Source organism: Zingiber officinale, chromosome 1A (assembly GCF_018446385.1).
Source record: "Zingiber officinale cultivar Zhangliang chromosome 1A, Zo_v1.1, whole genome shotgun sequence".
NCBI lineage: Eukaryota > Viridiplantae > Streptophyta > Magnoliopsida > Zingiberales > Zingiberaceae > Zingiber > Zingiber officinale.
The window spans coordinates 171,733,478-171,805,566 of NC_055987.1; the positions used below are offsets into that span (position 1 = coordinate 171,733,478).

Below are 72,089 nucleotides of genomic sequence, written 5' to 3' on the forward strand. Positions count from 1 at the left end.
AAATGAGTTTAAGACTATTCAAACATATATTATGCACTCAAATAGTGAATATATATTTATCAAATAAATACTAAAATTATAAGACGATTACCTTAGGATATCCCTCAAAATCTAACAAAAACAAAAGACTTCTAATAAGTTTAATCAAAGTTGTTTTGCCAACCTTGAATTGTCTATTTGCTTCTCTTTTTATAGGTTTAGAGACCTTGCAGTAAGTTTATTTATCACATATCAATTGACTAGCCTAAAATTCTTTGTGTCACATAGAACCACTACTAGAATAAAGTTTTTTTCCCAATTAAATGATAGTTCTTGATTATCTTCAATTATTTTTCAAATATAATTAAAAAAATTTCAACTTGTTTATCACCATGTCTTCTAATAGTGTGGCTAGTGGTCTTTCATACTCTTCTGTACCATAAAAAATTTAATATTTTTTGAAACGTATGATCACTATTCAAAAATGTATAGTGACCCATATAGTAGTATTTTCCATCATTTTTTAACCATCATGAATTTGTAAATTTATAGCACACTCGGTATGCAAGTTGACATTTAGTGTTCTATCCTGATAAGGTTGTATACCCAATAAAATTATTTATTGTTCATAGCAATGCAACTTACAATTGAAAATTTTGCTTATTTTTTTCATGAGGTTGGGCCGGTTACCTTCAGGATTAGTCGATTTGAAGAGCTGGATAATTAGATTACTAAAAAAAATTGCTTGGTTGATGCATCATATGTTTGCACTAATATCTCCCACAAATCATTCAAATCTATAATAAGAAATCGCAAGTAAATGTCGATATTATTTCCAGGAATATATAGGTCAAGTATCAATAGTGATAATATAAAGTATGGTTGTTTTATACACATCTATGGTAGAAAATTGTATGATATTAAAATGATCGATCATATACTATGTGTCACACTCATATTTTTGAATGGATTAAATTCATCTGATTCTAAACCTAGCCTTACATTCCTAGAATCCTTTGCAAATTATGGATGCTTACGGTTAAATGTTAGCCAAGCTAGGGAGTCAGTAAGGCATCGCATGTAATCATCCTTTGTGTGGGATTCATTTGACCATGTTTGTCATTATTATCTTTTTTTTAGTTGACTTCAAGTGTCCTGCTTATACCGACTAATCCTGGGATGACTGACATGATCCTTCAGAAGTTTTTCATTGACCATCAAGATAAATCGGGAAGCACTTAAAGTGGGGTCGACCTATCAACCTAGCATTCTTATGTCAACTGCTCATTAAGAGAAATTCATCTATTAATTTGCCGAAGCTGAGACTCAATCTTTAGATGCATGAGAAATTAAAAAAGTGTCCTACTGCTGCACCATTGTCTCAGGGGCCATCATTATCTTTTTTTGAATGAGCATGAAGATGATTATGACGAACTTTTCTCTACATTCAATTGTGTTATTTTTTTCCCATTCTTTATCTCCTATTAGAATACTTAGTTTGGTAGGGTTCTCCTCCACACAACCTATGAATAAGATGTGCCTCCACCTTAAGATTGATGGTAAGAGGCAGAGTGCATTTCCTAAGTAATCAAGGCTTAATTTCCACATAGGATACACCTATGATGGTTGAACTATTGATGTGGGGCTAGACTATTTATCCTAAGATTAGTTGGGTTATATGATCGGGATATCGAATATATATAAAAATAAGAGGTGCCTCCACTCTCTACTAGCATCTCTTTCACCAGGACCTCTATCCATATTCTACCAATTCTTCAGTACCAAGGTAGATGACTAACTGCATGAGTAGACTTTACACCGAGATGGGTGCCAACCAGATCCGTCCTGGACATGTAACTAGGTCTACTGATCAGTTACCTGTTAACTTGGTTCAATGAGCCAAACTCGTAACTGATCTATCTTTAGACAAATCATTTATATGTTAGGCCTTTGATAGTTGGTAAATTGAAGGTTAACCACCTGTTCATTAAAAAAAAGTTTATTTTTTAAATTTTATTTAGATTTTTTAATTATAATTTTTAAATTAATATATATATATATATATATATATATATATATATATAATATTTTAGTAATATTAATACTATAGTTCAATATTGCTTAACCTATTCTACATTTTTATTTAAATTAATTTTTATTCTATTTGTGAATTCTTTAATTTGAGACTAATCTATCTTAAATTTTGCAATCTATTTGCCATAAATTATTTGATGTGGTACTATTCTATTTTAATTTATTAATTTTATTTATATGTTAATTATTCAATAGTCTTATTTTATTTATTTAATATTAAATTTATAAAAACTAGGATGAAAACTATATATATAGATTTTAAAATAATAACTATAGATAAATCCAACCATATATATATAATATTCAACCTTTTGTATACATAAGACTTATTCGGTTACTAAATAAATCCATAAGTCTGGATTATTTTGATAAACTGGATGTTCCAAGACCTTGAAGATTTACCTCAGTCCATAGACTGATTGAGTTTGCACATAAGATGCTCTTTGCCCTTTGCAATGAACCCTTCATGAACTGACGACATGGGGTTTACTCGGCTATGCGCCTATGACCTATGTACCTGCATGAACCTCCCTCCATATCCATGGGGCCGGCACTAGGGGGCCGCTAAGATAACGGATCTACCTTTTTTTTAAATAATAACTATAGATATATATATCATCATGAATATTAAATTGAAACGTAAATATAATTCTGAACCATAAATTATAATCATGTGATAAAAGATAATTCATTCACCCTCAATGTCTCCGTCAACCCATAAATTATAACCATAATATTACAGTCAGACGTCGAACGAGCGATTTTAAACCTTCGAATGGAGTATTCCAAATCATGATCGGATCTACGGATGATGAGCTCTCATTTAACGTACCCAAAAAAAACCTCCCAAAAAATTTTACACCAGGATAAGAAAAAGCACCCGGCCACGTTTATTAAAACCCTAACAATGTGCATTCTAGTGCTTCCGCCCGCATCCCTGTTTCGTTTCTCCTAACAATAATAAACTACTATCCTTAAATGAATTCCTTTCCGGCGCTCTCCTCCTCTTCTCAGCTCTGCCACCTCTCCGCCTCCGCCTTCCTTGACTCAACCCTTACCATCAGAACCCCCATTTACACCACTACCATCTACTGAATCGTTGGGCTAGAAAGTGCCTTTCTTGGACTTGTTTTACTTCTTCATTGTTTATTCCTCTTAGAAGACGGAGAATAAGAAAACGTAGAATGACATCTTCGCTGATAACGAATCACGGTTTGTCATCCCCCGATGCTACTGGGACTCTTAGATCAAGGGGCCGGCATTTTGTTCCGGTTTTTTACTCCTGCCGCAGGTCAGTATCGTCTTTCCTGGTTGGGCTCATTGATGTCTATGCATCATTATTTTATTAATTTTCTTTTCATTCCAAGTATTTGGCAGTGAAGAATACACATCGTGCGTGTAGGATAATTATGTGGAAATTTTATTCAATTCGTTTAGGTTGGGACTAATAGTGCTACAATTTTCTATGATGTAAAGTCTAGTTCTATTGAAGGAGAAGAAACAGAGAAAATAAAGAAAAGAAGAAAAAGAGTGGATAGGATGGAGATCGAACTCCAATAATATATCGCTTCCTCTAAGGGTAACATAATTTCCCACTTAGTGGGATAAGATTTGGTTGTTGTTGTTATTATATAGACATGTAAGAATGCCTATCAACAATTAATAAATATATCTAATGACTTATTATATCAGAAAAGTGAAAAATTAATAACAAATTTAACGATCTATTTTAAAGGATAATATCTTGCAGTAGTTATTTGAATGTGTATTTGGGGACCGTATCATTCCATCACCCTTTAAAATAACCTTGTCCTTAAGGTCGTACAAGGATAAACTCTAAAAATCTTTCTTCACTGGTGTCATGATTCCTTGGTTGCATCTTCGATACACAAGTTATTCAACCGATTTGAGCATCAATCGAGTATTAGTGATAACAATAAACTATTATTGAGCTATATGGAGTCGTTAGACTGATAGAACATAGCAACGTTCGAATCTATGGTGGAGCAATTGACTGATGGTGCACAAATCAATCAATTGTTAGGTGGATTTTGGTCTCGACTTGAACCCTACAAAAGAGGGTTTTGTGGAGATTTTTGAGCATTTATTCTTGGGCAATTCTTGGAGGGTTACAGGTGAGTGTTGCTGCATTCCAGACCTTCAAGAAGCAATCCAAAACAATAAGAGAAGCAAACACAATGAGATTCATTTGTAAAATTGTTTCATTTGCATTGTATTCATTTACATTTATATCTTTTGTATTCTTCTTGTATTGCTTCTAAGAATAGGGATTATAAAGGTTTCTTTGCCTCCGGAAGGTATTCGAGAAGGAGAAAGTATAATGGTGCTACCGCTAGAATGCTAGGTCATGGAGTAGGAACCAAAAATTATGAACTACGTAGAAATTGAGGTATTGTGCTTGTGTTGTTTTTATTTTTGATGCACTTTAAATCAAGAATCTATGCTCATCACCCCTCTAGGGAGGTCACCAGACCTTGCAAGTGGTATTAGAGCAAAGTTTTATCTTTGATTAGATTGATTGCCAAAAAAGTCCAACGCTAGAGGAAGAAGAAAGAGTTCCAATTTTGAGTTCTTTATACCTAATAAGTGGTTTCAAAGCAAGATCGCTTTTCATCAAACTGACTGTCAAAGGAGTATAATGCTAAAGGATGCCTAACAAGTGGTATCATTGGACTAATTGAAAATGAAATTCAAAAATAGTTTCGGATATGCCATCCAATTTCCACTACCCTTCGGATTGGGAGGATTTGCTTAGTGGAATATGAGGATTGAGATGTTTTTCCATATAGACATAGAGGAGTGATTTGCTTTAATAAAGGGATTTGAAGTCTAAAAGATAAAAGATGAACTCTCCAAAGGAGCAAATGGATTAAGGAGTATATTAAGAGATCTAAGGTACACGATAAGTTAATCAAAATTATGATTAATTTGGTGTCTAATATATTTTATACAAATTAGGTAAATACAAGAATGCAAGTGGCCTATGGAGCAAATTGTCAAAACTTCATGAAAATCTATCACCAACACAAAAAGAGGATGAGCTTAAGAAAGGAGGCTCATTGGTTCAAGAACAAGAGTACTTGAAGGTTAAGAGATGTTCAACATCCGAAATGGAAGATGAAGAAATATCCATCTCAATGTTTGAGGGAGAGGATATGCCATTGACATTGGAACAAGAGGAACTGTCAACATCCAGAGTCAACGAGGAGGTAGCTAATCTCACCTCTATGAGCATAGAGAGCTCAACTCTTAAAGGCATAACAATTTCATGTAATTAAAATAAAGATCATATTATATGTTTTGAGTGTAGAGAAGGGATACTATAAGAGTAAATTTATAAAGTTGATAGAGAAAATAGCTCAAGTGACACCTAAGATAAAGGAAAATTCAAGGGAAGTTCGACCCTTGGTGTTGAAAGACAAGGAGTATATAGTGTGCTTCTCATGCAACAAATGAGGATATTATCGAGATCAATATCCAAGGGGGAGACATCTAAATAAGAATAATAATTGAAACTCAAACTTAGGGAGAACCTTCAAGGTAAAGCCCAATGTATTAATATTTCTTGAAATTTCTTCGTATCATGATAAACGTATGCTAGAATAAATTTTTTTTTATGATTTTAGTATTCACTATCATGAAAATAAGAAATTTGATAAATCTAAGGATAAATTTAGATTATGGCATGGTAGACCTACCTTACATAAAGATAAGAAGGTATCGTTATCCTCCAGTGAAAAGTGGGCTTAAGAATACTGATTATCTAGAAGGGCTCCATGAGCACTTTCTGATTAGCCCTGATGATTAGGAGAAAACTTCTGTGGGATTGAGACGGTCACCTTCAGAATTAGTCAGTTGAATAGTTGGATACCTGAATTACTAAAAAAAAGTATTGTTTAATCATATTGCTTAAGTATTAAACTCCTAAATCAACTTAACTTTGACTAGATACTAATTGCAACAATAAACATAGTTGTATGACAAACTCTTAAGTGACTTCAGAGATTGTACTTGAGAGAGGATAATCTTTAACTTAGATGAAGACTCAACTATTATAAAGGTCATTGCCAATGATCTAATAGACTATAGGTGATCTTCAGTTACTTGGTGCTTAAGTTGACCAAATAGTTAACTCACGTGGATTAGTTAGTGAACAAAATATTTGTATTCATGGTTGAAATTGATGTTAGATGAGCAATAAAGTTTTACTTGACTAATGGTGGCTAAGGAGACTAGGCAATTGACTTGAGCAAATCAACCAATGAATAAAATATTGTTATTCATGATTGAGTCAGTTAGCGAATCAATTGATACTATGATAGAAAAGTTGGAGAGAGTCATTAATTTGACAAAATTTCACGATAATGGTCTGACGACTTAACAACTATAATATATTAGTCAAATAATAATGAAATCTAGTCGACTGATTAATGCCAACATAAAAGAACAACAACAAAAAAACAACTCAAGCTAATTGAAGCAAGCAAGGGAATGATTTAGGGGTAATGGTCACAACTTATATTCTTGTTCAATTAAGCTCATTATAACATTCTCTTCCTTGTTTTCTAAGCTTAATTGTAAACATTTTGTAAGTAAGGGTGAGCATTCGGTTAATTCGGTACATAAATTAACAGAATTAATCGAAAATCAATTTACTATTTACTAACCAAATCTAATCAAAGTTTGACTAAAATCAAATTAATCAAATCGGTTATTTCGGTTAACACCAAATTAACCGAATTTGTTTAAAAAAATGATAAAAAGAATTTATACAAAATTAATATCAAATTAACCGAATTAACCGAATGCTCACCCATATTTGTAAGAGCTTGTTAAATATGTTTGCCACCTCTAAATGAAGTTTAAAAAGGAGAAAATTTAGTGGATTTTTTGGGAGTGACTCATTAAATGTTATATGTCGTAAAGTAGGAACAAGAATTTCAAACCACGTTTATCGACGTGCTAGCATTAATATTATCTGATTGTTTTATTTTAATTGTGCTAATCAATTAAATTAAACCTTGACAAGTCATTAAACGAAAGCACAAATTAATATCACAGAAAAATCATTATTCACTCTCTCTAAGTATTCAAATATTCATCACAACGATCCTAATAGATTTAAGTGTCTGTCAACTAGATACAAATGACTACTGAAGAATAAAGGTGACACATTGTGCATGTAGCAATGGATAATTATGTGGAAAGGTTATTTATTAAATTCGTTTAGACTAGGACTAGTGCTACAAATGTATATGCTGTATAGTCTAGTTCTACTGAAGAGTGTCATGCTTCATATTAAATTCATTTCCAATTAACATTTAGGGCAACAAATCATGAGATTCAACCATATGGGATTGGATATGTAGGTCTGTGCCTCAGTTACACTCTATAAAGGTGTATCACTATTAATATTTGGATCTATGGATAAACTTTGTAATTATGTAAATAGTTTTTGTGATCACCTTCTAATCTTGTATTCAACTATACTCATTCAATTTCTCTAACTACATAATCTATTGGTCATTTGAACATGTCTATTCCATCTTAATATTTTTCTCATCTAGTCATCTATTGTATTTGCACCTTAATATGAAATATAATTACTGTCTCATCAAGTAATCCCATACATCAAGTATCACCTTTTTTGAAAATCAATTATTTGGTACTAAAAATCAATCCTCTTCTTGAATTTCAAAATTTTATCGAATGACTTAGTTGAGTAAAATATATATTTGAGATTTATCTTTCTAAACTTCTTTAGGGATTGGGATTTATATTTTGCATCTTTTTTTCCTTAGAGATTCTCTAACCTCATTTGATTTAGTAGAGTGAACAAATATGGGTTCCTAAACTTATCATAAGTTTGTGTTTCTAAACTCTAAAGGTTATCTTCCTATTGAGTGCTTATTGAATGTAACTTTTCTTTATTTTTCCTTCAATATTATCTAACCTATCTAACATTATCTAAATATTAATATTTCTTTTACATAGATATAACAATCCGAAAACTATATTTCTTCCCCATTCTCAATTCTATGTCGTCGTAAAAATTATCATATGCTTTAAAATTTTCATGGTTTACAATTTTCAATACTTATTACTTTTGTGGTCTCAGTTTTGTCTAATTATTCCCACTCATGGTATTCTCATTCCAATTCTGTTATTCCCCTTGGATATCAACTTAAAGTACCAACTGTTATAAATTCCTCTCCGAGATCCTATTATAATCTCGCTTTTCTGTAGATAGATCTGCCAAACACTGATTTTATGGAACATGATGATGTTTTTATCCATTATTTGTGTCTTATTGGCTCCTCATCTTTTCCCATATAATAAAATTTCTGGTATTTCTGATGGACTTGTGGCACATAGTGTCTGCTTTAGTTAATGCCTGGTTATTTTGTTGCTATCCTATTACCTTATATATTGAAGAATAGGGAGGTTTCAAATTCTCTGGTGTACAAGGTGAGTGCATAATTATAGAAACTTCTACTGTATTTTTTTTTTTGAGAAAAAACAAAAATAAGAATCATTAGACTTCGATGGATGTATCCTAGCTTCCTTGTGATGCCAATAAGCAATTTTATTGTTTTCTAGCCATATGTTTTCTTTCTGGAAAATGATATTGCAAACCTGTGCCTCTTAGCATGTCTTTGTAGATGAAAATGAACTTTAACATAATGGTAGCTTATATACGACCATCAATCATGATAAACTCTCCAACACATTTCTATTTGATTTGTTGCTAATTTATCAAAGTTCGAGAAGAAAAGGTATATATTGACTATTTCTTGATTTTTTTTTTCTCTCTAGTTCCCATGCTTGGCATTTCACTGCTAATCTCAATTTGTATTTCCTGCAAACTTTTAGCTTCATATATGTCTTTATTTTTTTTTTTTCTCTTTCACTGTTTGCTAGATTGACGTACACATACTTTGATGTACTAATATTACAATCTGTCTTTGCCAATATTTATCTTACATGTGGTACATCTAGGACTAGAAGATGGAGATTACCAGTGGCTGCTCTCATCACTGATTTTCATCTTCCAATGCGTAGCCTAGAAATTAAGAAAAGGTTTGTTATACTGCAAAATTGCATTTATCCACATGAGACATTGGTATCAGTTCTATTAAAATGTACTTTGTCCCTTTTTAATGATATTGAATAGAAGGCATTTTTTCAAAGTTACAGTCAACTTTGTGTAATAAACAAGGACAACTTGTGGAACATTTTCTTGTGGTTTTATCATTATCATCATCAAACTATTTGTCCCCGAAAAACTAGTATTGTCTACAACTTTCAATATTTTTACCCTTAAAAGTTATACTGGTTTCAGATATAAACAATTCAATATTTGTTCTTCTTGCATGCTTTTACTTTAAACTATTTATCTTTTTAAGAAATCAAAGAATAAATTGATGGGAAGGATAACTTGTCTTAAATGGAGGCAAATTTAAGATTGAATTTTGATTGTTGCTATGATCGGTGTTTTTAATTTTTGCATATTTTCTAATCTTGTATTCATGATCAAATTTATTTGCATACTAGTGTCATTGAATTTGTGTATTCAAGGAGAGAAAATCAAGGGTGTAAGTTATACCATTGCATGTTATACCGAGAATTAGATTTTATGTTGTCATAATTTAAACAGATTATTAAACACCAAAAAGGAAAGATTGTTGGTGCAATTATGATTCAAGTGGTCAAATTTGACCATGTCATTTTGATGTGTTTGGCAAAAATTTAAGTTAGACTAATTTTGTAATTGCTAATAAAGTGTCTCAAGTGTGCAGTTGCAAAATACTTGACGAATTACTACAAGTGCAATGGGTTAAACAATTCAAATAGATAAAGGTTCTGACCAGAGCTAGTAGAAAAAGGAACTCTGTGTTGTCGAGTCTTGGAGGTGAGAATCCTAGTAGACAAAAGAAGTCTTGGAGGTAGTACCTTTGCATGTGAGATGTGAATGTCAATGAGTGGCATATAAATTATTTTAGGTAGACTTTCACTTAGAGTGTTTTATTTGACTAAATAGTCTATTGATAACCTTCCTCTCGCTAACAAAAAGGGTCTATTTGGAGTGGAGTCAACTTGGCAATTAATTGAAGATGATTGATCGAAAGAGGATTCAATCGATTGGGCAATCAACTATGTTTTTTTCCCGGTCATTTTGATTCATGATTGGTTGAAAAATAAGCCTACATTTTAATCTAGAAGAGTAAACTAATAGGTGTCTAAGTTGATTGACTTGGAACTGAGTCGATTAGAAAGACATTGAGTTGACTAAAGACTGAAGCTAACAAATAGTCTTCCGGGATTTAAGTTTCAATCGACTAACATTAATATAAAACAATTGTAGGAGCTTATCCAAGATCATTTTAAAGTTTATAAATAGGGAGACAAGGGGACCTCATCCAAAAATAATTCTAGAACAACAAAGCTCTTTTTCTCTTGCTATTCCATTACTCGTATTGTATTAACTTTATCGTCTTTACTTTCGAACTTCTATTTATCACAAAAGCTTTACTTTGCTTTTTTGTTTCCGAAAAGAGAAAATATAGTGGTTTGCATGGGTTGACTCACATTATGTGTTTATAGGTTCTAGAGTATGAACTTAGGGTTCAGAACCACGTGCACTCAAGTTCTTTTAGTTGCATTTTTCAAATTATCACCACTCTAGTTCTCTTAATTGATTGAACGAAAGATAAACATACATTCTAATCTAGAAGAGTGAACTAACAAATGTTTGAGTCAACTAGTCAACTAATTTAGACTTAGTTGATTGGAAAGACATTGAGTCAACTAAAGTTAAAAGCTAGCATATAGTCTTTTGTGATCTAAGTTTTAATTGACCGGAGGCATGATGGAGTCAATTGGCATTAATACAGACCAAGAGCTTATCCATGACCATTTTGAAGTCTATAAATAGAGAGACATGGGGATCTCATCCAAAAGCAATCGTACAATAACAAAGCTCTTTTTCTTTTGCTATTCCACTAATAGTCTCACCTCTTCTCTCTATATTTGTTCCCCTTCAGTCCACTTGATTCTTAACCTTGTGGTACTTGTTTCTCTATTCCTTGAGTATTGCATAATTTCTTCCTCTGTATGGTGATGATACTCTTCTCTCTATTCCTTGAGTATTGCTTAACCTTGTGGATCCATCTTTAGTATAGTTTACCCTTTGGCTCTGGAAGAACATGCGTAGGTACTTGGGCCATGAATGAAGTTCTTTGATGTTTCTTATCTCATAATTCGATATTTTAAAATTTTATTCTCTAGTTCTAATTCTTTTAACTCTAGAGTGACATAAGTGGGTGGGTGGTGGTAAACTAAGTTGGGCCTTAAATATATTCCTTGCAATATTGTAGGCTTGATCTCATGGTTTAAAATATTGTTTCATGTCGGGCGAGGCACTAGCATCACGAGGCTCACAGTACTGTAAGCATCACGAGGCTCACAGTACTGTAGAGGCGCCACAATCCCGCAGCGACCTTCGTGGGTCTTGGAGGCCTCCGCAACTTCTATGAGTCACAGCGAGGACGCCCGTGTGGTCACGAAGGCCACCACGACCTCCGCGGGTCGCGACAAGGATGCCCATGCGTTCTCCGCAGGTCGTGATGAAGACTCTTGTGCGTTCTTCGCAGGGTTGCAGAGGCACCGCGACCTCTGCAGGTCATGACGGGGACACCCATGCGGTCTTTGTTGTGTCGCGGAGGTATCACCATCTCTGCGAATCGGGGTCGCGGGGCGCATCTGCAGGGGCGACTGCACTGCGCACAACCTAAGAAATTTGAATAATTAAATATTAAAGGTAGGTTAATAATTTAAATCACCTCCTAACTATAAATAGGATAATCTAAATAGATTTAATCAAATCCTAATAAAACTATCACATTTTATATATATATATATATATATATATATATAATTCTAAAAATATATAATAATTTTTTTATTTATTTACCATATAGGACACTGTGATCCCGTATTGTTTCCATTTTATATTTTATATTTTATATTTTTAATTAATATATTTTATATTTAAAAATATTAAAATTATATCAGCACGTTATGGTATTGAAATTGTATCATTTTAGTCTGAGATTGAAATATCAGTACGGGTCGAGATTTTAAACCAGAACTTATTTTTTGATTTTACAAATTGTTCATCGTAAGAAAAAAGTTTTACCATACAATCTCTTTTCTCTTGTTTTGAAGTTCCATCCTCTTCATTTGTTAGAAAGGCTTGGTGCGTATATATTCTTCGAATCTTAGAATAGACACCCTTTACCCAAAAAATACTATCAAGATCATATTCACTTCATGTGGTCTACCAAGGTCAACTTAGGTGACTTTTCGTCATTGCTAGAGATTTTTAGCCAAGAATTACAATCCAAGATAAGCTTGACAGAAGTTTGAACTTGGGTTAGAAGGAAGATAGGACACTATTAATTCCCACTAGGCAGGCCTATTAATTCATTTTCCTACAAGCTACTCTGTTGAACTTGATTTTGATCCATATCTTTTTTTTATTGATTTGATTGTGACTAGACAACTGATGTTAGCAGTGGCTCGTTATTGTTTTGTAGTTCTTCAAATGTTTGTAGTCACGTATATGCTGTTTTATAGTTCTTCGAATATTTGTTTGCTATTTTTAGTATTATCTAATCTCTGTCTAATGCCATATCTGTCAGTAGCATGAAACTGTGAAGATTCAAGCAATGTGACATTTTCATGAATGATTGGTTTTCACATGGAATTATGCATTAACATTTTTCTATCTTAAACTAATTTGAAATTCTTCTGTGTACCAAACAAATTCTTATTGAACATTCCTAGACATGTCTAGGTTAGCCATGAAACGTCATACTACTTTTAGCATGTTATGATGGACAACTTTCTTTCTCGTCTTTTAATTTAGTTAGTCTCATACAGGATTCTGTAAGCTGATTTGTGATTTGTGCTTGATGGAATGAATTTATTGGATAAAAAGGTACACGCAGAGGAAAGCATTAGCCTTGGGCGCAGGTGGATCCCCAAGTGGCAATGGTGCAGAAAACACAGAAGGAGATAATGCAGGAGTTGGGAGGACAAGATTGGGTACTATTGTTGGTGCAGCAGGTGTTCAGCTTCTTGAGAAGCTTAATGCTGCTAGAAAGAACCTTCCGACCAAGATATTCCTCCTCCTCTTGGGATTCTATACAGCCAATGCTCTAGCTACAATCCTCGGGCAGACTGGCGACTGGGATGTTTTGGTTGCTGGTGTAGTGGTTGCTGCCATTGAAGGAATAGGGATGCTAATGTACAGAAAGCCCTTCACAATGCCTTCGGGGATATTCAAGTCCTTGATCGTGATGGTGAACTACTGGAAAGCTGGTGTATGCTTGGGTCTCTTTGTAGATGCCTTCAAGCTTGGGAGTTAGACTCGTTTTCCTAAACTAGCACACAATTCCGAGTCACAATTTTAGCAAGACATCACAATTGCAGGACCCATTGGGGCCTGGTTAATACTATACCACTTGTCCATGTCAATCACAGATTAACACCGTGCAATCCTTACATGTATGAAACTGTCCCTAAAACTGTTCAAATTTGGATGTTTTTTCCACTCGTCTTTCCTAGTTGCAAGTCTTTCGTGAAATGGCTCACTTCCTTATATTCCTGTGTCGCCTGTATAGCTTCACTAGGTAAATCGGATGTTTCCTTTAGGTAAAAATATATGTTTTTTTTTTACTAAACATCATTTATTTATTTATTATTATTATTATTAGTTTGCTCGCTCCTTTGAGGCTCTGTAATGGCTTTGTATAGTTTTTAGTTTAGATAAAGTTGACTTGGAGCCTTCCTTGTTCAAACTGAGAATAGTTCGAGCAGAAAGAAAATGACTTTTGCATGACCGCAATTTAATTTTTAATTGGACCACTCGTAGTGAGGTTCTATAGAGGTATAATTTTACTCTTATGTTTAAAATTAAACGGAAGCCTGAGAAATAAATTATTGTAAAAAAAAGTGATTAGATTGGAATTACACGAAGGGAGATAAATTATAGGTTATTTATAGTAATCTGTCGAATTGTTAAAGGATGAGAGGAATTTTTTTATAGGACATATACCCGTTGAATTTTGCCCATGATGATCGGTCATAGTGGGTCCTAAGTCCGGATAAAAGAGGAGGGCTGCGTTAGGTTGTCAACTAGCATTAAACTATGGTAAGTATTCAATGAATGAATCCATTAAACTATTGTGCTAATGCTAGGTTGTTCCCCGGAAGGAACGCGTTGCAGGGCTCGACTGTAACGTCTCGGCAAGGACCGCTACATCTCCAGAACTCGGGTGTAGTGATAAATATGCAAAAGTTCGCGTTACAGGGTCCGACTGTAATGTCTCAGCAAGGACCGCTACATCTCCATGAGAACTTGGGTGTAGTGTTAAATAGGCAAAAGTTCTTACACCATAGTTTAGATAAGACCAAATATGATAGGAAAACTAATAATCTAAGATTTGGAACAAGGAATATAGGAACTCTCACTGGTAAATCAATGGAAGTAGTAGATATGATGATTAGGAGAAAAATTAGTATTTTATGTGTACAAGAGACAAAATGGACAGGCGAGAAGGCAAAGATGATAGAGAACTCGAGTTTTAAGTTATGGTACACTGGAAAAAGTAAAGCAAGAAATGAAGTGGGTATCATTGTAGATAGTTTGTTAAAGGATGAAGTTATAGGAGTAGTTAGAAAAGGGGATAGAATTATAACCCTTAAAATAATAGTGGCGAAAGAAACTATGAACATAATTAGTGTATATGCACCACAAGTAGGATTAGATGAAGCTACCAAATCAAGGTTTTGGGAGGACTTAGATGAAATATTACAAAATATTCCACCAAATGAAATGATTTTAATAGGAGATGATCTAGATGGGCATGTCGGAGTGAAAACTGAGGAATATGAGAGAGTACATGGGAGTTATGGGTTTGGAACGAGGAATGAGGAAGGGAAAACTATATTAGATTTTGCGATAGCATATAACCTTATATTAGCTAATACGTTTTTTAAGAAAAGAGAAAAACACTTAGTCACATTCAAAAGTGGGAATAATAAATCGCAAATTGACTTTCTTATGGTTAGGAAGAAGGATAGAAAGATTTATAAAGATTGCAAAGTCATCCCTTGAGAAAGCTTAACTACCCAACATAGGGTAGTAGTGTTGGATATACGCCTTAAACATAGTATCAATAGAAAGAAAATATATACAATTCCTAGAATTAAGTGGTGGAAGTTAAAGGATGGGAAACAAAATATATTTAAGGAGAATGTAGAAATACAAACATTAGGTGAAATATACGATGACTCTAATACAACATGAGATAAAATGGTATCAAAGTTGAAAATAGTAGCTAAGAGTGTATTCGGTTAGTCAAAGGGACATGCACCACTAAGTAAAGAATCTTGGTGGTGGAATGAGAAAGTACAAGAGAAAGTGAAGGAAAAACGAATAGCTTATAAGGAATTATATATTTGTAAGAACGAGGAAAACTTAAAAAAATATACAATAGCCAAGAAAGAAGCTAAGAAAGTAGTGAGTGAAGCAAAAAATGAAACTTTTGAACTGTTATATCAAAAATTGGATATAAAAGAAGGGGAAAGAGACATTTATAGAATAGCTAAAGTGAGAGAAAGGAAAACAAGAGATCTTAGCCAAATAAAATGTATTAAAGATGAATGTAATAGGGTATTAGTAAATGATGGAGAAATAAAAGAGCGGTGGAAGAGGTATTTTCATCAACTTTTTAATGAAGGTTTAGGTGACCAACTTAACTTAGGTAATTTAATTAGGTCAAATGAGCATAGAAATTTTAATTTTTATCGTAGAATTCAAATTTCAGAAGTAAACAAACTTTAAATGAGATGCACAATGGAAAAACCGTTGAACCAGATGATATTCAGATAAAGGTATGGAAGTGCTTAGGGAAACAAGGTATTGAATGTCTTACAAAATTATTTAACATGATATTGAAAACGAAAAGAATGTCTGATCAATGGAGGATAAGTACTCTAGTTCCCTTATATAAGAACAAGGGAGACATACAAAATTGTGCAAACTATAGGGGTATTAAACTAATGAGTCATACTATGAAACTTTGGGAAAAAGTAATAGAAAAAAGATTAAGGAAGGAGACCACAGTGATAGAAAATCAATTTGGGTTAATGCCCGGAAGGTCGACAATAGAAGCTATACATCTCCTTAGACAATTAATTGAAAAATATCGAGAGCAAAAACAAGATCTACACATGGTATTCATTGACTTAGAAAAATCTTATGATAGAGTCCCAAGAGAACTTATATGGAGAATTTTAGAAAAGAGAGGTGTTAGCGTAACATATATTGAACTAATTAAGGATATGTATGAGGATGTAACGACCAGAGTAAAGATTTCAGGCGGAGTAACTGAAGCATTTCCAATAAAGATAGGGTTACATCAAGGATCAGCCCTAAGTCCCTATCTTTTTACACTAATTATGGACGAACTCACTGCGCACATTCAAGACACAGTACCGTGGTGCATGTTGTTTGTAGATGATATTATTTTGGTAGATGAGACACGTGAAGGAGTAAATGCTAAGCTAGAATCTTGGAGGGAAACACTAGAAGGGAAAGGTTTTAAGCTTAGTAGATTAAAGACAGAATGTATGAAATTTAAGTTTAACAATATTAGAAGTAATGAAACAATTGTTAAGATAGGAGAGGACGAGTTGCCCGGAACCGAGAGGTTTAAATATTTAGGATCATTTTTACAAAATGATGGAGGGATTGAGAGAGATGTCTTACATAGAATACAAGCAGGATGAGTGAAATGGAGGGGAGCGTCGGGTGTTTTATGTGATCGTAAAGTACCTCTTAAACTTAAATGTAAGTTCTATAAAACCGCAGTTAGACCTGTTATGTTATATGGAGCTAAATGTTGGGCTATGACTTGAGCACATGAGCAGAAGATGAGAGTTGCATAGATGAGGATGTTAAGGTGGATATGTGGACATGCGAAGATAGACAAAATAAGAAATAAGGGCATTAGAAAGAAAGTCAGAGTTGCATCTATTGAGGACAAACTCCGAGAGACACGTTTAAGATGGTACGGACATGTACTTAGACGACCAATAAATGCTCCAATTAGGGTATGTGAAACTATGATAAACATGCATATCAAACGAGGAAGAGGAATACCAAAAAAGACTTGGTTAGCAACAATAAAATAAGATAAAATTTATTTAAATATAGATGATGATATAATAGGAGATAGAGCTCAATGGCGTAAAATGATTCACACAGCTAACCCCACCTAGTGAGAAAAGGTTTGGTTGTTGTTTTTGTACATATACCCATTGAGAATTGATTCTGTCATATTATAATAAATTTGTCATTCTTGATTGCACAAATAAGAGATAGTTAAAATATTAATATTTGTTTATCTATAAACAAATTATTTTTTCATATTTTTTCATAAAAAATATTTATAAAAAATGTTTCATTTTTTTTTTTTGATGCGTTTTCAAAATATGTTGAAATATAGTTTTATTTAATGTTGTAATGTACACGATTTGAAAATATTTAAGGTTTAACTAATCGATAGTTTAACTTTACTGGGTTTGCAATTGACGGACACATTTAATCTTCCTAGACTAACCAAGTCATCTAGATCAACATACTCATACTCATACGGATCGATTATTCTGCTTGAATAAATCAATTGCCTAATTCAGTTCCATGTCCGATCACCTGAATCAATCTGTCAGCATGATTGATTCAAGCTCGATTCGTCCTCGGTCCCATTAGCTGGCCAATCCAATCACCCTTATCTCCATTCTCTCCAATCTAGCAATTTCCACCCTCCTTAGTTAGATGAGACTAATCAACCTTCTCACCCCTAGTTAATTTGATGGCCAGTTATAAGTTGATCTTATGATTTACCTCTCCTCACATAATTTAGAGACGGGATGTGAGAGACACTTATGATGCGTAATCATCTTTTATTGCAATAAGACTAGTCAACCTTAATAATAATGGACTAAATCATGTCTACCTACCCTATTGACATACACCTTGACAAAATTTGCTTGGCAGACCCAATTAATTACCCAACTTGACCAATCCCTATGTCGATCTATTAGTCTTGACTAGCTTGTCTAGCCAACTTGGCCCATTGAGTCCCCTAATACACTTAGCTCACATATCCAATCTGACTCAACACTCAACCTCCTCAACCTAACATGCACACTCAATCTGACCTACCCTTGCAATTTGATCTACCTTCTCTCATCCTCTTAGCATTCAGACTTTCGGTTTGATCGTTCTTGATGTGAATTGATTCCCCCTCTCTTGAGGCTTGATTGACCTTTTAGTTTGATATTCCATTAGCTCATTAACTACTCAACCTGATTCCCCTACTTGACTACCCCTAGCTTAATCAACATGATCGAGCTTGACCTGAACTCAATTATTGGGTTTAACCATTGACTAGATAATCATCATATTGATTGGTCCATTTGAATCACTTGGTTAGTCTAGATCATGCGACTCAACTGAATGACTTACCCTAATCAAACCATGTGGCTTCATTGAGTCACTTGGACCACATGAATTGCTCTACCTTCTTGGCCTTTCCATTTAGATTAATTTTTTTCAAATAGATCAACTTGCATGAGTGAGGGTGAAAAATGGAGGATAGAGAGAAGTTTATAGTGGGGGAGAATGCTTTTGGGTGAGCAAGGGAAAATGATTTTTTGCTCTATTCCAAGGGTATTCTTTTTTTTTCAAAAATACCTATTACTTAAATAAATTTTCCATTGATGAAAAAATATTTTTGATTGACCATGATTTATAGTATATTTTTCTAGAAAATGTTTTTTATGAAACAAATGGAGCCTTTGTAGAAGATGCAATTATTAAGCAAAGTGCAAACACCATGGAAGATGAAAAGAGAGTTTAACATGCATGATACATGGGATTGGAATTGAATTCTTCATTGTAAGACTTTCAAGCAAAGATGATGATAATCATTCATGTATAAGTGGTTCATGTATTTTCCTAGATAGTTTCTTATCAATGCGGTAGGAATTTGACTTTGTAATCAAGGAGGAGACCAACATATAGGATCATTCAAGGTTTAGGGTTTAGGAAAATAAAAGGAGAGTTTGACATGATCATTGGTATTGGAAATGAATTCTTCATTGTAAAACTTTCAAGCATGGATGAACTTTCAAGCATTGCAAAAGCAAACAAAAGAGCCTAAGAAATAAATCAAGTCACTCTTATATGTAGGATTTAGTGGACCGACTAGAGGGAGATGAATAGTCTACAAATTAATGTTAAACCTTCTCTTACTATTTACTTAGCAAGTATATACTATTAATTACTCAAAAGAAATAACATAAAAAGTAAAGTGGACTAAGAGAATTTACTTGATTATAACCTACATGGTTGTTAATTCAAGATTGTAAAAGACATACTATAGAAGCTCTTTTTTTGACAAAGGTCAGAGGCAGAGAAACCTCTTACAGAGTTGAAAGTACAGAAGCTTAAAATTAAAACTAGAAATAAATATAGAATGTGTATTTTAAACTTAGAGGATAAGACCTCTATTTATAGCTTTCTGGTCGAGATAGTCATTTGCTGATGTAGCACTTTTCGGGCGCCTAGACTTTGGTCGAGTTGATCCACTTGACAATAGTCTGCTCAACGGTTCTTGGCATTTCGGGTGCCTGGAAGCGATTTAGGTGCCTAAATTTTGCTGACATGGACTCCATGCTGATCCGCTTTAGTAATGGCTTGCTAATGTGGTCGCCCTTTCCGAGCACTTGGATTGGATCCTGTTGCATGGAATCCGAGCACCTAGAATGGATTCGGGTGCTTGATTAGGTGATGCTCTGGTCGTCCAAAGTTGAGCTCATCCAAACTCAACTTCGGCCTTCTCCTCGTGCAAGTTTCTTCCCCAACTTCTCATCCCCTGGATGCTCTGCACGTAGCCTTCTCGCTAGACTAATGTACTCTTCCATAACTTCTCATCATTCTGATACATTGAGTCCACTGACTCCCTTCCAGTGCCATCCTTTTAGCTCGTTGCATCTTCCACTCAACTTTTTTTGTTCCTAAATCCCCGTACATTCAAACATAAAGTATCAAATACATAGGGTTTAACTTAACTCAGTTGATCATATCAAAACTAATCCGGGATACTTACATTATATGTAGTGAAACAATAAGTATAAAAATACTAACAAGTCTATATAACATGGTTAAGAGACCCTACTCCTACACAATTTACATCCCATTTGGTGTGCACACTCCTTTACAAGAGATAGTAGGGACAAGCCTCTTACTGAATGAGATAGTCTCAAATAATAATACTCTTTCTAATAATATGAATGAAAGCTAGGAAAGAGTTGATTACTGAAAGCTTGAATTGGATCCTAGCATAGAAGATTATAGGTTAGATTACTCTTTCTAACCGATGCTCTTTGCCATTGAGTCCACCACTAGATGCTCCATGCCTTGGAGTCCATCTCATCCTAGGATGGTAAGTCATTGAATATGGCATAAGGTGATTCACTCGTCTCCAGTGCTCCCGTCAACCCGTCCGTAGGCTAACATGGAGGAGGTAAATCATGGGTGACTATTAACCATTAGTGTAGGTGGACAAGACATGGGGAAAGTATGATCATGCACATTGAGTTTTAATCCCAAAACCTCATGTAACAACACCTCATGCCTTAACCACAGCATCGCCCAAGGGGACATGGTAATTCGTTGAATGAACCATGCTCCTCAGGATCATTCTATTTAATTTAATCAAATATGTCCATGAGTCCACCTTAATTTGGGTTGTTGAGCCATTTAGGACCGATAGGTTAGTTGGTTGAAAGGCTAGAGGGAGTGAATAGTATTTACTCCTGCAAATAAGACTTATCCTCTAGCTAATAGCTTAGCAAGTTCAATCAAACAAAAAATGAAGTGGAAATAAGAAAGACAAGAAATCAAACACTAATGCCTTGATGTCGTAGGCTTGAAAGAATGTTAGAAGGGAGGGAGAGAATAGCCTTAAATGGAACATAGATGCAACAAGAAAATTATTTTGTAATAAGAAAATTAAAAGCAATAGACACTAAAGAAATGTATAAAAGAAAGAGAGAGAGATTCTAACTCAATAGTTTATGTGGTTTGATAGCCCTTAAGCTCCTACTTTTGGCCTATGATATTTTTGCAGGCCACTCCATGAATTTCACTAGTTTTCTCCTTATTAGAAACCATATAAAGGTGAAGGAACCTCTTACAATACCTTGATTACAAAAGTGTAAAAGAAAAATTACAATGAGTGGAAGAAGGAGCTTGAGAGTAGAGAATGTAGTGAAGTGGTTTTGGTGTTGAATGAATGCTTTGTTAGGACCATAGAAGCCGACTAGAGGGGTGGGGGTTAAATAGTGATTTAAGCTATACACTTGTTACAAACTAGCAAGGTCATACAAACAAAGTTAGCATAATGAAATAGAAAACAAGCAACACTAGCAATCACAAACACATAGGCATTTACGTGGTTCTATAGTCCCTCAGACTCCAACTCTATGACCTATGGTTCGTCAATGGATCATTTTAAAAAATCCACTATCTTTCTCCTTCTTAAAACTCTTTCAAAGGTGGAAACCCTCAAAGAATCACAAGAGTTACAAAGATTATAAGAAGAAGAAAACTTAGGGAAAATTGATGGGATATGTCCGATGTGGTGTATACTAAAAACACGTTTCGTAAATATGCACAACTGAAGGCTTAATAAATAAACTAATTTATTGCACCACACACACTGCACATATGTAAGATACAATCGTACAGACAAGATCATAGAATAAAAGAAATTGAACAAAAATTATTCTATTTTTTTTATGAAAGGTAAATTATATTATCAAGAAAAGGTGTACAAATATACAAATAACAATTATTCTAGTTATACATTACGGATGACCTGCAACGAGAAGGGCATCAACCTTTTGTGATGTTATCGATCTTGTCTCTATTCGTATCCACGCTGACCTCTTTAAGACAACTCTAAGAGAACAAACTTCACCTTCGGAAGGTACTAGTCACAAGCAAAGGAAAAGGATCAAGAAGAGGAAGAAGAAGCAAAAGGAAGGTCTTCCTTTGGGTGGCTTACGACAACAAGAGGAGAACCTCTTGTTGTGGTCGGTGGCAAGAGAGAGGGAGAGGGAGAGGTATTGGGTTTAGATTTCCAAAACCTAATCAAGCCAATAATGAATTATATATTAATTCTCTTTTAACCATATCAATATATAGTCCTCTTTAATGAGTTGAATTAGAAAGCCCAAATCTAATCCATTATGCCTTAACTAAAAATTAACCCATTATTCTCTTGGTTTGGTTCACAACTTAATTAAGTTAGTTCATGGCTAAACCAAATTGGTTCATGACTAAACCGAACAAGATCCATCTCTTTCATAAGAGATATGACTCATCCGCACTTCCATTCCGATAAATATTTCCATATTTATTTTATGTATGGTCCAACCAAACATTATCTCTTGATATGAGAATCTTATTTTCTAATTTGTTTTACGTCTTTCAGAGACTCGTATTGCGTGTGACCCAATAGATTCTCGGTTTATCTTGGTCATCCATAATTAACTACTTAATTATAGAACGATCATAAGTGGCATCTAATAGTACATTACGATCCCCAATTAATCAAAAAATCATAGTCAATCTTAGAACTAATTCTGAACCCTTAAATAGCTATAGTGAGTCATGCCTCATTCCTTTTACTCGCCCTATACCCACTTGGTTCAAGACATGGTCTATGTGTCTGCCTCCATTAGGCTGACTACGTTACATCTAGCCTAAATAATACTTTCTCATTCTATGGATTCAAATTACTCATACACGTGTACAAGAGTCTGATACTTTTAACATGTGATGTTTTTGTCAAAAACTTTGAGTAATAATCTTAATGAGTGGTCATAGGGTATAGGTCTCCTCGTAAGGAGCGGTGAATCCTCTGTGGGCTATCGAAACACATTTGGTTACTTCAACTTATACCTAATCATCTCGGGTCTACACCTCCAAGGAGATGCTTGCTTAAGATATCAAAGTATAAACCTCCATGACCAAGGTGACTTGCATACCTCAAGTCTAAGGAAATTTACACTTGAGCTCTAGTAAGAACTTCATATATATATATTTATATATGTAAAGAACCATATGAAGTCTTACAGTAGGTCACTCTAATAAATTAGTTACCATAACTAACATCCACGTTTAACTCTCGACATCTCAATATCTCCAACTAGTGAGAAATAACTGCTTGGCCAAACCAATGAGTATAACTCGTACTAGTCTTATAGAATTAATAATCTCCAAGCACCAGTTCGATGACTAGAAAAATTCCAATGCATTCATAATTGCACATGTAGAAATAATTATAAGTTGTGATCCAATCACAAATTCTCTCATGCTATGAATTGTATTGTGGGCATTCAATAAATGAGCTTAAGACTATTCAAACATATAATATGCACTCAAATAGTGAATCTATATTTATCAAATAAATAGTAAAATCATAAGGCGATTATCTTAGAACATCCCTCAAAATCTAATACTCCCACTTGACCTAATGTCAATCGCCATGGTGTCCTAAACCATAAGCATGGGCGTGACTCTCAAACTTACTTTATGGTAGAGTCTTTGTTAAATGATCCACTAGGTTCCTTTAAATAGAAATTTTCTTGAATTATATTTCTTTCCTACTAATGATCTCCCTGATCAGATGATAACAGCGAAACACGTGTTTGTATCACTGATGTCAATCGCCACGGTGTCCTAAACCATAAGCATGAACATGACTCTCAAACTTACTTTATAGTAGAGCCTTTATCAGAGGATCCACTAAATTTCTTTCAGTGGAAATTTTCTTAAATTATATTTCTTACCTACTAATGATCTCCTTGATCAGATGATAACAATGAAACACGTGTTTGAATCGCTGATGAGATCTAGGTTCCTTTGCTTATACAATGACTCCAGTGTTGTCGCAATAAATAAATAATTCTTCAATAGTGGATGAGACTGTTGGTTAGTCCTAGGAAGATCGTACCGATTCCACTGTACAAAAATTTTATACAAGTGTCGAACCTTTCCTAAATAATCTATTGTGTTCTTTAGAAGTTAAATTAGGAATCGCAGATGGAACTTAACATCATTGATTCCAAATTTAACTTATCTGTTCTTAATGGTTTAGACTTGGATCGCAAGCAGAACTTAACACTATTGATTCAAATCCACCTATATTATAAATTTCATTAAATATTAATTTCTAAAATTGACTTCTAGGACTGCATGGCGAGACACATGGCCTTCTTGGGTATGGGAGCATCCACCACCCTCTAGGCAAAGCCTTTTAAGAAAAGCTAATATTTAATTTCCTTATATAACTTTAGGTTTAACCAAAAGGAACAATCGAATCACAAATTCGAAAAACAAAACAAAGAAAACACAACTTCGAAACAAATCCGAAAAACTAGAATCTAATACCTCTTGCGTTTGGAATTCTTACAAAGAAAAATAACTAGCATGATGCGGAAAACAATTGCTAATTATACATTTCTTTGTAGGCTAATGACCTCAAGATCTTCTGCCGTATTCCTCGCCTCACCTTGGACGTCGTGTGGGCGACGATCCTCCAAGATGAACACCACCCAATAGCCTTATTCTCCTTCTCTATGTTTCGGCCACCACCACCTTAAGGGAACAAGAGAGCAAAGGGAAAGGAAGAGGGGAGAGGGCCGGCCACAAGAGGATCACCAAGCTAGAGAATAAGAATTGTTATTACATGAGGCCTCCTCTCCCCTTCTTTTATATTACTTGCCCAAGGCAAATAAGGAAAGACTTTTTACAAAAATTAAAATATTCCTCTTGTTTTTCCTTTTCCCTTTTAATTTTTTCCTTTTCTTTCCTCTTGATTGAATCAATCATCAATCATGATTTGATTTAAACTTTGATTGGTCGGCCCCTTGCTTGGGCACCAAGCAAGGGTGGTCGTCCACATCATCAAGTAGAGAAGAAAATAATTTTTATAAAATTTTACAAGAAGAAATCCTCTTATAAAATTTTACAAACTCTCTTTCCTAAAGTGAATGTTAAAAAAAGGAAAATTTAAAAAAATTAAAACCATGTTTTAAAATTTAAAACTTCTCTTCTAAAATTTCCTTTTTTAACCATGGTTTCAAAATTAAAAGATTTAAAATTTAAACCTTCTCTTTCTTTTTACTAAAACCATGAGGATGGTTAAAAAAGGAAAGTTTTAAAACTTTTAAACTTTCTATTAAACCATGTGGCATTATTCAAATAAGGAAAGTTTTTATATTTTAAAAACTCTCTTTTAAAACTTGTAGATATCTACAAAGAGAAGATTTTAAAAATTCAAAACACCCCCTCATCTTTGAATTATTGTGGACGACCCCTTTGCACAAAGCAAAGGTCGGCCACCTTGAAGGAATTCATGGCCGGCCCTTGGCTTGGTCACCAAGCCTTGGGTCGACCCTTCTTGGACACCAAGATGGGCTTTCATTGGATGGACTTGAGGCTTTAATGAGGCTACGACAAGGACCTAGAGGAGAAATTAGTTTTGGCCTTCCGATGAGCTTGAGTATCCCGTGTTCGCCCCGAACACACAACTCAAGTTCATCAACAATAACTCATTCCACTAGAGAGTTATTGTTGCACTACCACACCAATCTCAAATTACATTTATGGGCTCCTTCTTATCATGAGTATGTTAGTCTCCCTGTGTTTAAGATAATGAATGTCCACTAATTAAGTAAGTTACTGACAACTCACTTAATTAATATCTAAGTCCAAGAGTAGTATCACTCAACCTCATTGTCATGTCAGACTAAGTCCATCTACAGGGTTTAACATGACAATCCTTATGAGCTCATCTTGGGGACATTCTCAACCTAGATTTACTAGGACACAGTTTCTTTCTATAATCAACAACACACACTATAAGTAATATCATTTCCAATTTATCGGGTCTATTGATTTATCAAGCTAAATCTCACCCTTTGATAAGTTAAAGAAATAAATACTAAATATATGTGCTTGTTATTATATTATGATTAAGAGCACACACTTCCATAATAACTAAGGTCTAGTTCTTTTATTAAGTTAGTATAAAAAGAACTTACCTAAAATGGTCCTACTCAATACACTTAGAGTATACTAGTGTAATTTATTAGTCAAGATAAACTAATACCTAATTGCACTATGACTATTCTAATGGTTTGTTCCTTTCCATCTTAGTCGTGAGCAACTGTTTATAATTTATAAAGAATTGATAACATGATCTTCTATGTGTGACACCACACACCATGTTATCTACAATATAAATTAATTGAACAACTATACTTAACAAATAAAATGTAGACATTTGACCAATGTGATTATTTTATTTCTAAATAAATATTTACAAAAGCTAGGCTTTTAGTATACACTCTAACAATCTCCCACTTATACTAAAAGACTAAGCTTCCATATCTGTTGCCATACATCTGATTCACATCCCCTCCACATGCCGATCAAAAGCTTTTGCCGGAAGGGCCTTAGTGAAAGGATCTGCCAGGTTATCTGCTGATGCAATCTTGGCGACGACAACTTCTCCTCGCTTGACTATGTCTCGTATCAGGTGGTACTTGCGCTCTATATGCTTACTTGCCTTATGAGCTCGTGGTTCCTTTGAGTTTGCAACTGCACCGCTATTATCACAATAAATCGTGATGCTTTTGGGCAAACCAGGAATCACATCTAAGTCCATTAGGAAGTTCCTGAGCCATACAGTTTCTTTGGCTGCCTCAAAGGCTGCCACATACTCAGCTTCCATGGTTGAGTCCGAAACGCATTTATGCTTAAATCTCCTCCATGCAATGACTCCACCTCCTAAAGTAAACATATAGCCTGATGTAGACTTACTGTTGTCCCTATCTGATTGGAAATCTGAATCCGTGTAACACACAGGGAACAAATTGTCTGCTTGATAAACTAGCATATAATCTCTAGTCCTTCTCAGGTACTTCAATATATGCTTTACAGCAGTCCAATGTTCTTGTCCAGGGTTACTCTGATATCTGCTAACCATGCCCATGACAAAATAGATATCAGGTCTCGTACACAACATTGCATACATTAGGCTTTCCACAGCCGAAGTATAAGGAACTGTCTTCATGTCCTCTATCCCCTTTGATGTCTTCGGAGACATCTCTTTAGATAAAACTACTCCATGCCTAAAAGGTAAGAAACCTTACTTAGAGTTCTGCATGCTAAAACGAGCAAGGATTGTATCTATATATAAAGCTTGGGATAGGCACAACATTCTTTTCTTACGATCCCTTATAACTTTGATCCCAAGAATATGTGCACATTCTCCTAAGTCTTTCATATCAAACTATTTGGATAACCATACCCTTACGTCCGATAATACCTTGACATTGTTGTCAATTAACAAAATATCATCTACATATAGTACAAGAAATACCACCACATTTCCGTTACACTTCTTGTATACAGAAGACTCATCCGGACACTGAATAAATCCATATGACTGGATTACTTCTTTAAACCGAATGTTCCAAGATCTTGAAACTTGCTTCAGTCCATAAATGGACCGATTCAGCTTGCATACTAGATGCTCTTTGTCTTTTTCAATGAATCCCTCTGATTGCTTCATATGGATGTTTTCTTCAAGACTTCTATTAAGGAAAGCTCCCAGACTTTATTAGAATGCATAGATTCTATTTCAGAATTCATTGCCTTTTGCTAAGATACTGCATCTTTATCTTGGAGTGCTTTGTCATATGACCGGGGATCAGGTTCATGTTTACCCGGGATCAAATCTGAAGATTCTCCCAAAAACATGAATCTCTCAGGTTGCCTCAAAACCCTCCCACTACGACGAGACACTGTCTGTAACTGTGCATCATCTGTGACACGTGTTGCAGTCTCTTATGATACTTCATCTTGTACTGTTGGTACTAAAGTAGGCGTGTCCTCTCTTATTTCTTCTAGAACAATTTTACTCATGGGCTTATGGTTCATTACATAATCATCTTCTAAAAATCGAGCATTGGTGCTAACAATGATCTTCTGATTTTTAGGATTATAAAATAAACCATCTTTCGTTCCCTTAGGATATCCCACAACAGACAAACTTCTATACGTGATTCCAACTTGTCAGTATCTCCCTTCAGCACATGTGCTAGACTACCCATATCCGAATATGATTCAAACTAGGCTTATGCCCATTCCATAATTCCATAGGAGTAGAAGGAATTGTTTTAGAAGGTACCATATTCAAAATGTACACTGCTGTTTCTAAAGCATATCCCCAAAATGAATTTGGTAATTCTGAATAACTCATCATCGATCTAACCATTTCCATAAGAGTCATATTCCTTCGTTCTGCCACACCATTCTGTTGGGGTGTACCATGTGCAGATAATTGGGATTGAATCTCGGCTTCTGATAAGTAATTTCTAAACTCTCCAAAGAGGTATTCGCCACCATGGTCAGACCGTAGTGTCTTAATACTTTTACCAAGACGTTTCTCCACATCAGCCTTATATTTTTTGAACTTATCAAAGCATTCAGACTTGCGGCGCATCAAGTAAATGTATCCGTATCTTGAATAATCGTCTATAAAGGAGACGAAATATTCATAACCACCTCTTGCCTGGATAGACATAGGACCACACAAATCAGAATGAACTAGTTCTAACACATCTTTGGCTCTATACCCCTTGGCCTTAAAAGATCTCTTGGTCATTTTACCTTCCAAGCAAGATTCACAGGTTGGAAAGTTTTCCAACTCTAATGTGTTGGTGCAACCTTAGGTCAAGGTTGACCTGGTTGACCCGACTCGAGTTGACCTGACTCGAGTTGTATTTTGATGTTTGACGAGAACAGAAGAGTTGTATTTTGATGGGAGATTGTTGGTGCAACCTTAGGTCAAGGTTGACTTGGTTGACCTGACTCGAGTTGACCTGACTCAAGTTGTATCTTGATGTTTGACAAGAACAGAAACTTGGGAGGTTGTGGGTGCAACCCTTGGTCAAGGTTGACCTGGTTGACCCGAGGTGAGTTGACTTGACACGGAAAAGTCCAAGCAAGGAGCTTGGCACGGGAAAAGTCCAAGCAGGGAGCTTGGCACGGGAGAGAGTCCAAGTATGGAGACTTGGCACGGAGAAGTCCAAGTATGGGAACTTGGCAAGTGGAAGTCGGAGAGGGCTCAGCCTGCTCTCCTGACTAGGTCGAGAGGGCCTCAGCTGCTCTCCGGACCCAAGTGAAAGACGAGAGAGCTTGGTAGCTCTTCTGACTAGGTTAGAGAGGGCCCTGAGCTCGCTCTCTAGATCGGAAGGCGATGGAAAATCCGGTGAGTGAAGCGGGAAAATCCGTGAGTGAAGCCAGGAAAATCTGGTGAGTGAAGCCAGTGAAAGTCCCGTGAGTGAAGCCAGATGGAAAGTCCCGTGAGTGAAGCCAGGGGAAAGTCCCGTGAGTGAAGCCGAGCAGTGGAAATCCGGTGAGTGAAGCGGTGAAAACCCTAGTGAGTGAAGCTAGGTGAAAGTCCCGTGAGTGAAGCCGGTGAAAGTCCCGTGAGTGAAGCTGGGAAAGTCCTGGTGAGTGAAGTCAGGCGGTTGGAAGTCCCGTGAGTGAAGTCGGGCAGGGAAAATCCGGATGGATCAAGGCTGATCGGACATCCGGTGTTGTGAAGGTCAAGTAGGTCAAGGGAGTAACCGGATACTTGCACGAAGAGAAAAGACAAAGTGGGTCAAAGGGATTGACCGGACACTTGTTGGGAGTCTTAGCAGTCAAGGGAGTGACCGGATGCTAAGCATGATGTACCAACAGTCAAGGTTGACCGGATGTTGGTTTGGAAGGTTTGGGACTTGGTTTGGGCAAAATCTGCTCGATCGATCGATGGATCGATCCGGATACATCAGTATCCGAATCGGTCCGTGACCGATCAAGAATTAAACAAGAGCTCATCGAGTGTTATCGATCGGCCTGCACCGATCAGAAACAACGATCGAAGGCAAGAAGTTCGGGAGAAAAGGAAGGACATATTGCCGACGGTCCTCGGACCGATCAGAAGCCTCGATCGGTCCCGTGACCGATCAGGTACGCATGCAGAGTTGGGCAACTCTCGTGAGCGCTCGATCGGTCTGGGGACCGATCAGCATAGAGCCTGATCGGTCCCCACGACCGATCAGATCAGCCCCAGACCGATCAGGGTGATGCCTGATCGGTCTGGCCCTAGCCGTTGAGAGACAACGGCTAGATTCTTCTGTTGTCTTTGGCCTCTGTTCTTCTCGCAGGTGGATGCAGGCTATAAAAGGGCTGAGGGCTTCTACAGTGGACTCTCTCTCTTACTCTTCAACTTCTTCGAAGCTTCTGCTTCTTCTTGATCTTCTTCTTGCTTCTGCAAGTTATTGCTTCTGCTATTCTAGAGCTTTGTTAAGCTCGCTTCCGAAGCTTCGCGTGAGCTTCCTCGACTTCTTCGACTGGTTTCAGCTGCTGCTGTGATTCTGTGAAGTTGGTGCTTCATCTACAAATTTCAGTCGACGACGAGAAGGCAAGCAAGAGTTGTTACATTCATCTTTATATTTGTATCTTGCTGTGCTTCTTGTACTTGTACTCTGATCTTGCTGTTGCAAGAGTTTGTGGTGAGGTTTCTCCACCCAGAAGGAGTTCTTATTAGCCGATTTTCCGGGGACTCATCCACCGACGGATTGATAGACTTCGTCCACCTTACGGACACGCCGAGGAGTAGGAGTTTCATCTCCGAACCTCGTTACATCGTCGAGTTCGAGTTTGAGGTTTGATCTTTCCTTTTTGCGTTTCTATTTAGTTATTTCCGCTGCGCTAACCCTAATCGTAGGAAGAAATGAGCAATTTGGGGTCAGCTATTCACACCCCCCCTCTCTAGCCGCGACCATCGATCCTAACATAATGAACCCAAGAGTCCATCGGCTACAAGCCTTTGAATCCGACTTAAGTTAATATGACCAAGCCTTAGATGCCAAAGATATGTCTGGTTCATTCCAAAGGTTCTTTTCTCTTATTAGAGTTAGAAGATGTGTTATTAATTTCCATATTTTGCATTGTGGGAGAAATTGAATTTAAAGTATATAAATTGCCAATCAATACACCAGAACAGATAATAACCTTATTTATCTTTATAACCACATTGTTACTAAAAGAAATATAATATCCATCCAAATACAATTTAGAAACTAAAATTAAATTCTTTCTAAAATTGGGTACACAAAGATAATTTCTTAAAACCAAACTTCTATTCCTATCAAAAGATAAGTAGACGTCTCCCACTACAACAACTGTCACCTTAGTAGCATTGCCCATGTAGATAGTTATCTTTCCTTCAAATAGTGTCGGGTTTCCTGGAACCCCTGCAAAGAGTTGCAGACATGATTAGTGGCTCCTGTATCTACACACCAGGTGCTGGTAGATAATACCGCTAAACATGTTTCAACTACTAGAGAATGAGATATACCTTTATTGTTCTGATTCCTACGAGGACAGTCCACCTTCCAATGTCCTGACTGCTTGCAGATGAAGCACTTGCCCTTCGGCTTATTCATTCCAGCTTTTTGTCCTGTACCTTGAGGTTTATTCACCTTCTTTGCTGAAAATACTTATTTCTTCTTCTTCTTGCCTTTCGACTTAGAAGTAGAACCATTTTCAGCATAGTGAATCTGAGAACTGTGTCGAAATATGCCTTCTGCTACCTATAGTTTTGTCAGAAGTTCCGCCAACGTATACTCCCTTTTATTCATGTTATAGTTCAGGCGGAACTACTCAAAACTTTTGGGTAGCGTTTGGAGAATTATATCGACCTGGGGTTCCCCATCGATTTCTCCTCCAAGGACTTGTATTTCATTTAGATAAGCTGTCATTTTGAGGATATGATCCCTTACGGGTGTCCCCTCAGACATGGTGGTTGTCATTAACTTTCTCATTGCCTCTTGCCTAGCAGTCCGACTCTGGTGCCCAAAAAGTTCTTTGAGATTATTCATTATATCATTAGCAGTTGGTAAATCTTGATGCTGATGTTGCAATTCATTTGACATTGAAGCCAAAATGTAACACCGCGCCATCCCATCTGCTTTTACCCATTTCTTATGATACTCAATCTCCTCTTAGGTAGAGTCACCATTAGGTGTATATGGGCATACCTCTGACAGTACAAACTTATAGCTTTCAATAGTTAAGACAATATCCAGGTTTCTTTTCCAATCTATATAGTTGGGACCAGTAAGTCTATTCTCTTTCAGAATAATGGCAATGGGTTGAAAGTCATCCTAAGAATCACAAAATAAATTTTGGTTAGGACTCTAAATTTAGAATAATATTGATTCCTCAAACAATACTATTTAAATTTACTAACACCTCAAAACACCGTGAATATTGCATGTCACGTTAGTGTGAACGTATACAAATTCAACATTTGTAAGAGGAGGGTGTAACCCATTAATTTTATTATCTTGTCACCTAACTTTATGACAAATAAAATTAATAGTTGGTTTTCCTTTGGTCACACAAAACAATAGCAGTGACTCCGTTGGGGAGGATACTATTGAATGCGTCTAAGTGTATACCATTACTTGATACTTAGTCCATTAAATAGGATTGTGCCCCTTCAGTTGGAGAAGATCACACGCTCCTAAATAATTTCCTATAACCATCCATAAAGGAAGTTTGATCTAGTGATCCGGAGCAAACCCATCCATTGTGGAGGGAGGCACTCAGAGCCAACACGCAAGCTTGTTGCATCACTTATAAACCAGTAATGGAGACCATGGAATTTTATTAAAAATCCCTCTCCCACTTAGTTATTTAAGGTGAGGAATTTTAACCTATGCTAGCATACATCACATGCACATATACATCACAGTAAATAAAAGCAATAAATTTGAAAATTAATTTTCCAACTATTATGACATTTTCCATCACTGTCTTCAGTATGCTCCAACCCTAGCTACTGCCATCTTTAGCCACCGCCATTGGGTTGAGTTGTTGCATCTATCTTGCTTCTTATTCCGCTGCGCCTCTGGTCCTCCAATAACACCACGCCTCGCAAAGATACAATCCGTGACAAAAATAGAATTTTACATATATCGATTCTATATTCCATAAAGGAATGTACATGTAATTTAGATCGAAAAAATAAAATTCTAAAAACCTAGGGCTAATATAGCTCCTGCTATATTAGTTAAATACAATCATGCACACACAAAATAATGCCCATGACATGTCCAAGGGTCCAATCACACACAATATCTAAATGTCATAATAGTTGGAGCCTGCAACCAAAAAGTTAGCACATCCTACTATTATCCTACCTAAATTATGTATGACATGTGCATAATTAATTTTGAAAACCAAAACACACAGAGGCAAACCCTAGCTCTGATACCAATTATTGGTTAGTCCTAGGAAGATCATACCGGTTCCACTGTACAAAAATTGTGTACAAGTGTCGAACCTTTCCTAAATAACCTATTGTGTTCTTTAGAAGTTAAATTAGGAATCGCAGACAGAACTTAACATCATTGATTCCAAATTTAACTTATCTGTTCTTAATGGTTTAGACTTGGATCGCAAACGGAACTTAACACTATTGATCCAAATCCACCTATGTTATAAATTCCATTAAATATTAATTTCCAAAATTGGCTTCTAGGACTGCATGGCGAGGCACATGACCTTCTTGGGTATGGGAGCATCCACCACCGCCTAGGCAAAACCTTTTAAGGAAAGCTAATATTTAATTTCCTTATATAACTCTAGGTTTAACTAAAAGGAACAATCGAATCACAAATTTGAAAAACAAAACAAAGAAAACACAACTTCGAAACAAATCTGAAAAACTAGAATCTAATGCCTCTTGTGTTTGGAATTCTTACAAAGAAAAATAACTAGCATGATGCAGAAAACAATTGCTAATTATACATTCTCTTTGTATGCTAATGACCTCGAGATCTTCTGCCGTATTCCTCATCTCGCCTTGGACGTCGTGTGGGCGACGATCCTCCAAGATGAACACCACCCAATAGCCTTCTTCTCCTTCTCTATGTTTCGGCCACCACCACCTTAAGGGAACAAGAGAGCAAAGGGAAAGGAAGAGGGGAGAGGGCCGGCCACAAGAGGATCACCAAGCTAGAGAATAAGAATTGTTATTACATGAGGCCTCCTCTCCCCTTCTTTTATATTACTTGCCCAAGGCAAATAAAGAAAGACTTTTTACAAAAATTAAAATATTCCTCTTGTTTTTCCTTTTCCCTTTTAATTTTTCCTTTTCTTTCCTCTTGATTGAATCAATCATCAATCATGATTTGATTTAAACTTTGATTGGCCAGCCCCTTGCTTGGGCACCAAGCAAGGGTGGTTGGCCACATCATCAAGTAGAGAAAAAAATAATTTTTATAAAATTTTACAAGAAGAAATCGTCTTATGAAATTTTACAAACTCTCTTTTCTAAAGTGAATGTTAAAAAAAGGAAAGTTTTAAAAAATTAAAACCATGTTTTAAAATTTAAAACTTCTCTTCTAAAATTTCCTTTTTTAACCATGGTTTTAAAATTAAAAGATTTAAAATTTAAACCTTCTCTTTCTTTTTTCTAAAACCATGAGGATGGTTAAAAAAGGAAAGTTTTAAAACTTTTAAACTTTCTATTAAACCATGTGGCATTATTCAAATAAGGAAAGTTTTTATATTTTAAAAACTCTCTTTTAAAACTTGTAGATATCTACAAAGAGAAGATTTTAAAAATTCAAAACACCCCCTCATCTTTGAATTATTTTGGACGACCCCTTTACACAAAGCAAAGGCCGACCACCTTGAAGGAATTCATGGCCGGCCCTTGGCTTGGTCACCAAGCCTTGGGCCGACCCTTCTTGGACACCAAGATGGGATTTCATTGGATGGACTTGAGGCTTTAATGAGGCTACGACAAGGACCTAGAGGAGAAATTAGTTTTGACCTTTCGATGAGCTTGAGTATCTCGTGTTCGCCCCGAACACACAACTCAAGTTCATCAACAATAACTCATTCCACTAGAGAGTTATTGTTGCACTATCACACCAATTCCAAATTATATTTATGGGCTCCTTCTTATCATGAGTGTGTTAGTCTCCCTGTGTTTAAGATAACGAATGTCCACTAATTAAGTAAGTTACTGACAACTCACTTAATTAATATCTAAGTCCAAGAGTAGTATCACTCAACCTCATTGTCATGTCGGACTAAGTCGACCTTGTAGGGTTTAACATGACAATCCTTATGAGTTCTTCTTGGAGACATTCTCAACCTAGATTTACTAGGACACAGTTTCCTTCTATAATAAACAACACACACTATAAGTAATATCATTTCCCAACTTATCAGGCCTATTGATTTATCAAGCTAAATCTCACCCTTTGATAAGTTAAAGAAATAAATACTAAATATATGTGCTTGTTATTATATTAGGCTTAAGAGAACACATTTCCATAATAACTAAGGTCTAGTTCTTTTATTAAGTCAGTATAAAAAGAACTTACCTAAAATGGTCCTACTCAATACACTTAGAGTGTACTAGTGTAATTTATTAGTCAAGATAAACTAATACCTAATTACACTACGACTATTCCAATGATTTATTCCTTTCCATCTTAGTCGTGAGCAACTGTTTATAATTTATAAAGAACTAATAACATGATCTTCTATGTATGACACCTCAGACCATGTTATCTACAATATTAATTAATTGAACAACTACATTTAACAAATAAAATGTAGACATTTGACCAATATGATTCTTTTATTTCTAAATAAATGTTTACAAAAGCTAGACTTTTAGTATACACTCTAACAGATACCACACCAAGTTCGGTAACGATATTCTTGATCTAAACTACTTTCTTTGTTGCTTCCGAATCTGCAATGTATTCCTCCTCATAGGTAGAATCTGCAACAATGTCTTGATTAGAACTCTTCCAACTAACTATGCCTCTATTTAATATGAATATGAATCCAGACTGCGACTTGGAGTTATCCTTGTCCGTCTAGAAACTAACATCCATATACCCGCGTATGATCATATCACTCTCTCAATATACCAAGAACATATCTTTAGTTCTTCTCAAGTACTTAAGGATTATTTTGATAGCCGCCCAATGATCCATTCCTGGAATCGACTGATATCTGCTCGTAACACTCAGAGTATATGATATATCAGGCCTTGTATATAACATAGCATACATGATAAATCCTATTGCGGATGCATAAGGTATCTTATCCATGTAAATCCTTTTATCTTTTGTGCGTGGGCACATAGACTTCAAAGGATAAATTCCATGCCTCATAGGTATAAAACCTTTCCTGAATTCAGACATGCTAAACCGTTTTAGTACTCTGTCTATATATGTTGACTATGAAAGACTAAGCAACCATTTCGGTCTATCTCTATGGATATTCATCCCTAGGATGTAAGTTACTTCTCCCATGTCTTTCATGGAGAATGTCATGGACAACCAAATTTTAATTGACTATAGAACTAGCACATTGTTTCCTATAAGTAATATGTCATCAACATATAATATTAGAAATATAATCACACTCCCGCTAAGCTTTTGATACACATAAGGTTCGTTTAGATTTTATGAGAAATTAAACTCTTTGATTGCCTCATCAAAATAGATATTTCAATTCCTGGATGCTTGCTTTAGTTCATAAATGGACCGTTGAATCTTGCATACTTTATTCATTTAACATATATGAAACCTTCGAGTTGTATCATATACACATCCTCAAGCAGGTTTCCATTAAAGAAAGATGTTTTCACATCTATTTATCATATCTTATAATCATGATGAGCTGATATGGCCAAAAGCATCCGAATGGATTTAAGAATGACTACATATGAGAAGGTTTCATTATAATCAATGTATTACCTAGTCTTTTGCCACCAACCTTGCCTTATAGGTAATTACATTACCATCCATGTCAGTTTTCTTCTTGAAAATTCACTTGCACCCTATAGGTGTAAAGCTCTCAGGTGGGTCTACCAAATTCCAAACTTGTTTTCGTACATGAAATCTATTTCTGACTTTATGGCTGTAAGCCACTTGTCCTTTTCTGAACTATTCGGAGTCTCTTTATAATCAGCAGATTTCTCATCCTTAATGAGTAACACGTCATTAGATTCTCTTACAAGAGATCTATATCTCTCAGGAATATTATGTCTCCTACTTGATTTACGAGAAGGTTATGTCATAATCAGTTGCGGTTCTTGACTAGGCATCTTATTAGTATCTATTGGAGTCTTTTGAACTTCATTAAGTTCAACTATACTCCCACTTGCTTCCTACAAGAGAAACTCTTTCTCTAAGAATATAACATGCCTTGAAACAAACACCTTTTGTTTCAAGGGGTGATATAATTGGTAACCCTTAATTTTCTTAGGGTATGCAATAAATATACGCTTATCAGACTTAGCATCTAACTTGTCTGATATAGTCCTCTTCACATAAGCAGAACATTCTCATATTTTCAAATAAGATATGAGGGATTTTTTACTAGTTTATATCTCATATAGAGTAATTAAGATTGTCTTCATTGAGACTCCGTTTATCAAGTAAACAACTATCATGAGTGTATAATCCCAAAGGTTTTGGGAAGATTTGTATAATTCATCATTGACTTAACCATGTCTAACAGGGTTCGATTACACATTTCTAATACATTATTATGTTGTGGCATATAAGGCGGAGTCTATTGAGACAATATACCATTGTCTCTTAGATAATCTTGAACTCTTAACTTAAATACTCACCACCTAGATTGGATCAAAGTACCTTAATACTTTTACCAAGTTGTTTATCTACTTTATTTCTGAATTTTCTAAACTTTTCAAAGGTTTCATACTTATGTTTTATTAGATACACATATGCATAATGAGAGTGATCATCAATGAAAGTAATAAAGTAGCTATAATCTCCTAGTGTGTGAGTTGACATTGGTTCACATACATCGATATGTATAAGCCTAAGTAACTCATCTACTCATTCACCCTTTTCATAAAAAGATAGCTTTGTTGTTTTGCCTTTTAAACCATGAATCACATGTATCAAATGTATTTAATTCAAATAATTCATGAACTACAATCTTTTACAATTCAGACATGTGTTCCTTACTTATATGGTCAAGGCGACAATACCACAAGTAAGAGGTTAATTGATTATCTATTTGAGCGTGTTTATTGCTTGTTTCGATATTGAATATGTCAGCATATATATCTAACTTGAATATGTCATTGCATAAAGTTTCAGTGCTATAAAGAATGTCGTTCAAAGTTATATAACAATAATTGTTACTAAAAGTCAAATGGAAATATTTTCTATTTAAATAAGAAATAGAAACAATGTTCTTTATTAATATAGAAACAAAATAATAATTATCCAGTTCTAAGACAAATCCACTAGAAAGCTTTAACAAGTATGTTCCGATGGTAACTATAACAACCTTTGCTCTATTCTCAACTCACATACTTGATTCTCCCTTGACGAGTCTTCTGCTATTCCTTAGTCCCTATATGTCATTGCATATATGTGAGCTACATGAGTATCTAATATCCAAGTGTTTGAGGAAATAACGTGATAATCAATAATGAAAATACCTGAAGAAGATGGGGCATCATATGTTGTATTCTTCTTCACGGACTCAAGATAAATCTTGCAGTTTCTTTGCTAGTGTCTCATCTTGCCATAATAATGACATGAACTTTTTTTTGTGTTGGTTCTACTATCTTGACCTTTTTGCTCTTCCCCTTAACTTAATGTTTTAGCTTCCTTTTAGAACTTTTCTTAGAGGAGTCTACTAACATTATAATTTTTTGTTCACCTTTAATAGAAGGCTCCACACTCTTGAGCATATTAATCATCTTGGGGATGATCGATTTCAAATTTTTCATCCGATAGTTCATTACAAATTGTGAATGACTTTTTGGCAAAACATGTAGAATTAAGTCAATACTTAACTCATGATCCATCACGAAACCAAGTGATGTTAATCGCTCTATGTAGTCATTCATCTTTAGTACAAATTGTACTGTAGACAAATCCTCTTGCATCCTTGAGCAAAAGAGAATCCTGGAGACCTTGAACCTTTCAGATCTAGCTTGCTCATCAAACAACTCATGAAGATGATATACAATATCATAAGCATCCAAATGCTCATGCTATTTCTGTAGTTCAGGAGTTGTAGTGGCTAGTATGATGTAACTTGTAAGTACAGAATTATCTTTATGTTTCTGATGGACCAAAAATTGGTCCGCAGTTGCATTGACATCAAGACTTGTGGGAAAAGACTCATTAAAGACATAAACTAGCTTCTTATCTTTAAGAACAATTCTTAAACTTCGACCAGTCCAAGAACTTTAGTCCAGTCAGTTTGTTCGAGTCCAAAATCAAAAATAGATTAACAGAAGTCATAATTAAATGGTTAACATAAAAATATAAAAATGAGAATGTATATGAGACATGATTTTATTTATGTAAACAATTTACATGTAATTAAGTCTGCTTATTTATCAAATTTAAATACTCTTATTTTGAATTCGGGAGATGGTAGGTTTTCTCCAAGTGAGTTGATATCCACCATAAATAAGAACAACCTTGACTTTGACCAACAAGTCATTCTTAGCTATAGCAGTAGGTAACAAATTTATCGATTGCATATCACTTATATGCAATTATCACATTATGCTAGCAACTAATTGATTTTCGTATAAACATCGGGTTGTTAATACATTAACAAGTATACATCAATGCATATTATCCAACTTCACCTCTATCCACATTGATCAAGACTTTGACACAACAAATCAACGCTTTAAGTTTAAAACTGACCCATTAATCATGAGATTGCATCTCCATGATTTGAACATATTTAATTTCAAGTTTGAGCTTGACTTTGGCCAACAATTCAAACAAGAACTTAAACTCTGGTTCTTACCATATTAAGAGAAGGTATATGTCTCAATATTGTGTAAGGGATTTGGTCTCATCTGCATCATGCAAATATTATATCTATATGACATTATACGCATGACATAAAAGATGACATGACACATCACACACATGACATAGATGATGACATGACACGTCGCACGCATGGTATAACATGACACATCACACATATGGCAAAATCTAATCCATTGCATGCATGGCAAAATTTAATCATGTCATAATTAATACATCTACATGACATACAATATGACATGAATGTGACATCAATTTAAATATGTTATAATTCTATTTTAGAAATAAAAATATGTTATAAATATGATTTTTAATAAATTAAGATTTATCTAATTTACGAATTTCTAAATTTAATTAACATGTCTCATCTAGAATCTTGTTATCAATAAAAAATCTTTAATTATTTTAGAAATAAATTTTTGAATTAATTTCCTAATAATTTAGAAAATAAATAATTAATATTTCTTAATTTATTATAGAATAATTCAAATCTGAATTTTTTATGATTTTTTAAATCTTTCCAAATTTGGTATTTTTTAACAATTTAAGAAACTTTATAAAAATAGAATATTTTAATAAATATGAAAATTCTAGAAAAGATAATTTTTATAATTTAATTCAAAATATTTAAAATCCATATTTTTAAAAAATTTTAGAATTTTTCTAAATTTGGTTTACCTAACAAATTAGGAACTTTTTTTAAAAATAGAATATTTCTTAAAATTCTAAAAAAAAAATCAAAATTGATAATTATTAAATTAACATAATATTTCTAAATTTAATTTTCTAAAATTATTTGAGAAACTTGCCATAAGTAGAATTTCCTAACAATTTAGGAAACTTCCAAAAATAGAAAATTCTTAATAATTCTAGAAAAATTTTAAAAATTAATTAAAACACTAATTACGAACAGTAACATAATTTTACAATCATGTCAAAGCACGATCGAGCTCTGATATCACTGATAGGATATACCTGATGCGATGTGTGCTAAAAACACATTTTATATACATGCACAGCGGAAGACTTACAATAAATAAACTAATTTATTACATCACACATACCATACACATATAAGATATAATCGTGCAGACAAGATCATAGAATAAAAGAAATCGAATAATAATTATTTTAGGTATACCTTATAGATAACCTGTAACAAAAAGGACATCAACCTTTTGTGATGTTATTGAACTTCAGGGTCATCTCAACCATTCTTAAGGCCCTAGACAGAAAAAAGAATTTACTATTTTTTAAATAATATTATTAGAAACATTTAATTTTATTAGTTATAGTAAAAGGTGGAATTTGCTACCCTAGCAGCCTAACACGACCGACCCTACGACCATCTGTGAGGAGGTAAATTGAGAAGCTGCAGTCGACCACTGTGGGGAGAGCATTTTTCTTGACTTTGCCGAGATTCGACACCTTGCCCATTGTAACAATATCTACCCCGTATTAGCCAACTCAACCATGTCCTGGGAGCGACATTTAATTTTGTCAGTAAAATTTAAAAAGGCAGTTTTATATAGTGCCAATGATTATTTATACAATTAGAAGCAGTGACCAACTAGGCCACATAGCAATAACTTTATCTTATGTCAAACCTCATTTTTTTATTATTAGTAAAACTTAAAAAATAAAAAATATTTTATGTTATCTAATTTAGATACAATAATAAATTATTGTAATACTATTAATATACATTTTAATTACAATTTTTTTAAAAAAAAAATATCAATCATTTTTAACTTTGAGGAAGAAAAGTCTCGACACGAGTAAAATTATTGTGTGACCTAGAGGAAATAGGTTCGAGTATTAGATATAATCACTATGTAGAATAGACTCTTCCTCGAAATCCCTCATTAATGGGAGCTTTGTGAATTAAGCTGTCTTTTTATTAATTTTAACTTTGATAAATTATTAATAAAATTTATTTATCCAAAAATATTTAGCTAGAAAATATTGATGGTGAATTATTTAAAAAAAAAGTGAAAGAAAAATAAAATTTAAGAAAGAAATAATACTACGTTATTGAATATGTTTTTGACTTTCAAAAGTATTTTTTTTCAAAAAAAAATATATATCTCAATTAAGTGTAACCAATAAATATTTTAAATTTCTTAACAAAATTTAATTTTGATTGATAAATTAAAATTTTATCATTAAAAAATTTAAAATTACAAATTAAATTTAAATAAAAAAATAAAAATAAATTACCAACTAAATATAATTTTAATAGTAAAAAATTAAAATTATCAATTAAATCTAACACGAATAAAAAAATATAAAAATGATCCAAATTTAATCTATAAAAAATTTAAAATTTTTGACCAAATATAGTTTAGCTAGTAAAAAAAATAAAATTACAAATAAAAATAAATATTGACTAAAATTTATTTTAACTATAATTTTAAATATTTAATATCCATACTCATATGTTTTTAAATTAATATTCACATTTAATTTATATAGGTATATATATGTAAAATTTGTGGGTCCCAAAGGGGCCCTAGGCATAGGCCTTAATGACTTATGCCTTGAGTCAACCTTGTCGAACTTCATCTCTATTCGTATCCACGTCAAACTTTTCAAGACAACTCCAAGAGAACAACCTTTGCCTTCAGAAGGTACTAGCCATGAGCGAAGGAGAATGATCAAAAAGAGGAAGAAGTAAAAAGAAGATCTTCTTTCTTTGGGTGGCTCACAACAACAAGAGGAGAGTTATATGTTAATTCTCTCTTAACTGTATCAATATATAGTTTTCTTTAATGAGTTTGATTAGAAAACCCAAATTCAACCCATTATTCCTTAACAAAAAATTAGCTCATTAACCCCTTGATTAGGTTCATAACTAAATCAAGTTGGTTCATGACTAAACCAAATTGGTCATGACTAAACCAAATAGGGTTCACTCTTTCATAAGAGATATGACACATTCGTGCTTCCATTCTAACAAATATTTCCATATTTATTTTATGTATGGTCCAACCAAACATTTATCTCTTGATATGAGAATCCTATTCTCTAACTTATTTTACATCTTTTAGAGACTCGTAGTGCATATGACCCAATATGTTTCCATTTTATCTTGGTCATCTATAATTAACTACTTAATTATAGAATGATTATGAGTGACACCTAATAGTACATTATGATCCTCAATTAATCAAAAATCATAGTCGATCTCAGAACTAATTCTAAACACTTTAGTAGCTATAGTGAGTCGTGCCTTGTTCCTTTAACTTATCTTATACCTACTTGGTTCAGGACATGGTCTATGTGTCTACCTCCACTAGGCTGACTACATCATACCTAGCCCAAGTAATATTTTCTCGTTCTACGGATTCAAATTACTCATACATGTGTACAAGAGTCTGATACTCTTAACATATGATGCTTTGGCCAAAGACTTTGAGTAATAATCCTAATGAGTGACCATAGGGTATATGTCTCCTTGCAAGGAGTGGTGAATCCTTTGTGGGCTATCCAAATACCTTCAGACACTTCGATTTATACCGAATCATCTCGAGTCCACACCTCTAAGAGATATTTGCTTAAGATGTCAAATTATAAGTCTTCATAACTAAGGTGACTTGTATACTTCTAGTCTAAAGAAACTTGTATTCGAGCTACAGTAAGAACTCCACAAACATCTATATATGTAGATAACCATATGAATTCTTACAACAGGTCACTCTAATGAACTAGTTATCATAACTAACATCCACGTTTAGCTCTCGACATCCCAATGTCTCCAGCTAGTGAGAAACAACTACTTAGCCGAACTAAGGAGTATAACTCGTGCTAATCTTACAGAATTGATGATGTTCAAATACACCAATTCGACGACTAGGGAAATTCTAATATGCTCATAATTACATATGTAGAGATAATTATAAGTTGTGATCCAATCATAAATTCTCTCATGGTATGAATTGTAATGCAGACATTCAGTAAATGAGTTTAAGACTATTCAAACATATAATATGCACTCAAATAGTGAATCTATATTTATCAAATAAATACTAAAATCATAAGGCGATTACCTTAGGACATCCCTCAAAATATAACAAAAACATAAGACTTCTAATAGGTTTAATCAAAACTATTTTGCCAACCTTGAATTGTCTATTTGCTTCTCTTTTTATAGGTTTAGAGACCCTTGCAGTAAGTCTATTTATCGCATATCAATTGACAAGCCTGAAATTCTTTGTGTCACATAGAACCACTACTAGAATAAAGTTTTTTCCCAATTAAATGATAGTTCTTGATTATCTTCAATTATTTTTCAACTATAAATAAAAATTTTTCAACTTGTTTATCACCATGTCTTCTAATAGTGTGGCTGGTGGTCTTTCATATTCTTCTGTACCATAAAAAAAATTAATATTTTTTGAAACGTTTGATCACTATTCAAAAATGTATAGTGACCCATATAATAGTATTTTCCATCATTTTTTAACCATCATGAATTTGTAAATTTATGGCACCCTCGGCATGCAAGTTGACATTAAGGTTGTATACCCAATAAAATTATTTATTGTTCATAGCAATTCAACTTACAATTGAAATTTTTGTTTATTTTTTTTGTGAGGTTGGACCGGTTACCTCCTGGATTAGTCGGCTCAAAGAGCTGGATATCTAGATTACTAAAAAAAAATTGCTTATTTGATAGATCATATGTTTGCACTAATATCTCCCATAAATCATTCAAATCTATAATAAGAAATTACAAGTAGATGTCGATGTTATTTCCAAGAATATATAGGTCAAGTATCAATAGTGACAATATAAAGTATGATTATTTTATACACATCTATGGTAGAAGATTGTATGATATTAAAATGACCGACCATACTATGCGCCACACTCATATTTTTGAATGGATTAAATTCATCTGACTCTAAACCTAGCCTTACATTTCTAGAATCCTTTGCAAATTCTAGATGCTTATGGTTAAATGTTTGCCAAGCTAGGGAGTTAGCAAGGCATCACATGTAATCATCCTTTGTGTGGGATTCATTTGACCATGCTTGTCATTATGATAGACTTACCATTATTATCTTTTTTTAGTTGACATCAAGTGTCCAGTTTACATCGACTAATCCTAGGGTGACTGACCTGATCCTTCAGAAGTTTTCCATTGATCATCAGGATAAATCGAGAAGCCCTCGTAGTGGGGCTGACCTATCAACCTAGCATTCTTATGTCAACTGCTCATTAAGAGAAGTTCATATGTTAATTCTCTGAAGCTGAGACTCGAACTTTAGATGCATGAGAAATTGAAAAGGCACCCTACTGTTGTACCATTATCTTGGGGGCCATCACTATCTTTTTTGAATGAGCATGAAGATGATTATGACGAACTTTCCTTTACATTCAATTGTGTTATTTTTTTCCCCATTCTTGATCTCCTATTAGAATACTTAGTTTGGCGGGGTTCTCCTCCACACACAACCTACGAATACGATGTGCCTCCACCTTAAGATTGGTGGTAAGAGGCAGAGTGCATTTCCTAAGTAATCAAAGCTTAATTTCCACGTAGGATACACCTATGATGGTTGAACTACTGGTGGAGCAAATGTACCATGTTAACAGTCACCACACTTTCTATATTTACTTGGTGGGAGGAATGTGGGGTTAGACTATCTATCTTAAGATTAGTCGGGTTATATGATCTGGATACCTTATATATAAAAACAAGATGTGTCTCCACTCTCCACTAGCATCTCTTTCACCAGGACCTCTACCCACGTTCTACCAATTGTTCTGTACCAAGGTAGATGACTAACTGCATGAGTAGACTTTACACCGAGTTGGGTCCCAACCACATCCGTCCTGGACCTGTAACTATGTATACTGGTCAGTTACCCGTTGACCTCGTTCAATGGGCCAAACTCGTAACTAATCTACCTTCAGATAAGTCAGTTATAGGTTAGGCCTTTGATAGCTAGTGAACTGAAGGTTAACCACTTGTTCATTAAAAAAAAGTTTATTTTTTTTAATTTTATTTATATTTTTTAATTATAATTTTTAATTTAATATATTTATAATATTTTATTAATGTTAATACTATAGTTCAATATTAATTAACCTATTCTACATTTGTATTTAAATTAATTTTTATTCTATTTGTGAATTCTTTAATTTGAGACTAATCTATCTTAAATTTTATAACCTATTTGTCATAAATTATTTGATGTGGTACTATTCTATTTTTAATTTATTAATTTTATTTATCTATTAATTACTCAATGGTCTTATATTATTTATTTAATATTAAATTTATAAAAAGTAGGATAAAAACTATTTAACTTGGATAATAACAAAAAGAAATATAATTTATTTAACAAAGTATATATATATATATGTAGTAAAATGAACCTATAAAATTAATTAAAAAATTAATATATTCGTAACTTGGTCTTTTATAATAAATGTATTATATATATTTATTTATATATATATATATATATATCATGAATATTGAATTGAACCGTGAATATAATTCTGAATCATGAATTATAAATATCTCAGTGGATGTTACAGTTAGATGTTGAAATAGCGATTCTAAACCTTTGAATAGGGTATTCTAAATTATGGTGGTAAAATATGAATACGTTCATCACTAACACCCCCGTTAATTCGTTCTAGGGTCAACATGGAGAAGATAAATCACGCACGACTACTAACCTTTGAAATAATGACTAACATATAAGAGAGATATTTATCTCAACTTTGAATCTTAAATTTTATGATGATAATATTTGATGCGCTGATCACTAAATTATTCCGAAAGGACAGAGTATTCCAAATCATGATCGGCCCTACGGATGATGAGCTCTCATTTAACGCACCCAAAAAAAATCCCGAAAAAATTTACGGCAGGATAAGAAAAAGCACCCGGCCACGTCTATTAAAACCCTAACAATGTGCCATTCTAGCGCATCCGCCCGCCGCATCCTCTGTTTCGTTTCTCCTAACAATAATAAACTATCCTTAAATGAATTCCTTTCCGGCGCTCTCCTCCTCTTCTCAGCTCTGCCACCTCTCCGCCTCCGACTTCATTGACTCAACCCTTACCATCAGAACCCCCATTTACACCACTACCATCTACTGAATCGTTGGGCTAGAAAGTGCCTTTCTTGGACTTGTTTTACTTCTTCATTGTTTATTCCTCTTAGAGGACGGAGAATAAGAAAACGTAAAATGACATCTTTGCTGATAACGAATCACGGTTTGTCATCCGCCGATGCTACTGGGACTCTTAGATCAAGGGGCCGGCATTTTGTTCCGGTTTTTGACTCCTGCCGCAGGTCAGTATCGTCTTTCCTGGTTGGGCTCATTGATGTCTATGCATCATTATTTTATTAATTTTCTTTTCATTCCAAGTAACTGGCAGTGGGCACATTGTGCCTGTAGGATAATTATGTGGAAATTTTATTCAATTCGTTTAGGTTGGGACTAATAGTGCTAAAATATTTTATGATGTAAAGTCTAGTTCTATTGAAGGAGAAGAAACAGAGAAAATAAAGAAAAGAAGAAAAAGAGTGGATAGGATGGAGATCGGACTCCAATAATATATTGCTTCCTCTAAAGGTAACATAATTTCCCACTTAGTGGGATAAGACTTGGGTGTTGTTGTAATTGTATAGACATGTAAGAATGCACTATCAACAATTAATAAATATATCTAATGACATATTATATCAGAAAAGTTAAAAATTAATAACAAATTTAACGATCTATAATATCTTCCAGTAGTTATTTGAATGTGTATTTGGGGACTGTATCACTCCATCACCCTTTAAAATAACCTTGTCCTTAAGGTCGTACAACGATAAACTCTAAAAACCTTTCTTGACTGGTGTCATGATTCCCTTGTTGCATCTTCGATACACAAGTTATTCAACTGATTTGACTACAACTTGATTATTCCTCTTCACAAGTTTTCTTTCTAAAACTAAGCTTGATGCATTGCAAATGAAACACTTCTTTCCAAAAATTAGTTGTAAATACAATATCATTATTAGAAACAATAGATCTTAGTAATCATTGTAGATTGATTATATGATCAACAAATGTTTGGTTAATGCGAGTATCCATATAAGGATGTGATAACAAATAAAAGTGGGGATATCTTGTAAGGTGGTCAATGACCACCATGATAGTAGTCCGTTCGTGTGATGTCAGTAAATCGTCTATCAAGTCCATAGAAATATCTGTCCATATTTGTCGATAAACTTCTTGATGTCCTTTTTCATTCCTTTTCAATAGAAAGCCCTTGGGATTCATTTATAGGCGCGAAGGAAGCCAAAATGCCCCACAATTGGTGAAGAGTGAAATTCTTCTAAATTGGGTTCATTGAACATTTGCCTTAGTTTAACATTAGCTAGCAACTTAATGCAACCTTCCTCCTTTATCTAGGCTTAGGACCAACGGGTTCGTCATGTAAATTGGGTGCCTAGTCAAAAACATAAGTTTAATCTTAAACTCTACTTCTCCTTAATGTATCACTAGAATTAGAATTGATCATGTATCATCTTGATACTAAGTCTTCTTAGTTAGGATCCTCCCCTAACTCAAATGTTCAAATTGAAAGAAAGAAGATTTCTACAATTGAGACGAAATTTCTCCATTAAGAAATCATCCTCTAAAAATATCTCTCTTTTTGTTTATATTTTATCCACTCATAAGTTTATACTCTAATCTTCCCCTACATTGCACTAACAATAGCTCTTTTAATCCAAAAAAAAAAAAATTTGAAAGCACTTCCAAAGTGTTAACAATGAATTCAAGTTCATGGGAATGGACCAACATTCAAAAATCAAACTTTAGTTAAAATTGAAACGTCCCTTCGGGACAGTCTCGTGGTTAGTGCATGAGGTGTTGCTAATTTGAGGTTTGAATATCGGCATAGCCGAGGTAAATGCTTCCCTCATGCGCTAGTCACTATTCCAAGGGCTAGTAGCCACCCATGATTTACCTTCTTCGTGTTGGCCTTGGGACTGGTTGGCAGAGGCATTGGGGCCAGTGTAGTTGCCTTTTGCCAACTTAGTTGAAACGGAAACACTATATTGTTGCAATAGAGCTAGACCCGACCACGGTTCGGAACCGACAGTTCGAATTTGACAATTTGGAACCGCTAGTTCGGAATCACCAATTCAGAATCGCCAGTTAGGAATCGACAATTCGGAACCTTCTTCCTGACAGGTCGACCCTTAACTTAAATTGTCTTGGACGGTTACGGTTCACGGTTCGTAACCTCCAGTTCATGGTTTGCCACGGTTCTCTAAGGTTAAAGATTATTATATTATTATTATTATTTTTTAAAATTATAAATTTATAAAAAAAGATCTTGAACACATAAATTTAAAACATGACATACACAACGAATTTGGAAAAATAAAACACCAATAGCAGGTTGATATATAAGTTTAAGTTTAATACTAGTATTATAACTTGCATTATCAAATAATATTGAAAATATTTTAAAAGTTTATCTATATTCTTCTAAAATTAAATATATTAATTGAGAGATGTGAGCACTATGTGATTCATCGAAAACTATATAGGCTAATAAACATTTTTTGAATTTCCCAAGAGCTATCCATCTATTGGCAAGTCACATTCATATACGAATGTGTGATCACTCCAAATATCAGAACATAAAGAAATTTTATTATTTAATTTACCAAAATTTTCAATTAGTTTCTTTCCCTTTCTCTTACTAATCTTTTAATTGTATGAGTAAGTGTTATTTGAGGAGCACGTTTAGCAGATGGATTAAGTGATTGACTAAAATCTTCGAAAGTGCATTTAGACCCAAAATTAAAAGAAAGATGTTCTAATCTAGCTATATTCTTTTAATTTATTATCAGATATTATAAATAAATCTAAATCGATACCTTCACTAGTTGAGGAAAATTTGGATAATTGCGTTTGAGAACGTTTGATGTTTGGACTCGGTATCTCCATTGGGTGCTTCATTTTGACGTTTAGTTTTAATGACCCATAGTTGCCGCCTGGGTTGTTAAAGGCGCGCCTCAGGCGCGCCTGAGGCGTCAGGCGCACAAGGCGCTGAGGAAAGCGCCTTCGACAGCGCGAGGCGGGCGCTGTTCGCCAGGCGCGCGCCTAGGAGCGCCTGGGCACGCCTAGGGCGCTTTCGCGCCTCACAGAAGGCGCGATCGAAGCGCATCGCGCGATCGTAGGGCATCGCGCGATCCTTCCCGTTCACGATTTCTAATCAAAAAACCATTTCAAACTTAATTTGGTTTGGAATTAGGGCACGGAGAAGAAAAGGGAAGAAGAAAATAACGGAAGGAGAAGAAGAAACCTTGCTGAAGAGTCGCGCTATCCTCCACTGTCGCCGCCGCCGCTGAGTTGCTTCCGTCGCTGCCCAGGTATGCGTTGTTTCCTTCTTTTTTTTTTGTTTTTCTATTCTTCACTTCATCTTCTTCTTCTCATCTTCTTCTTTTGTAATCTTCTTCGCTTCTTCGCTCCTCTTCGTTTTCTGGTTTTTCTTTTTTTTTTCTTCTTCTTCTTCTGTTCGCGTTTTCACTGTTCACTTTCGTTTCTTCTCTGTTATATCTTCTTCCTCTTATTTCGTTTTTGTTTTTTCCCTTCCCGTTGAAGGCAAGACAGCAAACAGCAGCATTCTTTTTTGTTTTTCCCTTCCCGTTGAAGGCAAGACAGCAGACAGCAGCATTCCTTTTTGTTTTTCCCTTCCCGTTGACAGCAAAGCAGCAGGCAGCAGCAGTTTTGTTTTTTGTTTTTTTCCCTTCCCGTTGACAGCTGCTGCTGAGTTGTGATGCTGTCCCATTTCTGCTGCTACTGTGATGCTGCCCCCTTTTTTTTTATTTTTTTATTTTGCTGTTTTCTTTTTGTTTTTTTGTTTTATGTTGCTGGGACTAAAATATTGTTGCTGCTGTCCTTGTTTACGGGTACTTTTAGCTAATTAAAACAATGTGCAAACAATGTGCTTGTTGGTAATGTGATGTGCAAATATTTTCTCTCCCTTTTTGCATAAGCAATTCAACCCTGTGATGTTGTCCCTATTTTTTCTTTTTATTTTCCTATTTTTCTATTGCTGGTACCAGTGGTACAGTACTTTTCTATTATTGTTGATACTAGGTACAGACATACAGTAGTTTACCATTCCATTAATTCATTAATTTTTTTTATTTTGTTTTTAATTTTTTAGGTTATTTTCTTGTTCAATTATCATGGAAGGTAGTAGTGATACTCCAACATATATATCAAAAGATCCGGCATGGAATTATTTTCAAAGAGTTAATCCGAATAACAAAAATGATTTGATTTGTAACTTTTGTCAAAAAGTTACAAAAGGAGGTATCTATCGTGCAAAACAGCATCTTGTTGGAGGGTTTCGAAATACTACGACTTGCAAGAAATGTCCGTCTCATGTACGTGAAGAAATAAAAAATTTCATGGAGAAAAAGGCGGAGAAAAGCAATCTTTCTAAACTTGCGACATTAGATTTTGAGGATGTAGACCCTCTTGGTGATGATATTGATATGGATGATATTGGAGCTAAAGCTGTACCGCCTATAAGTACAAGTACAAGTTCTAGATTAGTGAATATGCAAAAAAGGCCAAGACAAATAGGTCCAATGGATACATATTTTGCTCTTAATGTGCAAAAAAATGTTGAAAGTAGAAAGGGTAAAGAGAGACAAACTACAATAAATGAGGCATACAAGAAAGAATTGAGGGAAAAAACTTGTATGTCTATAACTGAGTGGATGTATGATGCGGCAATTCCTTTTAATGCCGTTAACTATTCAAGGACTTGGTTGGCCAATATGGTATAGGTCTAAAAGGACCTAGTTATCATGAGGTGCGGGTTCCTTTTCTTAAAAAGGCTGTTGATAATGTGACTAATGATTACATTAAGTCGTGTGAAACAGAATGGGCAAAGTATGGTTGTAGTTTGATGGCAGATGGGTGGACAGACAAAAGGCAGAGGACATTGATTGATTTTTTAGTGAATTCTCCTAAAGGTTCAGTTTTCATCGAATCGGTTGATGCTTCTGATTATGCAAAAACTGGAGAGAAAATATTTCAGTTACTTGATCGATTTGTGGAGCGTGTAGGAGAAGTAAATGTTATTCAAGTTGTAACGGATAGTGCAAGTAACAATGTGCTTGCTGGTAAGAATTTATTTAATTTTTTCTTATCATTATGCTTTTTCTTTTATATATGTTAAAATTATCTAGTTTTCTAACTTCTTTTATAGGAAAATTATTAGAAGCAAAAAACCACACTTGTATTGGACTCCTTGTGTTGCTCACTGCGTCGACTTGATCTTAGAAGATATTGGAAATTGCACGATTTTAAAGCAACATTCAAGAAGGCAATGAGTGTGAATGCTTATATTTATGTTCACCCCGCATGGTAAATATGTTGAGGCAATTCACAAGACAAAAAGAGCTTTGTTGGGTGGGTGTCACAAGATTTACTATCGCTTTTCTCACTCTTGAAAGGATGCACCTACAAGCAAAATTTAAGAAAATGTTCATTTCAAAGGATGGACAGAGAGTAAATGGGCAAAAGAAGCGGCGGGAAGAAGGTAGCTAAAATCATCATGACACTTTGATTTTGGAGCAGTATTGTGCATATTTTAAAGATATATGGGCCTTTAGTCCGTGTTCTGAGACTGGTTGATGGCGAAAGAAAACCTGCAATGGGCTATATTTATGAGGCTATGGAGAGGGCAAAAGAAACAATTATGAAGGCCTTTAAGGAGAAAGAAGAGAAATACAAAGAAGTGTTTGAGATCATTGATAAGAGATGGGAATGCCAACTTCATCGGCCTCTGCATGCTGCAGGACATTATTTGAATCCAGAATATTTTTATTCATACACAGATTCAAATATATGTGGAGAAGTGGTGAATGGTTTGTTTGAAACTATGGAGAGATTGGTTTCAAACGCTGCCGAGCAAGATAAAATCACTGCCCAGCTCTCTATATATCGAAAGGCAGAAGGGCTATTTGGGAGGAATGTGACAATTAGACATAGAAGAGCATTATCTCCAGCAGAATGGTGGGAATGCTACGGAGCAAATACCCCAGAATTGCAAAAGTTTGCTGTTAAAGTGCTTAGCCTCACTTGTAGTGCTTCTGGTTGTGAGCGCAATTGGAGTGTATTTGAGTAGGTATGTAATAAATATAAATGTAATACTATTAGTATGTTACTTTTATAAGTAGAAAATATTTTTTGTTATTTTGTTATACTTATTGTGATTTTTGACATTTTGTAGATTCACAGCAAAAAAAGGAATAGGCTAGCTCAGCAGCGCTTAAATGATTTGGTATTTGTGAAATACAATCGTGCCTTAAAACTTCGGTATGACGCACGTGATAAGATTGACCCTATCTCTTTGACAGATATTGATGATAGTAATGAATGGTTGATGGGTAGAATGGATGGAGAAAGTGATAATGAAGAAGATGAGTTGGTTTTTGAAGGTGATGACTTGACATGGGATGTCGTTGCTAGGGCTAGTGGAGCTGAAGAGCCTGAATATTGTACTAGAGGAAAAAATATTGCATCCATGACCTCTAGTTCACATGTTAGGCCTAAACAAGTCGAGAAGGGAAATACATCTTCCTCTATGAGACACTCATCTCTAAGACTTCGAGATGAAGAAGAAGAAGAAGAAGAAGAAGAAGAAATTGAATCTGAAGAAGATGAAGATAAAGAAGAAGAAGAATACAATGAGGATGATCTTGAGCTTGATGATTAATTTGACTTATTACGCTTGTTTTGATGAACTTTGTTAGTTTAAATTAGAAAGTTGAAACTTGAAAGTTTGAAACTTTTATTAATTTTATCATGGTGTTGTTTTACTTGTTATATTTGATATTGATGATGTTGTTTTACTTATTATATTTGATATTGATGTGTGTGGAATATTAATAGTTATCATATTTGATATATTTTATAAGTGTGTCAATAGTTTAGTAGTCATCAACCTCATGTTCAAGAGGCGCGCGCCTCAGGCGCGCCTCACGCCTCGGGTTCTATGAGCCCTTTGCGCCTTGGTGCGCCTCGCGCCTCTAACAACACTGGTTGCCGCTCACTTGGAATTTGTTGGTGGCTTTGCAATGCTTACATTTTGCACGTAATTCTCGGACAGAAGATTGACCTTCTCAAAATGTTTAGTAAAAATAGACAATTTTAAAGGAGGAGCATGCCAAACCTTAAAAGTATTGCCGTAGGTACTTCCTTGCGTGTTGTGTGTTGGAAGTTGTTGGATCTCATCATCGATAAATTGATATTGTGATCCTTCGAGATCGAGATGATGAACCTCCTCCTTCGATTATAATTGTAGAATTGAAGTCCATATAGAATTGAATTCGAAAGCAATCGAGATTTCAGAATTAAGAATGAGAGTAGAGAAGATGGTGTGGAAATGATGAAATGAGCTCTATATTTATAGAGTTTGGTGAGTGATGGATACTAAATTGTAGCTATTGATCAAAAAATAGTCAAACAATTTCAACCGTTAAAAAAAAAAAATCCTCCCCTCTCTCAACGATCAGAACCGTTGATTAACCGGTGGTTCCAAATGGTTGGAACCACCAGTGGCTATAACAATAAAAAAAACTCCGAACCAGCAGTTTGAACCCTAGATTAACCCTCGGTTCATCGGTTAATTAACCCAGTAGGGGCCGGGCCGGTTACGGTTGCAACCCGGGTCAATGAGTAACCACTTGTTGACCCGATTACGGGAGGTGTTCGGTTAGGACCCGACCCATGGGCAGGTCTAAGTAGAACTTAAGTTGATTAGAAGACCTAGTTAGTTGACTCAATTCAACCTATTCAGTTGCCATAATTGTTGCATTCATTTGAAAAATGTTATCAATCAAAATTCTAAAAAGATTTAAAAAATCTGTCTAAAATTCATGAACCTTTATGAACACACTTTTTATACCATAATATTTTTACGAAAATAAATTCTATTTCTCATGATTGGCACAAAGATGGTAACTATGAAAAACTTCAATACCCTTCTAACTTTGTATCATCCAAAGACTCTTATTCAAAATCGATTTAAGTTTTCCAAAACATTTTGAAATTCATTTGGACTGAAATTTTTAATTATGATCTTTGAACTATGTATGCATGAATTATACACGTCTTCCTCATGATTGGTCATTTTCATAATTCATTATTAGATGTTATTTTGGCTCAAAGTGATGCATCATAATTAACATTTTGAATTAAAAGTATCCACTATCCACCTAACAGCTTACATAATTTCTATATGCCTCATACACAAATCATGTTCTCATAAATGCTTTGTTAGATGTAATAAATGTATAGTCCTATTCTAGGTGATCATGCAAGGCTAGAATACCTATTCTAGTCTACAAAACATATATTAAACTCCCTTTGAAGAGAGCTACACTCGGTTTCGGGAAGAGGCTTAGTGAATTTGTTAGAAGGGTTAAACTTGGATTCTGCATAGTCAAGCACTATGCTACCTTGGATACATGGTCTTTAATCTTGAATGAAGTGATGCTTCACTTCAATTTCCTTTATCTCATAGTGGTGCACTAAGTTTTTGGTCAAATTAATGATGCTTATATAATTACATAGAAATTTAACATAGTTAAAGTTCATAATCCTTTAGTGTGTGCATTATTTAAAGTAGTTATGCCACCCACCCACCCATGGCCACACTCAGCCTTGGTTGAGGATAAAGCAACACAATGTTGCTTCTTGCTATTCCAACTAAGTAGGCATACTAAGCAGGGAAGACTCAAGAAATTGACATTTTCACAGCATTATTCCTATCTAATTTACAACCCCCATAATCAGAATGGAGTAACTAACCAAATTAAGTGCTTTGATTAGATGCAAGGAATTAAGCACTTCAATTGGATGCAATTTCAGTTGGCTTAGTTGAAGCAGTCCCAAGATCAGTCAACTTAGGTATGTTAACAGTCGACTGATCTGACAGAAAATAACACAACTGTTGATAACAAGAAGTCTATAAGAAGGGAGACAAGGGGAAATTTGGCAACATGTTTTAGCAATCATATAGAGAAAGCAATTAACAAGTGAAAGTAAGCCATAGAAGAGTTCCAGTATTGTATCTTCTTGTTTATCTTTGGAAAACAAGATTGGAAGAGGGTTTTCCATCTCAGGAACGCATTCGAGGAGGAGAACGTGTAGACGGGAGTAGGAACCAAGGGTTTCAAATCATGTAAAAGGCTAAGTGTTTGAATTGCTCGTGGGTTTTGTGTTTGATTTGATATTTTATTGCATACTAATCGTGATTGTAAAATTGAACAAGAAAAGAAGTGGTTGACTAGTCACATCTCCCTCCTCTCTAGCCTCACGAACGATCCAAAAACCTATGGTATTTGCATCTTAATCTGAAATATAATTATTCTCCGATTTTTCTTGTCAAGTAATCCCATACATCCATGTTAACATTCTTATCTCTTATCTTGGCTATACTAAATTTTATACATCACCTTTTCTTTTTTGAAAAAAATTATTTGGTACTAAATATCAATCATCTTCTTAAATTTAAAAATTTTATTGAATGACTTAGTTGAGCAAAATATACCTTTGAGATTTCTAAACTTCAATAGGGATTTGGATTTATATTTTTGTATCCTTCTTCACAGATTCTCTAACATCATTTGAACTAGTGGAATGAACAAAATATTGGTACCTAAATTTATCTTAAATTTGTATCTCTTAACTCTAAAGCTTAACTTATTGAGTCCCTATTAAATAGTTTGTAACTTTTCTTTATTTTGTTGCCAATATTATCTAACATAACTAATATTATCTAAATATCAATCTTTCTTTTACCTATATTTAACAATCCAATAACTATCTTTCTTCTCCATTCTCAGTTCTTATGTTGCCATAAAAATTATCATATGCTTTAAACTTTTAATGGTTTGCAATTTTCTAGACTTATTACTTTTGTGTTTTCAATTTGTTCTAATTATACGTACTCAATGTATTCTCATTTCAATTCTGTTATTTTTTACAATGAAAATCCTTTTGGATTTTCTCACACCACTCCTACTTCCTAAATATTTGAACTCTCTACGAATTGACCTTATCACACCACTCCATATTCTCTTCTACATCTACATTTAATTCTTCTCCAAGTAAGTTTTCAGTTACAGATATAAATTGAATGTGTCACGCCCCGGAGGAGTCTCTGTTTGAAGAAATTTCGGCAGCATCTCCCCTGTACGGCGGACAATCTGAAACTTTTCTACAAGCACTATATACCTCAGCCACATGCGGTTGGAATAATAACAATAAAAGAAAAACAAACACCACGCAGTTAATATCAAATTTAGCCTCTGGCTGACATGACCACGCAGTTAAAAATAAAGCAGCCCACTCGACTGTACCAAAACCAAAACACAAAACTGCTAGCCGGCTAGACTTACACAACCAATAACATAAATACAAAATACCACATAACAACGTCAACACTCCAAAAATAAAACCAGAGTACAGAGCTAAACAAACTGATACATAAAACAAACAAAACATACGCGAACCGATAAGTCTTCTGATGTGACGTGGGGACCAGCAGACAGGATGCTCCAAGCGACACCATAAATAACCTGGTACCTGAAAAAGATAGTGTCAACAGGGGTGAGTTCAACAACTCAGATAATACCATGAGTAGTAAGATATATCTAACAGAATAAATATGGAATACAACTTCCTAATCATATATAGGAATATGCAAACCGAAAGGTAACCGAGGAAGCTGACTCACCAGGAACTCCTATCCACAAGAGGGTCGACAAACCGAAAGTGTCAATAATCATGTATGCAGTCAAAGGTATGCATCGAAAAAATCAAAGAACAAACGCAAACACAATCATAAGAATATAAATGCATATGATGCTAATGATGCGTCCTGGTCACCACGTCAGCCATCTCACACAAATGGTGAGACCGAGTGGGTAGTGCTATGACAACTCCGCCACTCCTCACGAGTGACCGAGTGGACGGGAGTACTCCTGTCCCGTGACCCCAAATCATAAATGGGAGCTAATGCTCTCAACTCCTGACACAACGACGGGAGGTATCTCTGCCATTACCGAGTCACCGACCAACGGAGCCAACAGAGTCCACCGTCTGGCTACTACGCTACACTAAATGCCAGTGAGCCAAACAGAAGGAATCGATCGGCTACTGGTCATGACTAACGGAGCTAAACAAGTAACCGCCACACACCTGCCTGATATACCATTAAACCATGAGTGGAGGTGTGTGCAGTACATGTAACTGGCGATGTGCTCAACCATAGTGGAGCCGACAATCGCACAGCATGCAATCATGATGCATGTCACTATGCATAACAAAAACTGATCAACATAACCATATCCATATATACAAAATGGGTACTGTAAAAGCGATGGTCAATCCACGGATCTAGGGCATACAGGTCCTCTATGGTATAGCAACCTAGATCCTAAACATATCTCCTTCCATAACATATGTACCAACAATATGCACATATCAAGAATCAAGGTCTAGGTACACGAATCATATATGATATACAAATAGAGGTACACAAGCCAGTCATGGCATAAAACCTAAGTATCAGACCGTCTCGATACACATGACTGAAACCAAAAGTCCAGAACCTAGTCCTAACCTCAGTAAAACATGGTATGTCACTTATTCTAGAAACTAAGATACTCATGGTAATACAGTACTCATGGCAATAAATCACATGATATAAGCACGGATACGTCACAGGCGATAAACCTAACATGCTATGGATATCAAACAGTGACATACCAAAGACAAACATGTTCATTGCTTGTAGTTATAAAATACTATGCATATCCAAAGACAATATCATAAAAGATAAGTCAAGAGGTACCCGCCTCAAATATCGCGCGTGCCAAAGGGAATCCCACGTAAGGCCACTCGTCGCAAATCAGAGTCCTGTAATATATGATATCCAGATTTAGCTAATTACATATAAATAAATTAGCTAAATCCATCCTCGAGAAGCTATAATAAATCCAGATCCAATTATAAACCCTAATTGGATCATCTAACTCCTCAATCAACTTAAACTAATCCATTCAAATTTGGACTTGCAATAAGCATAACCAATCATAGTAACTGACCCAATTTAACCCTAATTCTCAGTATAAAACTCACCTCAACGGATGAATTGCTGTTGATCCACAATTGAAAAGCTGCAACTGTATGCTGCTAGAAACTCATGGCTGAAACCACAACAAATCCTCCCACATGCTTGCTGGTCGGAATCAAACAACAACCCTTGATCAGCTAAGAAAGAAGAACCAGAAATCAACAATACCATCTGTTAACCACTCAGTTCCTATACAAATTGCTCTCCTTACCTCTTCTACAATCGCTGGTGATGACCCAAGATCCGTCGATGCTGAATTCCAGTTAACCGTATGGAATCAAGCAACTCCTTTACCATTTTGTAACCAACAGTCGAATACTCCCGACAACAGCAGCATAGCATCAGGTGGAGTGACGCTGAGAACAAAGGGGAGAAGCAAACTCGCAGTCGGCAATGGCAACCAAAGGAGAACTAGAGCTCGGCTAGAATGCTGCCAAATTGCAGCAAAAGAGGCGGTCGTCCGCTAGGGCAAAAGGGCAGGCTACTGCCGGTGATGTGCGGCAGGGCGATGTGGCGTCGTCGGGCAATGATGAGGGGTAGGCGGACGGCGCTAGGGTAGAGGGAAGGGGCTCTGCTCGGTGATCGGAGGAAGGTTTGGTGGCTGGGATCTCCCCGGCGAACGGCGACGCCATCGGCAAGGCACAGTGTTGGCAACCGGTGCTAGGGTTGAGAAGGAGCTTGGTGGCAGCACAGTGAAGGTCGAAGAGGGCGGCGCCGTCGGGTGGAGTAGCCGAAGAGGTGATCGGCGACGAGAGGAAGGAGATAAGAACAGCGCCGGTTAGGGCACGGGGTCGGGGGAAATCGGGAGAGGGAAGCAGCGTGGGAGAGGAGAAGAAAATAAAAAGAAAAGATATATAAAAGAAAAAGGAAATGATTTAAAGAAAATAAACATTTCCTCTTTAAAATAGAGTAGCCCAAACAGGCCTTCCCGTGCCCTATTTTTATCCCCGTAAACTCGTCCATACGGTCTCCGAAAAATTCCCGAAAAATCTCCAAAAATTCCGAAAAATTCTCTTATTAATATTCGCCTATTTCCGGTATTTTACAGAATGATGTTAGCTTGATTTTTTTGGTATTTATTTTGGTTTAATGGTCTAATCCTCCTTGAGGAGCATAAACATAAAAATATGAGTATCTTCAATTCCCTTTGCTTTGATGATATTATCTTTATAATGCTTATTTATTGTGATTCATTCTTCACATTATGTTTAGTTTTTTCTGTATTACTAATTTTTTTATTGTATTACTTATTACTCTGTATTTTCGCTAATCAATTTTGTTTCCTGTGAGATTATTATGTCTATTTTCATTTAGTCTTATCTACCAAACAAAAATGTTCCTATGTTTAGTTTTTTGGTATTACCAACATCTTGTTGTATTACTCATTTCTCTTACATTATCCCTAATCAACTTTGTTTTCTATAAGATTATTATGTTTATTTTCATTCAATCCTATCTACCAATTTTTGCCTTTTACCTGCCAAAAGTGTTCCTATATTTCAAGTTGCTAACCTGATCTTCAAGCCATAGACACTCATTACCAATGCAAGAGCTCTTTGTTATATGCATTACATCCAAGCATTGATGTAGTCCATTCTTTGCGTACTGAGTTACTAGGGTGCTGAAGGCACCTAGAATTATCTAGCAGATACAAATGGAACTCAGATATATTTAACCTTTAGATTGAACAATTGCAGCTACAATAAATTGTAGCGATATTCCTTTTAATATAGACAATACAAAAGGATTCTTTCATTAACTCAATCTTTTGAAGCTGTTGGATATTGTATTTTGAGTAGTTTATTAAAATGGCATCACTAGGTAAAGATCATCATCCAAACTATTTTTGTCTATTCTATATTTGTATTCCACTATCCCTTTTCTATTGCTCTTTTTATCATGACAGTTAGCTTTGGTGTTGAAGAAATTCTACCTTGTACATGATCTGCTTGGTTTCTCTCTATATTAGAATTACTAAGGCCTGATTCACACACAATGCTTAATCTTTTCTTTACCCTTGATTTTTCAATCGAAAAGGATAAAATACTCTTAAACTTCTAATTAACATTTATGAAACTATTTTTAGATTGTATGCATATCAAAGATCTGATCCTGAGTTGATACCAGAAAAATTTCCCCAAGTTTGTCTTTTTCTTTCTGAACCTAACTTGCTCAGTTATTATTTCCCTTGGATATCAACTTAAGTAGGAATTGCAGATAGTTCTGCCAAGTGCCAATTTATGCAATGTGATGATGTTTTTATCCATTTTTTTTGTGTCTGATTACCGTTTCCCATATAAGATATCAACTTTGTGATGGACTTGTGGCACAGAGCCCGCTATAGTTTATGCCTGGTTGTTATGTATCCTATTACGTTATATATTCCAGAATAGGAAGGTTTCAAATTCTTTGGTGTACAAGGTGAGTGCATAGTTCTAGATACTTCCAGCTACTTTTTTTATTGTTCATTTTTTTCTAGTAAAAGAACAAAAAAAAAAAGAATTTTTAGACTAAATCTGATTGATGGATGCAATTTCTTTGTCTTTTCTAATATTTATCTTACATGTGGTACATCTAGGATTACAAGATGGAGATTTCCAATGGCTGCTCTCATCACTGATTTTCATCTTCCAATGCGTAGTCTAGAAATTAAAAACAGGTTTGTTATGCTGCAACATTGCATTATCCACATGGGACATGGGACATGGGTATCACTTCTATTAAACTGCACGGTCTGTTTTTTTAATGATATTAATTAGCAAGGCATTTTTTCAAAGTTAAAGTGCAACGTGGTGTAATTAACAAGGACAATGAACTTGTTCTTGTGGTTTTGTCATTATCATCATCATCATCACACTGTCTATCCTGTCTCTTGTGATTTTATTTTAACTATGGAAGTTATTCTTTTGGCTGACCCCATCTAGTAATGAGATAAGGCTTGGTTATTGTTGTATGGAAGTTATTCTTTTTGAGGCTACAATTGGTAATAATCGTATTTGATAGCATTTTGAAAATGGATCTTCTGTCCATAAACAAGAGTTAGTACCTGCCATATGCCTAAAGCACTTGGTACTTGCTTATAAATACAATAAGCTTAGAGATTTTACTGTTTTGTGATTTTGTGCAGCCCAAAAACTAGTGTAAACGAGACTCTCCAGAGAATCTGCTAAACCATGACCCCCTACTCCCTAGTAGGCACTTTAATTATCAAAGCGTACAATTACTTAATGATACTTGCATATCTAAAATTTCAAAATTGTCTGACTTGTATTTTCATAGCATCTGCATTCAATAGCAAATTCACTTTGATCAAATGCTAAAAATTCTTATTCCAGTTGGAAATGTCTGACTTAACTTTTTTGCTTGGTATTTGCTCCAGGACATCAGTTGATGATATTAAATCCTTAAGATTAATCACTGCAATCAAGACCCCATATTTACCTGATGGGAGGTTTGATCTTGAAGCTTATGATTCCTTGATGCACATGCAGATTATCAATGGCGCTGAAGGTGTAATTGTTGGAGGTACAACTGGTGAAGGTCACCTCATGAGCTGGGATGAACATATCATGCTCATTGGACACACTGTCAATTGTTTTGGAGCGTCAGTTAAAGTAATAGGGAATACTGGAAGTAACTCAACAAGAGAAGCAATCCATGCAACTGAACAAGGCTTCGCTGTGGGAATGCACGCTGCATTGCATATCAATCCTTACTATGGGAAGACATCTATGAATGGAATGGTTGCACATTTTGATACTGTCCTTTCAATGGGCCCAACAATTATATACAATGTGCCATCAAGGACTGGACAGGATATTCCACCTTCGGTTTTGCAGACTATCTCACAGAATCTTAACATGGCAGGTGTTAAGGAGTGCATGGGAAATGACCGTATCAAATATTATGTAGATAAAGGCATCATTACATGGAGTGGAAACGATGATGAATGCCATGATGCTAGATGGGCATCTGGAGCAACAGGTGTTATTTCTGTTGTTAGCAATCTTGTTCCAGGTCTCATGCACGACATCATGTTCCGAGGCAAGAATCACTCACTAAACTCAAAGCTGACGCCTCTCATAAAATGGTCATTCCAGGAGCCAAACCCTATAGGCCTTAATACTGCTCTGGCTCAGCTTGGTGTTATTAGGCCAATATTCAGATTGCCATATGTTCCTCTTCCTCGTGCCAAGAGACTTGAATTTGTAAAAATTGTCGAGGAACTTGGGCGTAAGAACTTCGTGGGACACAGAGATGTGCAAGTTTTGGAGGAAGATGACTTTATTTTGGTAGGTAGGTACTAGTCTATTTATGTTGTAAACTTGTAGCCACATCTCACAAGAATGATCACTGTAACTCTTTGTGGGGCTTAACTGGTTGATAATTTTCGATCAATCTGAATGCACTTGCTCTTTAGCAGTCGTAATTATTTTTTAATCTTCTGTCCGGAATAGGAATTAGAGTGTCTGTCTATTTTTGTTTGAGAAATTGCTGACAGATTTTTATTAGCCATCTTGCAAGTTGTCTATACTTTGTACTATCTCTACTTGTCCTTGTAAGGTTGTATTTCTATTATCTAGTAAGCCAAGAGAAAACATCGCACATTTTTTTTTCTTACCAAGATATCTCTTGTTTTTAGTAGAATGCGCTAGATTCGTTAGGTATCTAGCCTGCTTCAATGGTAGTAGGCATGACAATAGGGCGGGTTGAAAATCGGTCCTGTAACAAACTTGTCTCGGCGGGGTAGGTTTAGACCTACCTAAACGGGCCTTAGGTGGATTCGGGTCGGGTCCCGGATTTGATCGGACCCGTCTCAGATTCACCCTATATAATATTTTTTTTTATTAATTATTAATTGAATAAAAATTGATAATTAATTTTTAATTGAGTCAAAATTGATAGATTTTAATTTGTGATAATATTTTTTAGTTATAAAATATTATTAATATAAATGTTGAAAATAAATTTAATATTTAATTAATTTTTAAAATTTTTTATTTTGTATTTTAAAAAAATAAAATATGGTGGGTCTAGCGAGTCTAACTCAGATATGCTCGCCGGATTTACAGGGCGGGGCGGGTCCAAAGGGAGACGGGGCGAGTCCCGGGTTTGATCAAATCCGTCTCAATCCGGATCCGTTGCCATCCCTAAACAGTAGTCTAGTATTGTGCCAATCTTCCGTAGCTCTAGAAGAAAATTGCATTGTGGTTTACTTCAATAATTTTCTTTGGATTTTAATTTTCTAATTGATTGTGAAAAAGCAGATAACACTCACCCCGGACCCCTTCAAGACTATCCCAAACACATTGGAATGGAGTAAATTACGTAGTCATTCGGTCAGTCGAGTGGGCCTTCTAAGTAAGGGGGCTTAGAATGGGATAAACCCCGCGATTTGAATCTGACACTTGATACCAACTTGACTATGCCCATGAGGGCTTCATTTTCTAATTGATTGATGCAAAATGTAATAATGCTCACGCCAAATATCTCTCATTGTCGATCCCATGGTGGTATAAAGGGAGGTAAATCAGGTATTGAGTGACCCCCTAAATGGGAAAGTTATTTGTCACAGTCATGATTCAAACAGTTGCCATTGATGCTAGTCTACTACTTTAGTACCAACTAAGCTACATCTTGGGGGCTTCATTTTCTAATTGATTGGAGTAAAAGATTAAGCCGTTATTTTAGAGGTGTCTCTAAGATTGCCCCACACGGGAACATTTGTCCTAACACAGTGGTTCTTTGTATAATAATTCATTTTCTAATTGATTATAATAAAAAATAATTAAGTTCACAAAGATATCTCTTACAATCCGTCTTGTGAAGGGAGTTCATTTTTTAATTGATGAAACAATGGAGGATTGCATATTCTTGGCCTAATGCTTGAAAATGACTAATGCTCTTGATATGGACTTCGTTATCTAATAAGAGCTTAGACCCTTGTAGTATTTAATGGCCACATTAAAGTCATTTATTGCCCATTAGCCCATTTAGTTCAAACGTTCGGATGTTACATATTCGGGCAAATTTTGCTCTGACTAATTTGACATTCGACGAATGCAAGTTGTGCTCGTACATGAGTCGACTTGGTTCAGTGAACATTTGAACCCTAGATTTGTATCTCCTGTGCACCCATGCGTGAGAGAGAACCTCTCCCCATACATTTATTCACAACTACAATGCTTGTAAATTAATATAAACCAGTCAATATACCTTACTCTCAATATGGGAAAGTCTCATTTACAATTGAGTCTCTTTCCTCTGCACCTGTTTTCCATTTACATATATCCAATACCTTAGCTCTAAATGACTTTGTCAGCTTTCTTTACTCTAAAGAAGGAAATGACAAAGACAAAGATGGATAAAATTTTTATAAAAAATAATGATATTTTTTGGATTCACTATTATGTTTAGGTTACCGTTAGACCAATTGAATGTCCATTGCATTCTCACCGATTTGATTTAGCATGATGACACTTGGTGAGTTAGCACACTCGTAATCATGGTTGAGGACGACCACGAAAGTGACAAGTTGACACTTCGTGACTTGAACCTGACACAAAGAATATAGATTCATTTGTAGCACCAACTGATACTAAGTTGGAAAGTAGGTGTCCGACCTGTCAATAACCTAATGAAGATCAAGGAGTACAGACTCAGGAAGTACCAACAACCATACCATTCTTGCCACTACTATTTGGGTAATTGACAAGGAGCTTATACTCATACTATCATAGTCAATTAAGGATTGATGTATCCTTTACAATGGGAATTTTGAATATGGATCACTCGTACTCGGTTAGATAACCGAGAAGGTACATTTAGATATATGACCCACAGTGATATGGAAAATTTAGAGTTAGCTGCTTATCACTTGTGAGATCATGATATTACTTAGTGAAAATTACAGAAGATAACTTTCGAGAGGCAGAGATAATATTTCTCTATCCTTTTGTGTATTTCATCTTCAGGAGTTCCTAAACCCTAGGTGAGGTGGCTAACACCTTAGCATGAACTCTCTGCACTCTTGAACATAATTTTTACTGAAATTTGAGTAGAAATGTAGGAATACATAGTGAAATAATTGAGACTTATGGTGTTTGTTGGTAAGATATATAAATGTGAAATTCTTAATATTGCTTGCATATAGTACTTCTTTGAATTCTCCACTTTTATAACAATCGACAAAGGAAATATCTGGCCTAATTACTATAGGATGGATGAATTTTCAAGAACTTGTTTGATAGTAATACAGTTTGCAAGGTCATCACCAATTTATGATTACATTGATTTGCAACCAAGTAGACTGGTTTTTTGTAAAGACCATTAAGGCAATAATATACTTGTTAGACAATCAGAACTATAAATAACTTGCAAGTTTCAAAAAAAAAAAAAAAATCTTTGCAAACCATTGGCAACAAAGTTTGTCTTTTTGTAATACTCTCATGATTTCAAGTGTCGACTGGTATCAACAATGTTGAATGCATCATTTTTGTTACTGATCTATACTGATACTATGTTGTGTCTATGACACCCCTATCAACATAATTTCAATCGTATTGTTCCAATACCTGTTTTAGCTAGTATCGCTTGAATTTGACTGAGATAGGAAGATTTTCTTCCCATGTCGCATCTTCTATTTTGTCAGTGGATTTAGGAAGGAAATGAAATGAAAAAGAGAGCAAAGGTGAAAAGAAGCGCCAACAGATGACACCACCTAAAATACCTGTTATAACCTTGCGTTGAAATTGATGGAGTGACAATATTCTGATGTTGATTCACAATAATTGAAAAAAGCATAATCTAATGATGACAAAATATTTGTCACTTATGCATTATTTATCCTCTGGGACATTACCATTAAAAACTTCTTCCTAGATCCATTCTACATTTCTCTTGAATACATCACCACCAAAAGGCTATAAATGTTAAGGTATCATGTTTCATTGCTTGTATGCAACTAATTATCTGGACAAGCTCATGAGCTTCGATTTGGTCATACATGGATAGGACCAATACCTATACCAAGGCATTCTGTTACTTTCTTTATGACATGAAATTAAAGGATAAAGGTGTGCAAGATTATATTTAGGTTACAAGAGAAGAATAAACAGAGGAGGCTGTGGCTTGACACTACTCTGAACATGGAGGGAGGAGAATAATAATGGAGATGGACCAAAATGAGTAATTCGACAAGCAACTTATGACAATTTACTACAATGGAATTTCTTTTCTTTCAAGTGATCTTTGATGAGGTAATGCCATTAATGAGGAAGTGGCTTTTTCTTAAATATCTTTTCTGAGCAATTTTAAGGAAATGATAGCAGGTTTAAAAGGAGGCATTTCATTAAAAAAAAGAGAGAGGCAGCTAGTTGTTGTTTCTTTCTCCAAGCTCAAGTTCTGGGTATTTATCACTCAAGTAGTCATGGAAAGTAATTGCACACTAGCCACCATTAGTGTCAAGTGGGAGAAGCTAACATCATGCTTTTGAAGTTTATCTCCAAATAATCTCTCAACTGCTCTACTAGATTAAATACTCCATTGTTGAAATAAATTCTTTGGCTTTACATAAACGTCTTAAGATTGATTTTATTTTAATTGCTATCCATTCCTTGCATCTAAACCCCAGAGACAGTGAAAGAGAAACTTCTTTAGGGGCACGATATCCTGTTGCTGGAATTAATAATAGTCATGTTTGTTTCTTTGTCTTAAATTGCATGGCCTTAATAACCTCTCTTTTGTTAAAATTTGTAGGAAGTAGAGAGTTCTCTTATGAATATGATGACTTTAAGTGATTGGTAAGGATGTTGGATATATATATATATCTGCTGCTAGTAAATTATATCAGTTTATTTAGATCAGAGATCATCTTTTATCTTCTTAATTTCATTAGGACATTTCCAAGACCATCTCCAAACTGACTTTAATGCAACATCATTATATATGTGCATTATATGGAAACATAAGAACTTGTTATTTCTAAACTTTAAACAAAGTCAAACATTGGCTCTAAACGAAATACTTGAATAGTCAAAATAATTCAACTATTTGGACCTTGTGATTAGCTTCTATTGTGGGGCATGGCTTAGCCCATTTGCATTCTAACCAAATTGTTTATAGATGTTGCATCTATTGTTAGTTAAGGGTAGCAAAAACATTATTTGCGGACTTTTAACAATAGTATTTTTAACAATACTTTTTAGGTCACATAGACAACACGTAAAAAATATTATCTTTCAACTTTTTTTCTTATAGTGCGAGTGCTTTTCTATTGATAGCATTCGAATACGATTCAGTTCACCACAAGTAGCTCATGCTTAATTAATTGCTAACATGATCAGCAATGCTCAGCACATCTCCCTATTCGGCAGCCTTCCCCCAACCTACTAGCTCTGCTTTTTAACTAGCAGCGCCCAGCTTGCTCGATGGACTTGCCTTCAAGTTTAGCACCTCCCTATCCGGCCTCGCGGCTTAGTAGTTTGGGAGCTCTTTGTCCGGCCTCCCGCTCGACCCACTACTACGCTCAATATTATATTACACTTGCCGATTAGGTGAATTGTGAATTAAATGCATCATAAATACTTTACTTACGACGAGTATTATATAGAAGTTTGGAGATTGTTATTCAATCATGTGATGAATTAAGTAGAATGGTAATATAATATTTTCTTATGTACATTGACAAAATATAATTGTAACATAATACATATTTTTCACATTGATAAATCAAGATGAGAAATCGGTGTAGACAACCATCACACTCCTCACCAGATGCTTCCCGTCCGACCAAATGACCGTCGCCGGCGCCGTCGAGTTCCCTGTCAATGGCCCGCCAGAAACCGACACAGTGAACTGTCTCTTCTCATTCAACTCCGAAAACCTCAACTTACTAGGATTCACCACCACATTAAGTCTGCGATCAGCCCGGACCTCGGCCTTGTACTTGCCGCGTCGGGCGCTGCCGACGTTGGTCACTGTTCTCAAGAACTTGGCAGCGAAGGCTTTGCCGGACTGAACATGTAAGGCCATGGATGGGTAATTGAGATCCCTCGCCGTTCCAGTACTGGTACTGGAAGAGCAGGAACTGGAGTCGCCGGTGACGATCCTGATCATGGTTTCGTTGTAGCCCGAGTCGCAGAGCATTTGCACGTAGTCACTGGCACCGGCGTCGTAGACAAGACCTGGGTCGACGGCCTTCGCCGGGTTCAGTTGGCCGGCTCCATACGATAATTGGTCTTGGCCGGCGGAAGGATACATCGGTTTGGCTGTACATATAAATTAAATTAAACATGGACAAAATGAAAAAATTTAGCTGAAAAGAAAACAGAAGAAATTAAGGTATATATATATATATATATATATATATATATATATATATATATATATATATATATATATATATATATATATATATGACAATTAGAGAGACCTGTCGTCATGAGCGCAGACATGATGGCTGCCGGCGACCAGTTTTGGTGGAAAGACTTGACGTAGGCGGCGACACCGGTTACATGCGGGCAAGCCATGGAAGTGCCCGAGATTATGTTGTAGTTGACGACCCTTGTGTCGTTGGGGAGGTTTGACACCGATGCAACCTGTGACCAGGCGGCCAAAATGTCAATTCCTGGAGCACTTATATCAGGCTGCATGCATGCAAACACAAATTAGTAGTACATTGCCAATTAAGTTGCGATTAATCCATTAAAAATGTGAAGGTAATATAACTTACTGTGATTAATGATGAATCATTAATTAATTAATTAATTAATTACTGACCTTCAAGATGTCAGGGGTGATTAAATTGGGGCCTCTCGATGAGAAGGAAGCAATCAAGGGAGCCTCGGAGTCGAAAACTGCTTCACTTTTTTGGATGTTAGCCACAGGATTTCTGGCCAAGATCATATATATACATGGATTATTATATAGTACAACAATAGTATATATACACGTACCTCGATATTGAACTATGGAAATACAAGCAAAGAAGTTAAGTGCATGCAATACTTCTCAACAAATTAGCTAGCTAGCTAGATGATATTAAAATAATACTAGCTAATAATTATATATTTCCTCAATTATATATAAACAGTACTCACTTTGTGTTGTTTATGTAGTTCAAAAGGTTGAGGCCATCCAATGAGCTGATTACAATGAATGGAATTGGGAATAAGAAGGAAATATTAAGTGAAGAGTCATCTATAGATATCAGTCCTTGAATGCCCTTAGTAAAAGTTTCGTAAGAGAGTAATTTGCAGAGAAGAATCTTTCCTTTCACCACGTTTTTATCTGGCATACTGCAATCCCTGAAACACAGAAATTAAGCAGTAGATAAGTTAATTTGGCAATTGATATATCCTCAGATCAAAATGGTCGCAACGTAACTATATACAAGAAGATAGAGAATATATATAGCATTGTATCTTCGTACCCTGGAGAAGTAGTTGCATTTCCCGGTAAGTAGATCAACGGGTGAAACCTATTTGTTGTCGCAAACGTATTGACAGAAACTCCCTGCATTTTTTTTCCCTTTCAAAAATTACTTAAAAATATATAATAATTCCTTATTTTCATTCTTTTTAGAAAAACAAAGAGAGAAAGAGAGCATATAGTATAAATATAAAAGGAATTAATGGAGTGCAACATTATCTAAAGTAATAAGTATAATACATAAATTATAAGACTAGCAAGTTTAATTTTTGCATATTGTCAAAATTAAATCACATTAATATTATCTCTAAATTGAAATGGACTAATTACTCACTCACCAAAGTGGAAATGTGATCACCGGTGACCACCTTGTCAATGATGTGCCTATCGATGCTGCTTGCCGCCGTCGACACCATCCACGGTGCCACGTTACAGACCGTGCCATGTTTCGGCCCGTTGTTCCCAGCGGCGGCCGATGTCAAAATTCCATTCGCCATAGCATGGAAGGAGCCGATAGCTATCGAGTCCTGGAAATAATCCAGAGAATTAGAGCCGCCGATTGACAGAGAGATGATGTCGACACCGTCGGAGATTGCATCGTCAAACGCTGCCATGATGTCTTGATCGGTGCACCCGAACGCCCAGCACACCTTGTACACCGCTAGCCTCGCTGAAGGCACGGCCCCTCGGGCAGTGCCCTTAGCGAGGCCGTAGAGGCTGGCGTGGGAGACGCTCCGGCCGACGGCGGTGGAAGCTGTGTGCGTCCCGTGACCTTTGAAGTCGCGCGGCGATGGTTCGTTCGACGTGTAATCGCCGAAGCTATTGTAGTAGCGTGCCCCGATGATTTTACTTAAGAATTCAATCGATCATATTTAATTAATTAATTAATTTATATTAGTCACAACTTTAAATCGAATCGATGAAACATATAACTGCAAATTTTATATACATACTTGTTGCATGTCATGTTTACGCAAGCACCCTTCCATTTCTTTCCAGTGGAGGATTTCTGTTAACACTCTGTGGGAAGTTGAGGAAATCCCATGATCTCGTTGTGCGAAGCTTCAGGGTTTTACTACGAAACACCGAAACTATTCCATCCCTTTCTGTAATTAATTAATTAATTAATTAATTAATTAATTCGTATGTGTTCAATTGTTGGTATATATTAATTTATAACATATGATCTAAAATTAATTAAAACTATTCC

At 35.2% G+C, this 72,089-nt stretch overlaps 2 protein-coding genes and 1 pseudogene across 3 annotated transcripts; 2 read left to right on the forward strand and 1 right to left on the reverse strand.

Moving 5' to 3' along the window:
• The first annotated feature begins 2,973 nt into the window (after positions 1-2,973).
• Positions 2,974-13,696, forward strand: LOC122038416 (ycf20-like protein). The gene is made up of 3 exons (XM_042598161.1): positions 2,974-3,364; positions 9,094-9,174; positions 13,097-13,696. Exons 1-3 carry the CDS (start codon positions 3,258-3,260, stop codon positions 13,524-13,526), a joined length of 618 nt encoding a protein of 205 aa, XP_042454095.1. The 5' UTR covers positions 2,974-3,257; the 3' UTR covers positions 13,527-13,696.
• A 33,478-nt stretch (positions 13,697-47,174) lies between these two features.
• On the forward strand, positions 47,175-63,847 carry LOC122038417 (4-hydroxy-tetrahydrodipicolinate synthase, chloroplastic-like). Of its 2 annotated transcripts, none has more exons than XM_042598162.1 (3): positions 47,175-47,567; positions 62,028-62,108; positions 62,829-63,847. In XM_042598162.1, exons 1-3 carry the CDS (start codon positions 47,461-47,463, stop codon positions 63,754-63,756), a joined length of 1,116 nt encoding a protein of 371 aa, XP_042454096.1. In that variant the 5' UTR covers positions 47,175-47,460; the 3' UTR covers positions 63,757-63,847. The 2 variants fall into 2 exon arrangements, with proteins under 2 accessions (XP_042454096.1, XP_042454097.1); XM_042598163.1 differs by lacking the exon at positions 47,175-47,567 and adding an exon at positions 50,275-50,654.
• Positions 63,848-69,178: 5,331 nt separating this feature from the next.
• Positions 69,179-72,089, reverse strand: part of LOC122006789 — a 4,665-nt pseudogene continuing 1,754 nt past the window's right edge.

Bases quoted from the DNA above. Each gene is read 5' to 3' on its own strand.
- LOC122038416 (XM_042598161.1), top strand. From the start codon at position 3,258: ATGACATCTTCGCTGATAACGAATCACGGTTTGTCATCCCCCGATGCT. The intron at 3,365-9,093 runs GTCAGTATCGTC...TGGTACATCTAG, and splicing joins GTTTTTTACTCCTGCCGCAG to GACTAGAAGATGGAGATTAC. The intron at 9,175-13,096 runs GTTTGTTATACT...TTGGATAAAAAG, and splicing joins AGCCTAGAAATTAAGAAAAG to GTACACGCAGAGGAAAGCAT.
- LOC122038417 (XM_042598162.1), top strand. From the start codon at position 47,461: ATGACATCTTTGCTGATAACGAATCACGGTTTGTCATCCGCCGATGCT. The intron at 47,568-62,027 runs GTCAGTATCGTC...TGGTACATCTAG, and splicing joins GTTTTTGACTCCTGCCGCAG to GATTACAAGATGGAGATTTC. The intron at 62,109-62,828 runs GTTTGTTATGCT...TATTTGCTCCAG, and splicing joins AGTCTAGAAATTAAAAACAG to GACATCAGTTGATGATATTA.